Source organism: Papaver somniferum, unplaced genomic scaffold (assembly GCF_003573695.1).
Source record: "Papaver somniferum cultivar HN1 unplaced genomic scaffold, ASM357369v1 unplaced-scaffold_154, whole genome shotgun sequence".
Classification (NCBI taxonomy): Eukaryota; Viridiplantae; Streptophyta; class Magnoliopsida; order Ranunculales; family Papaveraceae; genus Papaver; species Papaver somniferum.
The window spans coordinates 2034761-2106849 of NW_020624820.1; the positions used below are offsets into that span (position 1 = coordinate 2034761).

Genomic DNA, 72089 nt, shown 5'->3' on the forward strand with positions numbered 1-72089 from the left:
TTTTTGCTTTAACTCTTTCTCATCTGTGGTGGCAGAAGCCAAAGCATACAGTCTTGGTACTCAATTGGGACGCGGACTGCAAGCTTCAAAAATTATAATTGAAGGGGATGCTGAGGAAATTCCTAAAGCTATTATAGGGAACATGAATGATATTCCATGGAGTATTAGATCCACTGTTCTCTCGATTCAAAATCGCGTCAAGGATTTCAGTAAAGTTAGATTCACAGTTGTTCCTAGAGACGATAATTCAATTGCACATGATTTAGTTCAGTTTGCAATTTCAAACTGTTTAAACAAATGGTGGTTTCATGATGAAATCCCAATTTGTATTTTGCAACGCCTTAGTGTTTTTGAGGATTAATATAAATAAAGATTTGTTCTCTTCAGCAAAAAAAAAAAGTATCTGAAAGTGAATGTAATTTATAGAAGTAAAAATGTAGTTACTTTTTTGATTGTTATCAAACTAGGTGTTGGCGTCTGGTCTTTCACCACTCGCGTCTCATGTCCAACCGACCGTGATGCATGTCCAACCATCCGGTTTAACCGTCGCGCACGCTTCTTATGCCGCCACCAATCACATATTATCATAATGAAAAATCCATTTAACCCATCCACCTCGCTGAACAAACTTCTTAATTCCTACATTCTCATAGGAATTGCCCTCCATGCCAAATTTTTTTATTTGAATTATATTTAAATTCTGTTTATTACAATTTGGCCGAATTGTGAAATACACATTTACCCGTCCTTTATATACAAAAGAAAGAAATCTAAATCGGAGACTGGAGAGACTTGAGACGCTTAAGATATAAATTTTATAGAGAGAAGGAGAGACGAAAACCCTAGATTTGGTATCGATCAAAAACAGTCAGGCCATCATCATCTGATTAAGGTATTAAACATCTCTGTATATTACGGATTTGTAAGTCTTTCGTTGAAATACTTTTTTTTTTTTGTTAAACTACTAGGTCTTAGTTTTTAACCAGGATTTTATTAAGGTATTAAACATCTCTATATATTACGCTCATGCGCCTGCCACTGCCGTTCTGTTCATAATAACAATTTTAATCTTACCTGCATCTAAACACATGTTAGGTTTCTTCTGATGCCGATGAATCCACTAAATAGTCGTTTTGACTACCAACTTGAAGATATGCCTCTGAAGGAGGTTCATCGTACCCAGTTCACCCCTATAGATGGTACTCCTCTTCTTCCATATGTATGGGTCGATGACATCTTAGTACCAGAAAAGCTTTTGAATGTGTATCAGCGGACACCACACATTAGTGGTCCCATCTTCACACTGTAATAGGTACAAATATCATAGTAGAGTCGGAAGCCTACTCTAGGAAGTAGTACATGGTTAATCACAAGAAGTTAGCTCTGAGTCTCTCAATTGAGAGAGGATCCATATTTATAGACATTTCTTGAAACGAGAATGTCAAACATGTATCATTTCCTCTCTTTCCTTATCTTACATACGTCCCTGCAGCAGTACAAGTGTACCTTAGACTCTTCTTTATGAACCCACATGACTTGGACTGTGCACGTGCATGTCAACAGGGAAGGGGCGCTATGTAGCGCTTTCTCTAGGATATGGGGAGATTTCCCCAATCTTGGAGGGAATACTCTCTAACATCTCTTCTTGGATACGGGGAGGCTGGCATTCTACTTTGGCATTTTCCAGGTATCTACATTAAGTCCCATAGCTGTTTGGGCAAGGCGTTAGTCTTCTCAACAATCTATCATATGCTTCCTCAGCTCTTCTGTCGTTGCGCGCTTCTTCTGGAGCCTTCACCTTGAGACTCGCATATTCCCGCAAGCCCTCCTGTTTTCAAGCTCGGGTGGTTTCGACTTGCACGCTTGCTGCAAGTCCCCTAGTCAGTCGTATGCGCCTCTTACCAGGGCCTTGCGCGTTTTCTCGCAAGTCCCCTTGTTTATTGATGATTTCCGACTTGTACGCTTGGTGCAAGTCTCGTAGTCTTGATTTAGAACCGCCTGGACTTGCTCAATTCTTGCAAGTCCCCTAGTTTGGCGTCTCTTCGACTCGTTTTATTCTCGGCATCTCTTGGACTTGCACTATTCTTGCAAGTCCCCTAGTGGTGTCTCTTCGAATCGCCTTTTCCTCGGCGTCTCTTGGACTTGCTCTCTTCTTGGCGTCTCCTGGACTTGCTCTCTTCCCGGCGTCTCTTGGACTTGCACTCTTTCTGCAAGTCCCTAGTGTGTCATTTCTGAGACTTGTATTTCCTGCAAGTCCCCTAGTTTAGTCTGCATCCTTCTTGCAGTCGAAGGATGAGAGCGGATTTATTCTACTACTAGCCAAGTAGGCATATCCGAGACGGTATGACTGGTACATGCGACTTCATCATTTGTTCATAGACCAAGTAGCCTCGCTTATTCATTTTTTTTCATCTTTTTCATAGCCGCTTTGGTGTTAGTTTATAGCAAGTTGAGTTAGATTCTTGGTATTTAATGGACCATTCATGTTAACAAGCGCTCATCGATCAAAAGTGAGATTCTGGGTGTTCGACCCCTTCTTTCGATGCATTGTCGCGGGATGTGGAGAATTTTCTTTCTCTTGGGAGTGCTCTCTTCTCTAGACTTTTACGTTGTCAAAAGCTTGAGAGTCGCTTCGGAGACGTAGGGTTTCTATCCTTTCTCTTTTTGTCAAAGGCTTGAGAGCCGCTTTCTGTATTATTATTTTATCAAAGGTTTGGGAGCCGCTTTCTTCTCTCGGCATAAGAGCCGCTTCTTATCTCGGCTTAAGAGCCGCTTTGAAGGGCTTTATGAACCGCTTTTTCTTTCTTATCGTGGGCGTAAGAGACGCTTTTGGAGTTGGAGGGTTTCTGCCCTTTCTCTTTTCGTCAAAGGCTTAAGAGAAGCTTTGTTCTTCTTTATTTATTTTTATCAAAGCTTGAGAGACGCGCTTTCTTTATTTTTAACAAAGGCTTGAGAGTCGCTTTCTTATAAGAACTGCTTCTTCTTTCATTTTTTATTAAAGACTTAAGATCCGCTTTGAAGGGGTTTAAGAGCCGCTTCTTCTTTATTTCTTTCTTTTATCGTGGGCGTAAGAGCCATTTTTGAGTTGAAGGATTTCTACACCTTTTTTTTTTATCAAAGGCTTAAGAGCGGCTTCTTCTTTATTTCTTTCTTTTTATATTGAGGGCGTTAGAGCTGCTTTTAGAGTTTAAGGGTTTCTACCCCTTTTTCTTTTTTATCAAAGTCTTAGGAGCCGCTTTCTTCTTTTGGTATAAGAGCCGCTTCGTCTTTATTTATTTCTTTTTTATCATGGGCGTAAGAGCCGCTTTTGAGTTGAAGGATTTCTACCCTCTCTTTTTTTTTTCTTATCAAAGGCTTAAGAGTCGTTTCTTCTTTATTTCTTTTTATATTGAGGGCGTAAGAGTTTCTTTTAGAGTTGGAGGATTTCTACCCCTTTTTCTTTTTTTTATCAAAGGCCTATGAGTCGCTTTCTTCTTCTTTCTTTAATTTTATCGAAGGCTTGAGAGCCGCTTTCATCTCTTGTCATAAGAGCCGCTTTGAAGGGCTTTAAGAGACGCTTCTTCTTTCTTTCATTTTTTATTAAAGGCTTAAGAGCCGCTTTTTTTATTCATCATTTTTCATTTATTTATTTTTTATCAAAGGCGTAAGAGCGGTTTTTGGAGTTGGGGGTTTTGCACCCTCACTCATCATTCAAAAGGGCTTAAGAGCCACTTCTTTCATTAATCTCTCTCTCTTCTTTTTTTAATCAAAGGCTTAAGAGCTGCTTCTTCTTTATTTCTTTCTTTTTATATTGAGGGCGTTAGAGCCGCTTCAAAGAGTGAGCACAAGAGGATTTAGACACTCCCCCTCTTATCGAGGGTGGGAGGATTTAGACACTCAAGTCTCAAAGAGTGAGCACAAGAGGATTTAGACACTCGAGTCTCAAAAAGTGAGTGCAAAAGGATTTAGACACTCGAGACTCAAAGAGTGAACACAAGAGGATTTAGACACTCGAGTCTCAAAGAGTGAGCGCAAGAGGATTTAGACACTCGAGTCTCAAAGAGTGAGCACAAGAGGATTTAGACACTCGAGTCTCAAAGAGTGAACGCAAGAGGATCTAGACACTCCACCTCTTATCGAGGATAGGAGGATTTAGACACTCAAGTCTCAAAGAGTGAGCACAAGAGGATTTAAACACTCGAGTCTCAAAGAGTGAGCGCAAGAGGATTTAGACACTCCCCTCTTATCGAGGATGGGAGGATTTAGACACTCGAGCCTCTTGATTGTCGAGGGTAAGAGGATTTCTTAGACACTCAAGCTTCTTGGTTACCGAAGGCAAGAGAATTTATATTTAAATTGCTCTCACCTCTTGTCGAGGGAGACTTTCATTTTATCAGATATATATTTTGCCAAGAGCGTTTGGATTTCTTTTCTATCCTTAGCTTCATACAGTAATACATACAAAAAGTGATGACAGTAATATTTTGAGCTTTCAGCAACGTAGGCTAGCATTTCATTTCTATTAATGTGGTTGAGCATTCCACGAACATAATATCTTTAACCAAGTGAAGCTATGATGCCGCTGTAACCATTAATTCGAATAGGTGGCTTAACTATTGGCCCAGCGGCTGTGTTAGCTATGAGCTTCTACGCATGTATACTAAAAGAAAAAAATCGAAACACAAAACTGTTGGCATGGTATGAGATTTTCTAAGTTAAATACTCTACAAGAGGAACATGCGAACCTGATTTAAAATTGTAATGCATCAGCGTATGCATACAAACAGACGGCATACATTTAGAAGATTTATATTATATATTAATTCATGGTATGAGGCGCATCGAATCAGCGTGTGTGAATATGCATTTGATGTCATACAAATTAAGTTCTTCATGAGACAGGTGGATATGCTTTTAAAATAGGATCGAGAGTTATAAAGCTGAAAGTCGGAGGGATGAGCAAATTATTACCGCCGTGGTGTTTTTTAACTTGGAGAACATATCCATTTTTCTATCAGCAGTTGTAGACATCATCTTAAGCTAGGGCGTGCCTTGTGGTAATGTCCACTACCCATATCTCTTGAGCTCTGATCTGACGCCTCATTAGTCTGATTCCACGTTTTACATTTTCACTTAGAGCCCGGTTAGCACTTGCCCTCAATGACGCTTTGTGGAGGAGGAACTGGCGTGTTCCGGAGTGAGGTCTTATTGAACTGGTATCGGCTGGAACTGATGCTTTCTTCTTCAACTTTCGCGTGTACTTCCATTACTTGCCTTTACCGCTGATACAAGCATACAATTTAAAAAGTCAAGCATTGATCGATAAACATCGAATACTTGGCCCTTTTTTTTTTGTTAACAAAACATGTTGTAAGAAGTCAATCATCAAATACTTAGCTTTCTCCGTGAGAAGGTGAATTCCACCTACGAGCTCCTCTTTGTGGAGTTTGCATAAACAGTAGATGTGCATTCGATGCCCCTTTCCGCTACAGGCTTAGCTCCTTGTTTACCACTTAAAAATTTTTTATACAAGCAACAACGGAAGCTCGAATTGGAAGCCGCTGACATAGGAACGCTAATCTTGAATGCTGATATGGGAACGTCGATATGGGAACGCCACTGCAATTGATAAGCCAGGTTATAGACGCTGTCTGTGGATGGTAGTTGTAGGCGCGGGATGAAGAGAAGTAAAGATTGCCGCTACTCGTTCTTGATAGAAGCGCTGGTGTCATGAGGAGATAGCCGCTGATATGGAATGCTGATATTGAACTCAAGTATTACAATCAAAAGTCGAAGAGAGAGCCGCTGCTTGCTCTTGAGAACTCTTTAACTATTGTAGGAGAGAAGATGGGAACTGATGGCATGAGACTCCGCTGAGCAGAGACGATAGGAGATAGCTGCCAGAATTTGGTGGTGGCAACGGTGAGAAACATGAAAGCCGCTGGTTGTTCTTGAAAAACGAGGGCGCCGATATTGAGGGAAAGAAAATAGGTACGCTGATGGTGCGAGACTACGGATGTAGGTGATGGTAGTTAAAGGTTGGGACGCCGCCATGGATTATTCTTATCTATTTAGAGAAATCGGAGAAGGATGGAGGCGCTGGTTAAAATAAAGTTCTGGTAGTGAGAGAGAAGATGGGCACGCTGATGATATTAAGCGATAACAATTGAGCATAGATGATAGCCGCTGGATGAAGGTGGTGGTGGTTAAGTTGGGACGCCGCCATTGCTGAGTTATTCTTGGAGAGAGATGGAGGCGCTGGATAGAGAAGACTTCGGTGAAGGCACTGGATAGAGAAGATTTCGGTGAAGGCGCTGGATAGAGAGATGGAGGGTGAATATCCGGCACTGCTGAGTTACTTTTGGAGAGAGATGGAGGCGCTGGATAGAGAGATGCAGGCGCTGGGTAAGATGACAATTTGAAAGTGACGCTGATGGTCCAACAGACCGCTTGCACGAAGAAAATAGGTTATATGTTGACGCGGATTGTCGATGATGCCGCTTTTGTGAGCTTTCGGTGGCTAAATCGCTGTCCTAATCTTATGATTAGACTCCCACTGTGGTCGCCAAAATGTAATAGGTACAAACATCATAGTAGTATCGGAAGCCTACTCTAGGAAGTAGTACATGGTTAATCACAAGAAGTTAGCTCTGAGTCTCTCAATTGAGAGATGATCCATATTTATAGACATTTCTTGAAATGAGAATGTCAAACATGTATCCTTTCTTATCTTTCCTTATCTTACATACGTCGCTACACAGTACAAGTGTACCTTAGACTCTTCTTTATGAACCCACATGACTTGGACTGTGCTCGTGTATGTCAACAAGGAAGGGGCGCTATGTAGCGCTTTCTCTAGGATATGGGGAGATTTCCTTAATCTTGGAGGGAATACTCTCTAGCATCTCTTCTCGGATATGGGGAGACTGACATTCTACTTTGGCATTTTCCAGATATCTACACACACCATCGACTCAATTCCCAGAAGAACTAAAGGATCATCATCCTGACTCCTTGAATAAGTTTAAGGCGCGTATGCTCGGCAACATCTTGACGGTCATTTATGGTATGCATAAATTCCAACACCTACCCGAGGAGGACGCAGCACACCGACTAGAGCGCATGGCTGAGATCATTGATAAAGCAGAGACCATCAGATGCAATGTGGGTTGGTTATGCTCTGAGTTGTATTTTATCAGGAGTCATCATCATACTCTATCGTTGGATAGAGCAAGAGCAATAGCAAGAGCAGCAGCATAGACTGTACCTGAAAACCAACCTATCTAACTCCTTTAAAATCCTAAGCTCATAAGGCTCCACGTTGAACGGTGACCCTCACCCACTCACATAATTGCTCCATTTCACTTTTCCTCAAATGAGAGAAAAACAAAGCTTTTTCTTCACTAAATAAAGAAATTTTTATATTTATCACACACAAAATATAAAAAGGAAAACAAAACAAAAAAAAATCTTAGAAGAAACCCTAGGAACAAACCTAGGTTTTCTTCCCTACGAAAAAAACCATCATTAACGATGATACATAAATTCGCTCTCTTTATTCTCCTCCCGATTTTTCCCTGAACGAAAAGACTAACTGAAATGGAATAAACCTCGACTAAACCTAAAACAAGGCTTCCGCCTCCACCTTCTTTTCCACCATCTACACATCTGTATTATCCTGATATATTCACCTCTCCTCTTTTGTTCGTTGATTTACCATCATGTATCATATCTGTCTATGTGATGGATTTGATTATTTTGATCAACTAGGGTTTTTTTATCTGTGATCAATTATCCTTCCAAATTTTAGGTCGACAAAGATCACAAGTCCAAATCAGTTGTTAAATCTATTTTATTTCGAAAGAAATCAGTTAGAGTTTTGACGTTTAGTTTTGTGCTGGAAGCTTTGTAAATGGAGTTGGTTAATTATTGCGGTTTGCGAAAGCAGTTCAATAGCCCGACTCGACCTAATATGAAGAGATGTGGCGTATTAAGTTTGACAACCATTTCGAGTGGTATACAAGACCATGTAAATTATTTTCCATGAATGATTTTTGCAATCGGAAATCTCTAACTCCTTTGTTTTTTGTGTCTTTGTTTGTCTGAATCAATAAACCCTAACCATTCTTTTTTTTAACTTTACAGGTACTATTTTGTCCAAAATAAGTTTCGGAGAAACCCTAATAGCCATTCAAGAAAAGATCTCACAATTCTGGTGATTTTTATATGCATCTTACTTATTCTAATTAATGATATATCATAAATCCATATTTTTAACTTTCAAAATTATGTGTGTTGATTCCATTTCTCATGGTTTTCTTTTGCCAATGGAAAAATTCAAATCTAATTCTGCTACACTAATCCAGTATTTGGTTTTCTTCAACATTCGGATTTTTCTTTAAAAAAAATTTATTTATCAGATTGATTATAGATTGTACAAACTCAATGTATATTGTGTTTTTGAGATCATCTAAACAAATTCTATCAAAGTGAAGATAATGCAACATGTGGCTCCTTTGATTTGTACTTGCAAGTAAGTTAGTGATTTTTTTTTCTTTGGGAGTTTAAGCTTTCTGTTAATTGTATCTTCATTTCACTCTGCTTGCTTAAATTTATCTTTATTGTTTTTGTTGTTAATGATTTTGATTTTTTTTTTATGTTGTTTAGGTTTTTTTTTTTGGTGAGAAGATAGTTATTTGGGATTTGTCAATAACAGAGAATTGGTGTTTCCATAGAAATACTTTGTTTAGACTTTCAAAGTTTAACCATTTGGTCTGGGAGAGGCGCTCACAGAAAACTATGTTGCAGGATACTACTGTTACATGTGGAGAAGAAGACACACACATATTGATTCATTGTGTATCCTACAACAGTATAATGACAACCTGACCATTGAGTAAATGATTATGACTTAATTGCTTACTTAATCATTGGTGTTCAATATCATTTCAAACTTGAGTATTGTTCAACATTTTTGTTCCATACCAGGACTTTTGTCGTTGATCGACCACTTTCTTGCAATTAAAATTTTCCAGTAGTTTTTTTGTTGACAGACAAGATATCAGTGACATCTTCAATAATTAATCAACACAAAGTTTAATTTCACTAATTATAAGAAAGATATGATGATTAGGCACGAGAAGTAATTGTTTTATGCTTTAGATATTGGAGGCAAGAATTGCCACTACATAGATAATATAGAACCTGCAACCAGTATTCTCATTTCTTTAAGGCTAAAAAAATTGGGGTTGATTATTTTTCTATCGATTGGGATGTGTAAGTTGCATCCAGATGTATACCTATGTTTCATAGAAATCCACAGAGATATAGTTTATGATTTTCTTAGTAATATCCATTTTAGGTTGTAATATATGTTTAACTTTCCTGTTTTACTGTTTGAAACTATATCCTAAGATTAAAGATTGATTGTTTGTTGTATTGAGTTAATTTGTGTTTGTGCTATAGACAAGAATCGTTAATACCTCAGTAGCTACAACTAGGAAATTGAAGCGAGTAGTTATACCCTATCAGCGATGGATTCAGATCTTTATAGGAGGAGATGAAGGTAAGATTGATCGGTACTTAATTGTGTGTTATTCTATCTTTCTTAAGTTTTTGAAAAATGGCTTAGATGTAACTTTTATGATGTTGAAGTTTCGTGACAAAATAGAATTAGTTAGTGTTGAATTAGCACTTGATTTTTCCATATGGTATTGTCAATGTCTTCTTAATGTTTGTGTTGTATACAAGAATCGTTAATGCCTCAGTAGCTATGATAGACGCATTTATGTGTCTAATTTGTCCTCAATGTTTCGTATTGTTAGTACTCGATTTCGTACTTATTATGGTGTTTTGTGTGTTTGTAGGTATTTTTTTTGGAAATAAACATTGTTGGAAAATTCGGCTCGAAAAGTTGCTCGGAGCACCCCCGGAGGAAATTTGCTATACGGACCCTCACTTTGGATAAGGGGTAACCTAATTACTAAGGGGCACCCCATTTCTAGGCAGCTATTAATCGCACCCCCGGACTGGATAAGGGGAACTCATCTTCTACAATTTGAATTTTTTTTTGGCGGGAAACTGATTTCTCACCTGCAACATATTCTGCTTCGGATTTGGAGGAGCTGCAGTGAGACTCAATGGCTGAATTTGCACGGGAAGATTTGATTGAGCTTAACAGGCCTGGTATCGAGTTTGGAATCGATCAAAATTGGTTGTAATGTCCGTTGGAAGGAAACAAAGGTTCACGGGAAAAATATTACACGGGATTTTCTGGATTTCGTTTGGAGAGCTTCTGGTGAGATTTAATCGTTGGATTTAGTTGGATTGGGCTTTATGGAGTTAAACGGGACTGGTAAGGTCCTTAGAATCGACCAGATATGGATAGATGATTGGAGTTTAATCCAAAACAAGGAGAGAATATTCACGGATAAAAATACTCGAGAGTTAACTCTATCTGGCGTGTTTACAGCGTGTCCCACCTCTTCTAAGACATGTTTTCAATAACATGGAGTGTGCTGAGATGCAAAAGATGCGTGAGAATCAAAAATAGAGAAGAAAAAGGGAAGTTTTCTTCGTGTGATGACAGTGGAGAATAACGAATTAAAGTGAGAATATTTTGCATTAAACAAGGAGATTTGGAGGCTGTCGAGTATAAATAAGATGATGGGATGTCAGAGAGAGGGGATGGAGAGTTAGGGGAAGAAAAGAGAGGAGTTTGATCGAGTTGCAGAGTTGGTTCTGCTGCTGCAGAAACCCTAGAAGACGAAGAACATTGACCCACACAAGCAGTCGTTTATGCTACAGTGAATACGACAGTCGCAAGACAGTCTTATATGCTACAGTGGCAGCGACACCTTGTTCATATCGTTCTCTGTAACAATTAGGTTTGTAACAGAAATAACTGTTACAAATCCGGTTTTAATTGTTTTTCCTCATTTTCACCATTGTAAACACTTTTTGAGCAATGAAAAAATCCTTTGAGTGTGTTTCCAACATGATGAGCTAAACCCTATCACTGGGACAACGGAGGAAGCAACTTTTCATGATTGTGGTAAATGAATTAATTCTTTTATTGACTTTTTGCATAGATTTAATTGCTTTATGATTTCTATTAATTACTTGTTATTTTGTTAGATGTCGCATGCTTAGTTTTAATTACTTTAGATGCGTCATGCTTTTAACTTACAAATAATATTTTACGAAATCTATTTTTGGCAAAGAACTAGAGTCACAACTTCTTTTGTTTGAGCTATATTGTCTAGAGTTAATGACTGAACCACAACAATATGAAAAGCAGTGGAATCCCGAGTCCCGGTCTCTCTTCATCTTGTGACAAATTGTGTATATATATTTTTCCTTATTTTCTTTATTAAGTCTTAAAACAAATTCTCAACAAATCTGAGTGAGCGAATCATCTTACTACAACTCAATTGAAAATCACATCAATTTTTTTGGCGCCGCTTCCGGGGAGCGGTTGTGGAATATTGTAATTAGTATTTTTGATTTTGTAAATAGTTAGGTTTTTATTTTATTTTTGTACAGTATTTTTATTTTGTTTTAGGATTTCTTTTTCCTTTTGACTCTTTTTGTGTTTTAGAATTTTGTTTCGGGTACCTTTTTGAGGATGATGAATTCTTTGCACAAGATGTCATCTAAGGTGACACTTGCAGAATATATGCGTAGAAGTTCAGATTCTCTGGAGACATCTTCTGATATGACGCTTGGGGAATATATGCAGAGGCAACGGTATGGAGTTTTTTCCCCACCTATGGTAAGTGAAGAATCACCTTTGACAATATATGAGAAGTATTATAAACATACACCGCCTAGTTTGGATCAAAGGTTGAGAGTTCTAGCATGCCAAGAGTTATATGCAGCTGATGATTTAGAGGAACATGTTTGTACAGAAGATACTATTGTTGAGTCTAACGACTTAGAGACAGTAGACATTCATACTGAGGTACCTTCTAGTCATTTGAATAGTGAGATTTCTATAAATCACTTAGTCGATGAGGCGATTATTCATGATATTGTTGCTCCATTGAGCTCCTGCTTTGCTGACTCATCTTGTGATTTCCTGATTGCTGATGTGAATGTGGAGGCGATTGGTACTAGTCAGGTAACTACTGATTTTGAAACAATCTCAGTTTTTTTAGCGCACTTTGCAGTTTCTGATGATCCTATGCTTATTGACATTGTCAATGCATTGTTCCCTCCAATGGTTAATCAAGGTAACTCAACAATGGAAGTTATTTCCGCGGACTTAGAACCAGATTTAGGAGTTACTGATTTTGATAAACTTGAACCATTAGATACAGGTTTAAACTATTGTGCTGAGTTTGATAATTCTTCGCCCTTTCACATTGTCAATACATTGCTTCCTATGATTTCTAGTGAAGATAATGTGTCGACCGAATGTATTTCAGCTGATTTAGAACCCGATTTACAGTGTGCTTCCCAAAAAGAAACTAATATACATTCTATGTTTATTGTCCATGTAAATGATTTATTTATCTCGACCAAGGACTGTTTTCAATTGGGAATGGATTTACATATCTTTTTGGAGGTTTATAGTGTTTGCAGGTTCATATTCGCAGCTGACCTGATTTGTTGGACTGATCCCAACTTTTCAGACTTTATATATATGCTTTGCTGCTTACTTTGGTGCAACCTCACCTTATTTGGGGTTCTTTATGTGCGCAAACATGGATACGAAGATTATGCTTTATGGGAGTCAACCCATACGATTTCGCTTCATGGGAGTCAACCCATCAGATTTGTTTTCTTTCCTCCATCTTTTATTTATTTGCTTGAATTTCTCATCTTAATTTCTACGTTGGTTAACTCAATTACATTTAGGACAATGTAGCGTTAAGTGTGGGGGAGTGACATTTTCGTTAGGCTTTAAAAAAAAAAGAAAAAAGAAAAATTGCATATTAGGACCAGCTGTGTAGCGGGTCTAAAAAAAAAAGATCATCATCTGTGTAGCGGGTCTTAAAAAAAAAATATTATCATTATGATTTTAGGGGTTATGACCAGCTAGCGGGTCTTTTGTAGGGTATTTTTTATGACCAGCGGTGTAGCGGGTCTTGTGTATGGTATTTTAAAATTTCATTTTATGACCAGCTATGTAGCGGGTCTAACTCTCTCTTATGATATGACCAGCTGTGTAGCGGGTCAATTCTTTGTTTTGCTCGAGGACTAGCAAAATATAAGTGTGGGGGTGTTGATAAGCACGTATGTGCTACATTTTGTACCTATATTTATATTAGCTAGGACTCGATATTTGTAGAAAGTAGAAGTAAATCCAACCATCCAAGAATAAATGACGAAATGTGAACTTAAAACAGTGATTGCCACAAAAAAAACCAGCAAGGTTACTCGAGACACCAAAGCCAGACAGAGAAGGGATGATACACAAGGGGGGCGGTCTAATTGAAAACAAGGAGGTCAAGCACGTACACATGCTTTACTCTGAATCATGGTTTTGTGGGGCTCAGAAGAACAGTCGTGTGATTTTCATGCAAGCAGAAAACATTATATGGGTTACTATGCCATGTGTTGTTGCATATATGCATAGTTTTGGGAAGTTGGAAAGGAAAGCCTGTTAGGTAGTGGAATATTGGAACAAATAAATGGGTCCACGTGAATATCTTGTTGGAGGGAGAAAAATGAATTAAAAAGATTTTGCTTTCCCACCAGTGGGATTCTTTTTAAGTCTACCAAATATGCATGCAAGCAAAATGAAGAACATATATATGGGGAGATCACATTGATGACCACCATGCAAGTTTCAATTAAGGATAATTAAGAGAATGACGACACACATTTATTTGGTATATATTTTTTGTATTGTGAAGAAGAAAAAAGGGGGGTTCTGAGGCCGGTTTTGGGAGACGAATAGAAGGGAGGCGGCTACAGAGTCGTGAAGGAGAGACGGAGAAGGGTTTGCGTTCTTCCGTTTTTCCAATTCCATTTCGATTAGCTAGTGAATATCTATAACTTTTGAGAAAGCGATGGCTTGCTAATTATTTTGTAACTAGGGTTTTTATGGTTGAAACTACATGGGTATTAGGCCATTTTTGATTGATTGGATTATATAGCAATATACCATTTTGAATTGAATAAATAATTCCATGATTTTATATATTGATTTAATGATAATATGATTTTATATATTGATTTAATGATAATAAATACTAGGGTTTGCGTTCTTCCGTTTTTCCAATTCCATTTCGATTAGTTAGTGAATATCTAATATATTTATTTATGGCTTTTGAGAAAGCGATGGCTTGCTAATTATTTTGTAACTAGGATTTTTATGGTTGAAACTACATGGGTATTAGGCCATTTTTGATTGATTGGATTATATAGCAATATACCATTTTGAGTTGAATAAATAATTCCATGATTTTATATATTGATTTAATGATAATATGATTTTATATATTGATTTAATGATAATAAATACTAGGGTTTGCGTTCTTCCGTTTTTCCAATTCCATTTCGATTAGCTAGTGAATATCTAATATATTTATTTATGGCTTTTGAGAAAGCGATGGCTTGCTAATTATTTTGTAACTAGGGTTTTTATGGTTAAAACTACATGGGTATTAGGCCATTTTTGATTGATTGGATTATATAGCAATATACCATTTTGAATTGAATAAATAATTCCATGATTTTATTTATTGATTTAATGTTAATATGAGTTGTTGCTTCACCGGTTTCGTATAACCTTTGTGCATAATTGTTATGATCGAAAATATATTTGTCTACTTATTTGATATTTCATGCTTGGGTTAAATCCTTTGATGGAATATGCTTATAATAGCCATGTATTATTTGAGAACCTGTATTTAGTTTCGTATAAATTTCTCGCTAATGCAATTTGATGGTGCATGCTTTGGTTCAGTCTTTTGATGTGCCATGCTTAGGGCGTCTCAGTGATTTTTGCGACTCTAATATATATAATAGGTGATGTCAATAGAACGAACAATAAATAATTCATGAATTATGTTTCATTTCAGTATTTTAATAGAAATAGTGGTGGATACATTAAACCTTGGTTACCAACTCTCCCATTTGATTCGTTTTGTTACTTGAGTTTATTCTTCTCATTGTCTTTATTCTTTCAAAAATTCAAAAACATCTTTATTTGTTAGTCCATTAGAGATATTGATTACGTATTTCCACCGCTCCTCGTGGGAACGACCCGTACTTGCCTATGTCTGCTACTTAGACACCGTGCGATTGCGGTTATTTATATAGGCATCTCCGGATCCTATCAAGCTACAACTAGGAAATTGAAGCGAGTAGCTATACCCTATCAGCGATGGATTCAGATCTTTATAGGAGGAGATGAAGGTAAGATTGATCGGTACTTAATTGTGCGTTATTCTATCTTTCTTAAGTTTTTGAAAAATGGGTTAGATGTACCTTTTATGATGTTGAAGTTTCGTGACAAAATAGAATTAGTTAGTGTTGAATTAGCACTTGATTTTGCCATATGGTATTGTCAATGTCTTCTTAATGACTTAGTAAATTTGTCGTAATGGTTGAGCGACCTTGATGTTACTCAATCTTCATTTAACTTTTAATCCTCAGCATGTGCCTTTATTTGTCTAAACTATACCTAATTCTGTGTCAAAGATATAACTGTCAATTTTTTCTCTAACCTGAGGGAAAATTTGGGTCCATTCTGTTTTGAAAGTTGCTTAGTGAAGGTAGCATATGATCTAACTTGCATTTCCGCGTGGCGCAAGTATACGTGGCTGGATTGCATCTGAAATGCACATGATGATCCAAAGAAATGTACATCTCTCATCGTCCGTGTGGCGTAAGTATCCGTGGCTGGATTTCTTCTGTTAGATAGTTACGCCATTTATTCTAACTTGCATTTCCGTGTTTTCTTTGCCTTCAAAGGAACGAGTTTCAATCCATCGTATTTGTTTCTTCATGTGCAGCTAAGTTCTCCATTTGTTAAGCCAAAATCATTTGGAAATGGTTACAAGGCCTCCTCTTGTTGTTTTGAGAGGGAAGAAAGATTACATCTGTTAAGGAGGAAGTAAATGAATTTTAGGAATTCAACCACTTTCTCTAGAATGCAACATCTGACTCAAGAATAATGGCAAAACCTGCTACAGGAATTTGGAACTCATCATGGGCTCATACGACGTGGATGTTGAGGCAGACGCAGAGTTTAGTATTTCCGTTCATCTATTTTGTAACTACGTGAGAATGGGAAGTATATTCTTGAGGTACATTTTTGAGTTGGTATGTACTTGTTTAGGAATTGCTTAGGTGTTTGTCTATAACTGTCGTAACTTTCCATTTTGAACATTACATATCAAATACTAGCTCAGGTAACAATCTTTTCTTTAAATTCTTTCTCTTCTATATTGATTACTTGCTATCTTAGCTCAAATGGAAGAGCACATGGTTTTCAACCATGTAGATGTGCGGTTCGACTCCCACATATGGTATTCTTATTTGAGTAGGCTAAAATGTTACATGATTCCGGCGTCATATATATCATTTTTGGTCACTTAATGATCTGGCAGTCACGTAGTGTATCGAGCGTTCTATTATTCATATTTACATAACGAGCCTTGGCCAAGAAATTAAGGGTAGCAATTTTATGTTTTTATATGGTTGAAATGTCTTAGCTAATAATTAGTTAATCATCACTAATTTGCCTACATGTTTTATTGTATATAACAACAAAAGTGTTAAAATCATGATACATGCAGGAAGACAAAGCATGCAATACACGAAGGATCAACTTAAGTAGAGAAGAGGAGGCTGCTCGAGCAAAAATGTCATCAAGCAGTTGTAACTATGTATGTAAACCCTGTCTTTCAGCTCCACCATTATCAGCAGGGTAATGTTGTCCAACTCAAAAATAAACGACGGGGCGACGCAAAGCCGAGCCAAACCAAATAAAAAATATTAAGGGACGGGGTGAGGCGAATCCGAGCCACACTCACAAATTTAACACAAAATCAAAAATACACGACGGGACGAGGCGAAGCCACATCACACCCCCATACTATATGGTTAAAAAAAAAAGATACGCACGGGCACAAAATCTAGTACTTGATGATATATATTAGTCTCGAAAATGCAATGCGCGTTGGCTACGTATGCTCTAGTATGAGGTCGTTGCTAAGAAGTGGAATCAGTACTTACTTTAATAAATATGTTTTGGATCTGACATACCTATTTTGTCTAACTAGGAACAGCCCCTAAAGAAACAAGTTAAATTAGGTTAATTTTACTACTAAATCCTCCTACGGCTGAGATGTATATTTCTTATATGTTCATATGTGCTTTGCCTAGTTTCACGTTTTTTTTTGTTCGGTAAAGAATTTTGGTGCTAGCGCGAGTTCATTGGTATCATCATCCAGTGACCTGTACTACAATAACATCGGTCTTGATAAGAAACATACCTAGAAAAAATAAGCAGCACACCAATTGATAATAATTCGAAGTGCAACTGTAACACTTTGTTTTTGTTTTTTTAATATGACTTTTGATTTGAATTCTGGCTTGTCCCAAGTGAGATGTAAGACCATTTGTTGTTTTTTTTCTTTTCTTTTTCCCATTTTTCTGATGTCTGATGTGATATATGACTCGGTTCATACAACTCTGAACAATTTGAGTCAGGTATCATTTTGTATCTGACTCACTAGGTACATATTTGAATGCATTCAAAAAAAATTTGTAACTTTATTATTTAATAATTTTAATCAGATAAGACGAGTCAGATTCAAAGTGTCTTCTTTTTCCGTATCGAGATATACCTTCTTCTTCCTTATCATATGGTAGATGGTATGCATCAATCTTGATGAATCCTATGATATTGTGAAATTATTCATTTAGAATTTTAAAGATTTTAATATGCATAGTCAGTATACAAAACAAGCTAACTCTGGTTAATTTTATGACTAAAATTCCCTTATTTTATTTTATTTTAAAGGAAGGAGCCCCTAGAAATTATTTATTTGACTACCTCATTCAAATTGAGGGTTGAAGGATTACATAGAAGAGGTGTTACATAAATACACCCTTTTGTTTCATCATCATACATTGCATATTGACACAATAAGCATGCAATGTGAATTACATTTGTTGAGACTACATAAAACCAAACAATATGGAAGAGACTAACATAGGTCTTGATCCTACAAGTGAAAAAGAAGATGCTCCAAAGAATAACTTGATCATTCCCCAAATTGGCTTGTTGCCCATTTATTGCATACTCCCCAATTATCACATCTGTAAGATTAACATTTTTCTTCAATTTAATTTCCAAACCACATACCTTTGTCATCAGAGAAGAAGTTGTATCAAAATCAGTTTGGTATTCGAATTTTTGTAACGGAAGTTCCTGAATAATCTTCCCCACGAATAACAAAATCAAATTTCGTCCAACATAACATATTTTCTCTATTCTTCCTTCCACTAGTCTGGTTTGATGAGATTGTAGAGACAATATTTGAAGAAAAACTCTGTTGTAACAAATCCATAAATTGATTATATCATAGAGTCTCATTCGAAAGCCCCAAGAACAATAAAAAAATCGCTTTACAGGCGTAATGAAATAACATATGACATGTAATGAAATAACATATGGCAGGAATTTATTAGAATTTCCCTTATTTTTCATATCATATGACCATGTGGCTTGTGGTATGTCCCAGCTAAATAACCATGAATCAATAACCATGAATCCATCTCGTGTGCAAGAATCATAGGAAACAACACTAAGAAAGTAAGCAGCACACCGCTGATAATAATTTAAGAAACAACTTTGGTTCACCACATTTAAATCTTAAACCTACTCACTCACCCGTTGGTCCAAAATACAAAACCCCACCTCTCTTCCATCGTCATAATCAATTTTCATTCACTCATTCAGCATCTTTACCCACCATTAACGTTTTTCACATGTAACGCAGAAAAGGAGGCAGCTACCCATAATTAATCACCACTTACCGTTTCTCACTGCGATTCAAAAACAAACAAGCATACCCCTCCTCCGGATTTGCACTTACTTACCTTAGACTTCACATTTCCATTGCAAAAAGATCGGTTTTTTCTTTTTCTTTTTGCCAACTTCTACACACATCTCCCAACTTCCATGGGTCTCAGAATTCATTTCTGCAAGAATCATATCCATGTGGTTTTTTTTGTTGAGTCTAAAATAATTCAGACTTTTTCAAAAAAAGGATCCTTTTTTTTCTTCCCTCAGATTTCAAGTTTAGTACCACATAATTAAAGCAAAATAATAATTCCTCATTGAAAAAAGGAATTTAATTTTTATTTTTAAATTTTGAATAGTTTATTAATTTCATGAATCTTCCTTCTTCCTCTCATTGAAAAAGAAGAAAAAATAGAACCCAATCCATCCATCCTATTTTATTTTCAAAAGGAGATGTGCAGCTTTGAATAATCATCAACATCATCATCACCAGAAGAAGAAATGTTTGGGACTCAATCAAGAGAAATCTCCCATGAATTTCAACCCCAAGTTTTCAAAACAAGTATACAAACAAGAAGGGCAAATATGACTGTAAAATTCCAAGATTTATATGGATTCACAGTAGAAGGAAATGTTGATGATGTGAATATATTAAATGAGTTAAGAGAGAAAGTTAGACAACAGGGTCGTGTATGGTGGGCATTAGAAGCTAGCAAAGGTGCTAATTGGTATTTGCAACCTCCTCCTGCAGTTTCTACATCAAAGATTTCTGTGGGTTCTTTAAAATCATCCGCCCTTGCAGTTGCAAATACAATTGCATTGAAAAAGCTTATCAGAAATGGGATTCCACCTCTACTTAGGCCAAAAGTCTGGCTTTCTATCTCTGGGGCAGCAAAGAAAAAATCAACTGTTCCTGAGAGTTATTATGTTGATATGCTTAAAGCTGTGGAAGGCAAGGTTACTCCTGCAACAAAGCAGATTGATCAGGTGAATAATTCTTTCTCCTTCTTCTTCTTCTTCTTCTTCTTCTTCTTCTTCTTCTTCTTCTTTTTGGATGATGCCGATTTGGAGAAATGATGTTTGTTTGTTTGCTTGATTTGTTGAATGGGTTTTGATTGGATTTGGAGGATTGGTAATTGAGTTGAAATGGTGACATTGTATAGAAAACTGTAAAATGATATCATCTTCTATGAAACTGCAAATGTTTGATGAATTGTCAACTTTTATTACCTAGCTTTGCTGTTGATCTCGATTATAATGATGGGAAAGATCTGATTGTGACCGCGTTTGAGATGGTTGCAATTGAAGGTTCAGGTTGATGACTTTGAATCAAGATGTTACATTGCATTACCTGGTTAGAACAAATTTCATTTGCCAATGTAACTTTGAGGGATAGGAGATAGATTTGCAAGATAGTCATTACTTCTGTACCTTGAAAGAACAGGTTCCGTGGATTAAATAGCTTGGGAAAGAATACTAGAGATACTTAACTTTAAGGAATCCAGCTTATTGGTGCTTGATTGTCTTTTGATCGTATAACTTTTACAAATTCTGTGCTTTAATCTAATTGTACCCACGGCACAACCCTATGCTTGACATATATCTAAAATACAGGTGTAGATAGCTTTAGTAAAGTCAATTTTGCATGTGTGATATTTGAAATGTCTCTGAAAAACTAATATACTTTCCAACCAGTCATTTCTACTTCCTTTTGCAATGTTAATTCTCTTATCACATATAGTCTTATATTGTTAAATCAGGCATCCTTTGATTTGATCACTGAAAAAATAAAGGTAACATGCTAGGTACAACCATTGTGCTAGAGAATGTAAGAATGTCAATACAACAATTCTTTGAGGATGGTAAATACAAAATAGATACTTAAGGATGCACCAACATAATTTACTTTGAAGGATCGTTCCCTAATGACAGTCTTTTTGTTAATTCTCTTATCCAATGAATTTCAGGATCTACCACGCACATTCCCTGGTCATCCATGGTTAGACACCATGGAAGGACATGCAACTCTCCGACGTGTTCTTGTTGCGTATTCCTTTCGGGACTGCCATGTTGGGTATTGTCAGGTCTGTTAACTTAAGATAAGTCTATCTCTTTTTAGTCACTTTAGACTGTGGATTCTATTAACTTGCTCTTCCTTTACTTTTCTAAAATACTACAGGGGTTGAATTATGTGGCAGCGTTACTATTACTAGTCATGAAAACAGAGGAAGATGCATTCTGGATGCTAGCTGTCCTCTTAGAAAATGTGCTGGTGAATGATTGTTACACGGACAATTTGTCTGGATGCCATGTTGAACAAAGGGTGTTTAAAGATTTGCTTGCTAAGAAGTGCCCAATGTAATCCATAGTTTGGATATCTAACTCCTATGTGTTCCATTTGAAATCCATTAGTGATGTTTTTGTTGCTCATCAGCTAATATGCTTTTCCCTGATTCTGAAAATGATATCAACCTGCAGGCTCTATAATCATTTAGAATCTATTGGTTTCGATGTTTCGCTTGTTGCAACAGAGTGGTTCTTGTGCCTCTTTTCTAAAAGCTTGCCCTCCGAGGTTAGAGAAAACTACCCCACTGTTCTCTTTTCATTACTTCTCCTACATAGAAAGTAATTAACAAGACTGAAAGAAAATCAGAAAGGAGGCATGCCTACTTGTTTGTTAAATCTTCTGTTGACGGATTTATTTTTCAGACAACACTGCGGGTGTGGGATGTCCTCTTTAATGAGGGAGCCAAGGTTCTATTTCATGTGGCTTTGGCTATCTTTAGGGTAATATTTGCAGATTTGATTTGTCTTCTCATGTTGCATTTTTCATGTTTTTATGTAAATCCATTACAAGGGTTCCCGATTTAGTTTCGCGCATGGTGACTGTGTACAAGATTGCAAGGTTTCTAACTTTAATTTATTTGCAGATGAAAGAAATGGAGTTGCTAATGACCCAACATGTTGGCGATGTGATTAGTATCATTCAGAGAACAACTCATCACCTCTATGAACCTGAAGATTTATTGACAGTAAGCCAAAGCCATTTCTCCTTTTCACTTTTATTAGCTACTAATGCATGGGCACTAGCAGTTGACATGATATCCGATAACTCTTCTTTTAGAGAAAGCTTAAACCCATTTTCTAAGAGGACCGCTAGCATCCAGAGAAAGCTTGCACTAGCAGTTGACATGATATCCAATAAACCCATTAAATGCGGTTTTCGTGACTAAGTGGAGTTATTGCAAGCTTTAGATTTCTCGAGGAGAGATGCTTGCAATAGTTTGGATTAGATGTTTGAACATTGAGATGATTGCTGAAGTCTAGAATCTAATGGGTTTGCAGCGGCAAAAAATCCATATTATGAGCAAACCTTTATTAAGGCGTTTATAAGTTCAAATGTTTGGATTAGAAAATGTTAGTCGGGGCATTTAGCAAGATTTCAGGCCTTTGCCACTGAAACTTAGTTTCCTCTTGATAATTTTATGCAGGTTGCTTTCGATAAGGTAAGTTCTATGACAGAAAACACTATAACAAAGCAGCGGAAAAAACAAGAACCTGCAGTAATGGCAGAGCTTGATCAGAGACTGAAACGGTTAAACTCAATGAAATTGGATGAAGGATCGCCAGAATCGCCCAGATAGTGACCAGTTATTCATTTCTTTCTTTTACTCGAGATCACAATGCGTTTTGACATTCCCACTTGAGGTCTGCTGCATGATAGCTTATAACATAAGTACCAAAGGGGGAAGAGTAGTGATGTTCTGTGTTAAAAGAATCACTGTGCCAAAGGGCAAGACCTAAAGTGTAAAAAAGAAAAACAGTAGGATGTTGATAGGCTTGTTGTATTATAAATTTTTGAAAATATAGTTACTTGTTGTGCGACTCTCCATCAATTTGGTGAGTTTTTGAGTCTTTAATTTACTTCAAAACATTTTAGCTCTTATTATAAAAGAAGCCTTGTCCTTGAGCGAGCTTTCCGTTGTTGTTTCTACTCTTCGATGTCCCCCTTGTAGTGTGTTACCATCGGCAGGCTTTTGATCCACCTTTCTGTCTAATGTGGAGTTGCAGTACTTCGTTTGCAATATCACTTGTGAGAAAGCTACAATAAATGTGTGGATGTAATATTATTACAATAATGATTAGGTACCTTACACAGATAGGGATGAGAGGTATTACTACAGACCAATAGACTAGAGTCAAGTCAATGAGACTTGACTTATACATGACTTTTCCTAATACACCCTCCTCAAATGTTACAAGCAGACAGTGTAACAAATTGTAATAAAACAAACATTACATCCAACAAAGAAAGAAGCTCAACAAGAGCCAAAACTAAAAACCAACACTCAACAAGAGTTAAGAAAATAAACAAATGCTCAACAAGAGCCAATCTGAGAAGAAAAGAAGTTGTTAGACTCTGAAAAACAGTCAGTCTAACACGAAAGTATGAAGATTGCAGGCAGTCTGACATAACACTGACACAAGCATGAATTAATCTGTAATAGTAGTATCTTGAATAGTAGTTGAAGGAGATTGTATTATTCTGAGCAGAAGTCTTGAGAAAGTAGGATGGCATAATCCTTTTGTCATCATATCAGCTAGCTGTTCTTCAGATGCAACATGACTAACATTAATAACTCCTTCTTCCACTAGTTCTCTGACAGTGTGATAATCTATCTCCACATGCTTGGTCCTGGCATGAAAAACTGGATTAGAAACTAAGCAAATAGCACTTTGACTGTCACACAGTAACTGCAGAGGATAAGCAACAAAGACATTTAATTCTGTTAGTACATAAGTAAGCCATTGTAACTCAGCAGTGGCAACAGTTAAACATTTGTATTCAGCTTCTGCTGAACTTCTTGAGACAGTTGGTTGCTTCTTTGATGACCAAGAGACAACTGAGTTTCCTAGAAAAACCACAAAACCTGATGTAGATCTTCTTGTATCTGGGCAGCCAGCCCAATCTGAATCAGTGTATGCAGTTAAAGAATGAAGATTTCCTCTCTATAATGTAATACCAGTATTTAAAGTACCCTTTAAGTATCTCAAAATCCTCTTAACAAGAAGAAGATGTTGATCTGTTGGAGCATGCATGAATTGGGAGACATAGTTAACAGCAAAACATATGTCAGGCCTTGTATGAGTCAAATACTGAAGACCACCAACAATAGTTCTATAAGGCAGAGGATCAGCTAGCAACACACCATCATGAACAAAACACCTCTTAGCCTTTGCAACAGGAGTGTCACAAGGTTTGCAATCCATCATATTGGCTTTCAGTAACAGTTCTAAAGCATACTTTTGTTGTGTAAGAAAAATATCATCTGCAGTCCTTGTAGCCTCAATACCAAGAAAGAAATGTAAATCTCCTAATACTTTCATAGAAAACTCAGTATTCAAGGCTTGTATCAGATTACTAATTGAAATATCAGAACTACCTGTCAAAAGTATATCATCTACATATAGAAGTAAGACCATCATATCTGTGTCAGTAATGTAGATAAACATAGAGTGATCATTCTTTGACTTAGTAAAACCATATTGAAGAAGAAAAGAACTAAATCTATGGAACCAAGCCCTTGGTGCCTGCTTCAACCCATAAAGAGATTTCTTCAAATGACAAACATGGTTTGGAAAGTCTGGATGAGTAAACCCTGGAGGTTGTTTCATATATACATCCTCAGACAAGTGTCCATGCATAAATGCATTTGACACATCAAGTTGCTTTACAGACCAATTGTAGTTTACTGCTAAAGTTAACACAACTCTAACAGTTGTTGACTTAACAACTGGACTAAAAGTCTCTCCAAAATCCCCTTCTTCTTGCTGATTATAGCCTTGTGCTACTAATCTAGACTTAAGTCTATCAATCTTTCCATCAGACTTTAACTTCACCTTATACACCCATTTACATCCAAGTATGTTCATATGAGGTTCTGGTAAAACATAATCCCAAATGTCATTTAACATAAGAGCATCATTCTCTTCTTTCATTGAACACATCCACTCAGGTAATTCACATGCTTCTTTAAATGTTTTGGGCTCAGAGATATTAGATAATGAACTTGTAAAAGCTGGAGAAACAGGGTATCTTACATAATGATGCAAGACAAAATCAATAAACTGTTTAGGTTTTGAAATACCTCTCATTGATCTAGTAGTAACAGAATACTGAGGAGCATAAGTGGATTTAGTAAAGATGAATCTGAGGATTCATCATTAGAAGCAACAGAAGAGCTCTCAATAGAAGAAGTAGTTGGATTATAATAAAAGTTCAATTCATCAAAAATAACATGTCTTGATATGTGAAGTTTGTGAGAAATAGGATAAAACATTTGTACCCTTTATGGAGTGGACTATATCCTATAAAAATACACTTTACTGACTTTGGAGATAATTTTTCAGGTCTATAATGACCAAGAAAGGAAAAACAGATAGATCCAAAAACTCTTAAAGAGGTATAGTCTGGAATTTTGTTAAAAAGAACCTCATAAGGTGATTTCATTGATAACACATAAGTAGGAGTTTTATTGATCAAGTAAGTAGCAGTAAGAAAAGCATCGTACTAAAAGAGTTTGGGAGCAGATGAGTGAAATAAGAGAGTATTACCCATCTATGTTATATGTCTATGCTTTCTTTTTGCTAGTCCATTTTTCTCAGGTGTATTAGGACAAGAAAGTCTAAGATTGATGTTGTTAGAGCATTGCTCGGTCGAACTCGCATGCGTTGCTATCTCAAGCATGTTTGTCAATGTTAGAGATCAAAATTATAAGTCTTGATTTCTAGCCTATATAGCTAAAGGTCTCAGACTAGGATAGAAAGTGTAGTTGAGCTCTAGACTCCATGGAAATCATCATACAAGATGAAGGACTACTCAAGGAACTGGTGGATCTTCATCGGCTAAAAGGTATGTGGAGACTTGAACTTATCTATCACTCAAAATTCTATTTACTCTATGTCCTACTCTTGAGACAAAAGTCGTTTTGGTATAGACTTTCATTATACACATTTGCTATTTCGAGCCGAGTTTATCTCGTATATCTACTTCTCGAAATGTGTGTTGGTAAGATTTCGCTTTAGCCAAATTCATCTTTGCTTAGTGACGAAAGTCATGTAATGTTTTAATCACTTTGGAAATTGCTCTGACGAAAAATGGTCTGTGAATAACGGTTATATAACGTTCTCTGAGAATGTTTCAAATGATTGAAATGAGAGTTTAGATTACATAACCATTGGTAGGATATAAGCATTGTTGTGGAAACACATATATGTATAAGTCCTTATTCCTTGAACCAAAGTTTGCGAACTTTGTTGATCAAGAGAAATGGAAGTGGCGTGAGCCAAGTCCGCGAACTCAGTCCGCGAACCGGCGAAGTTCTCAAACCCGGAAATTTCTGCTGGAGTTTGTGTACTCCTTCCATGAGCTTAAGTCCGCGAACTCAGTCCGCGAACTTGAGTGGTTATATCTAAAACCGTTTATTCTTGAACTAATGTTTAAATAAACTAAGGAATGCTTTTGAAAACCGTGGCTATAAATTTCATGAACCGATTCGAGTGAATCAAACCGTTTTTGATTCGATTGTGTCTTATGTAGTTACATAAGATTTCCTTGCAATTGAAAAACTCTCTAACTAGTTCATTTGAGTCATTTGAACTAGTTATGGTGAAGAAGAATATGGTTAATATGAAAGTGATCATATGGCTAACCATTGGTTAACTATTATTGAACCAACAAATGTTAATGTTTGGGTACGGTTCATAAACCCAAAATTGGACATTTCATTTGTGTGTAAAAATCTAAGTTTTCGATCTAACGGTTGAGAAATATTAGCTTGAATCTAATCAGATTTTCATCTAACGGTGAATATTGAATGCTTTGTTACCAAGCTAACATTGATTGCAAACCCTGATTTGAAAGACTATATAAGGGAAAACTGTAGCAACTGGGAAACCTAATCCCCACACCTTACGTGTGATACTAGTTGTGCTAAGCTAGAGTCGATTCTCCTTTAACCTTTGGTTTCTTCTTCTAAATCAGGTTAACGACTTAAAGACTTCATTGGGATTGTGAAGCCAGACCGATACTACTTTTCTTGTAGTTGTGTGATTTGTTCTTGTTATTTCTATCGTTACGAGTACAATTGTAATAATTGGCTTGAGATTTATATCTCCGATAGGCAAGATAGAAAAGTAATCACAAACACTTCGTCTCATCGTTTGTGATTCCACAATATCTTTTTTCGTTGCGTTGATTAAGATTATTGTGAGGTGATTGATAATTCTAGGTTGTTCTTCGGGAATATAAGTCCGGGTTATCAATTGGTTCATGTTCACCTTGATTTATCAAAAGACGGAACAAAACTCGTAGGTATATTTGTGGGAGACAGATTTATTTATTACCGTAAATTTTTCTGTGTGATACAGATTTGTTTATTAAAGTCTTCGACTTTGGGTCGTAGCAACTCTTAGTTGTGGGTGAGATCAGCTAAGGGAATCAAGTACGTAGCATCTTGCTGGGATCAGAGGCGTAGGAGCATATTGTACCTTGTACCTTGGATCAGTGTGAGATTGATTGGGGTTCAACTACAGTCCAGACCGAAGTTAGTTTGGAGTAGGCTAGTGTCTGTAGCTGCTTAATACAGTGTGTGTTCAATCTGGACTAGGTCCTGGGGTTTTTCTGCATTTGCAGTTTCCTCGTTAACAAAATTCTGGTGTCTGTGTTATTTCTTTTCCGCATTATATTTTGTTATATAATTGAAATATCACAGGTTGTGCGTTGTTCAATCAATTAGAATATCCGACCGTTTGGTTGTTGATTTAAATTGATTGACACTTGGATATTGGTCTTTGGTACCATCCAAGTTATCTCTCTTTGATAAAGACTCGCAAATTTCTATTTGCTTGAGTAAAGATCAAATTGAGAGATTGAGATATAAACTCTTTGATATACTTTTATCTAGATTGAGTCTGACTGTCTAGTTGATTCTCTAGAAAGTATATTGGAGTTTGTCCATACAGATTGGTAAGCGAAATATTGGGTGTGGTTGTTGTACCCTCGCTTTTTCAATTGGTATCAGAGCAGGCAAACACTCTAAACCTAATAAGTTTGTGTTTGTTCGTTCCTTAAAAATTGTCCCATGGGAAATTTCTTTGGAAAACTTGCTCTTGGCATCTGTAACACACGCCAGAAATCCTTAAATATTTCTCAAGGATTATCATGGTTAAAACCTCCGGGTTCACATGATAATCTCATTTCATCTAAAAAGGAAAATTTAGATGATGAGAACCAATCTAAAGGAAAAAATAAAAAGAAGGAAAGATTGGGGAAACGTTCGTCACGCTCAAGGATATGGACCATCACTAGATTAACTCTTGATCTCTTTGAGGAATACTATCATAATGGATCAATTGATAAAGATCTATTTAGAGCGTTCGAAGGAGTTTTTAATCTCTTAGAAAAACTTAATTATGTTAAGTCTAAGAATCCTTCAGAAAAAGGTTCTTTACATGTTAAACCATCGAATAATATTGTACATCCTAGGATTCGGAAAAAATTTCCTTCTAGCCAGACTAAACGAAGGACAGAAAGCTCTGACTTCCCTGATTATCATCATTATGTTGATTATATCACAGGGATTGTTCACACATATCAACCAGAAATGTTGCATGAGAATTCCTCTGCACATTATGCCTCTTGGTAACAAGCCTGGCACTACCCCGTTTGTATATATCTTGAAATGGGGCAAGAAATGTTTGAGTTGTGTACAGTTTTGCTATTCTCTTTTAGAATACCAAATAAAGTTTTCTACTGCATCCATCGTCTCTCACAAAAGTGTGTTGTCATGGGATGCATAGCCTTTGATGTGCAACCAGCTAAGAAATTCCCACTTTCCTTGTGTGGGTCACGGTTCAGAAACGGGTCCAAGCCCATTATTGGTCTTATAAAGAAGAAGTCTGTGCACCCTCTTCTTCATCACCCGTACGCGTACGTGAACGTCTAGGGTTTTGTGTGTTTTCCTCAATTGAAGCCTTCTTGGAGAAATTGAAAGAAAGGGTGTTCAAGTTTCACTCCAAGTAAGTAATTTCCTCTTGTCCCTTTCAATTTCTTAGATCTCATGATGAATTCTAAGGGCTCAAAAAGAATCCCAAAAGCTCAAATACCTCTAGCATGGATGTTCCTTGTGACCAAAACTCTCTTAGGATTAGGTTTGTGGATGATTCTTGTACTAGAATTTTTGAAAAGATTTCATCTAAAGGTTTTATCCTAGAAAAGAAATTGGATCTCTCTAGTGGGCATGAAGAGGATTTAGCTTGCTTTAAAAAATTTAAGCTTGGAAATATCTTTGATGGTAATGGTCAAGGTTTTGATTCTCTCACAAGAATTTTCTATGCCAACATTCATGATGTTGATCTTAATAAGATGGAATTCAAATCCATGATAAATAGAGAAAGGTTTCTTGTTGATAGAGAATTAATTTCGAAGATTACCAACATTCTGTTAGGGAACGTACGTCTTCCTAGACCAAGTGATGAACGACCATCATGTGATAAAATCTCTCTTGGGCTTTGTGGGCAAGAAGGTAGCTTGGAATCAAGGAAAGTTTCCTACTAATGATCTTAATATCCCGTTGTTGGCATTTTGGAAACTTGGTTTCCCCAATCTTTGTCCCTCCACAATTGAGAATTCTTGGTGGAGTCAAGAGTTTGCGGAATTAGTCTATTTCCTTGAATCATGTGCTCAAAGTCTCGATATTTGTGGTTTTATCATTTATCAAATGACTTTGATGACTTCACCCATCAAGATTTTAGGTTACCCTTGCTTGATTGGACAAATTTGCCGTGATCGTGGTCTTGATTCGATTGGCAACTCTCTCGGGGTTCCCAAACCGGTTCGTCCGTGTACCTTTAGACGCATAAGGGAGAATGTGTGCAAAGAGATGACAAAGAGATACTTCACTTAATGAGTGTGACCCTACCACTTTGAGTCTTCTTCAAAAAATTCACTAGATGTGTAAGGTCAATTCAAGGATGAAGTGTGTTCAAGAACAATCGTCTTTGGTTGCAACGAAGTTTCCCGAGCTCAAGGAAGAATTGAACACAATTCAAGCATCTTGGAGTATCTCCGATGAGGAAGAAGAGTAATTTTTGTTTCCTTTTGCCTAGTAAATCTTCTATTTTCTTGTTTTATTAGAAGAATAACTAGAGTTTGGAATATCCATTATTGTGATTACACATAGCTATGTCCAACGTTTTCATCTTCATGGTTTTAGATTTATTGGTTTAAATTCTAATTTTGTTTGGAAGATGATTTTTTGCAGTATTAATCTTTATGGTTTTATATATTGCAATTGTTTATGGGATTTGTGTGTTTACGTCTGCGAACTTGACTATCCCGTATCTTTTCAAAAGTAAAGTCTTTCTTATGTCAATATTCATATGTTGATAAAAGAATGAATGGACTTTTGACAAATACAAAAGTTAAGCCTATATTGTCAATTATTTATGGAAGATAGGTTAAAATCTTTTGTTTACAAGGATTATGTCTATTGAATGTCGTTATGCGAATAGTGATGGAAAATAGAATGAATCCTTGTGTATTCCGCAGTAATTGATCTTCCCTGATCCATATTTTATGTATTACTGTGAGGCTCCGTAAAGTGTCTTATGTTGAGCATTAAAACAACCAAGTTGATTATTTTTTATTAGCTATGTTTTTGTTCCATGAGGTACTTTATGTTGAGCATTTTCAACTAATTAATCATCTTGTTTGGTTATTTAGTTGTTGCTCCGTAAGTTTTCTTATGTCGAGCATGACCAATTAAATTGATTACTTTTGTGATTAGTTTGGTTGTGTATTTCGAATATATTAATTATGGGTTCTCTTGTGATTAATATAATTGTATATTTTTGAGTCTCCATAAGTTCACTTATGGTTGAGCATTTTCGATTAAATTAATCATGGGTTCTCTTGTGGTTAATTTAATTGAGTATTTTGGATTCAAATTCATACTTGTGTGTGATTTGTTATATCCAAAGAAATCCTTCTTTTCTTTTGAAATTAAGGTCGCTTTTGTTGTTCTTTCGGGAATGACATTTAATGGGGGAGAGTTCTTTTGAACTTGCGCTTAATTGTCAAATCTTTGTGGGGAGTGCGGCTGTGGAATATTATAGGGGTTATCTTGTATCTTTATAAACTCCTTGATGAATGCATTTAGCTCCGGCTTTATGATTGCATCTAAAGAACAAGTTGATATATGCTTTCTTTTGGTCATGAAATGTCTCTTTCGGAAATTTCATTAGGATCCTATTCTTGTACCTTTTCCAATTTTATTGACAAAAAGGGGGAGAATTAATATGTAGTTCACACTAAAAATATATATGGTTTTCGGATCATTATGTAAGGGGGAGTGGTTTCCATGTGAGATGGAATATTGACTAAGGGGGAATGATACATATCACCATAATATTGTTGTTGAAGTTGTGATACAATTGAACTTTGATGTTGTGTAATGATACTATGACACTGTATAACAATGATTGAGAACTATTGTTTTCTTGTTGTTATAGTTATGGATTTTCAACAACGATGATGCTAAACTTACAACCTTTGGGATCATTGGAGTACTTGGAAGTGACGAAGATTTCGAGTAATGTTGAAGATTACGCATGTGGAATATGAGCTACAAAAGTTAATTTATTTATTTTTTGTATTTCATATGTATTAATAGTTTTGTCACTAAAATTGACAAAGGGGGAGATTGTTAGAGCATTGCTCGGTCGAACTCGCATGCGTTGCTATCTCAAGCATGTTTGTCAATGTTAGTGATCAAAACTATAAGTCTTGATTTCTAGCCTATATAGCTAAAGGTCTCGGACTAGGATAAAAAGTGTATTTGAGCTCAAGACTCCATGGAAATCATCATACAAGACGAAGGACTACTCAAGGAACTGGTGGATCTTCATCGACTAAAAGGTATGTGGAGACTTGAACTTATCTGTCACTCAAAAGTATATCTACTCTATCTCCTATTCTTGAGACAAAAGTCGTGTTGATGTATAGACTTTCATTATACACACTTGATATTTCGAGCCGAGTTTAACTCGCCTATCTATTTCTCGAAATCTGTGTTGGTAAGCTTTCGCTTTAGCCAAATTCATCTTTACCTAGTGACGAAAGTCATGTTATGTTTCAATCACTTTGGAAATTGCTTTGACGAAAAATGGTCTGTGAATAACGATTGTATAACATCCTCTGAGAATGTTTCAATGATTGAAATGAGAGTTTAGATTACATAACCATTGGTAGGATATAAGCATTGTTGTGGAAACACATATATGTATAAGTCCTTATTCCTTGAACAAAAGTTTGCGAACTTTGTTGATCAAGAGAAACGGAATTTGGCGTGAGCCAAGTCCGCGAACTCAGTATGCGAACCGGCGGAAGCTCTCGACCCTATAATTTCTACTGGAGTTTGTGAACTCCTTCCGTGAGCTTAAGTCTGCGAACCCAGTCCGCGAATTTGAGTAGGTTATATCTAAAATCGGTTGTTCTTGAACTCATGTTTATATAAACTAAGGAATGCTTTTGCAAACCATGGCTATAAAGTTCATGAACCGATTCGAGTGAAGCAAACCGTTTTTGCTTTGATTGTGTCTTGTGTAGTTACATAAGATCTAAGCAATTGAACAACTCTCTAACTAGTTCATTTGAGTCATTTGGACTAGTTATGGTGAACAAGAATATGGTGGATATGAAAGTGATCATATGGCTAACCATTTGGTTAACTACTGTTGAACCAACAAATGTTAATGTTTGGGAACGGCTACATAAACCCAAAATTGGACATTTCATTTGTGTGTAACAATCTAAGTTTTTGATCTAACGGTTGAGAAATATTAGCTTGAATCTAATCAGGTTTTCATCTAACGGTGAATATTGAATGCTTTGTTACCAAGCTAACATTGATTGCAAACCCTGATTTGAAAGACTATATAAGGGAGAACTGTAGCAACTGGGAAACCTAATCCCCACACCTTAAGTGTGATACTAGTTGTGCTAAGCTAGAGTCGATTTTCCTTTAACCTTTGGTTTCTTCTTCTAAATTAGGTTAACGACTTAAAGAATTCATTGGGATTGTGAAGCCAGACCGATACTACTTTTCTTGTAGTTGTGTGATCTGTTCTTGTTGTTTCTATCGTTACGAGTACAATTGTAATAATTGGCTTGAGATTTATATCTCCGATAGGCAAGATAGAAAAGTAATCACAAACACTTCGTCTCATCGTTTGTGATTCCACAATATCTTTTTTCGCTGCGTCGATTAAGATTATTGTGAGGTGATTGATAATACTAGGATGTTCTTCATGTTCACCTTGATTTATCAAAACACGGAACAAAACTCGTAGGTATATTCGCGGGAGACAGATTTATCTATTACCGTAGATTTTTCTGTGTGATACTGATTTGTTTTTTAAAGTCTTCGACTTTGAGTCGTAGCAACTCTTAGTTGTGGGTGAGATCAGCTAAGGGAATCAAGTACGTAGCATCCTGCTGGGATCAGAGGCGTATGAGCATAATTGTACCTTGGATCAGTGTGAGATTGATTGGGGTTCAACTACATTCCAGACCGAAGTTAGTTTGGAGTAGGCTAGTATCTGTAGCGGCTTAATACAGTGTGTGTTCAATCTGGACTAGGTCCCGGGGTTTTTCTGCTTTTGCGGTTTCCTCGTTAACAAAATTCTGGTATCTGTGTTATTTCTTTTCCGCATTATATTTTGTTATATAATTAAAATATCACAGGTTGTGCGTCGTTCAGTCAATTAGAATATCCGACCTTTTGGTTGTTGATTTAAATTGATTGACACTTGGATATTGGTCTTTGGTACCATCCAAGTTATCTCTCTTTGATAAAGACTCGCAAATTTCTATTTGCTTGAGTATATATCAAATCGAGAGATTGAGATATAAACTCTTTGATATACTTTTATCTAGATTGAGTCTGACTGTCTAGTTGGTTCTCTAGAAAGTATATTGGAGTTTGTCCATACAGATTGCTAAGAGAAATATTGGGTGTAGTTGTTGTACCCCCGCTTTTTCAGTAATCTTTTACTCTTAACAATTTGGCAAGGATGACACATATTATGATCTGCTGGAGAAGTGAGAGTAATTGCCTCTGTTGAACATAAATGAGGAATGATTTTACTAGAAGGATATCCTAACCTATTGTTCCACAAAGAAGAGGAAGCAACAATAGATGAAAAAGAAGTAAAATGAGAGTTTTTATTGGAAGGAACATTTGTAATGGGATACAAGTTATTAATCATTTTTCCCTGAGCCAAAACAACATGTGTCCTAAGGTCCCTAATCTCATAACTCCATGGATCAAACACACAATAACAACAATTATATTTAACAAACTGAGAAACAGACAACAAGTTTTGTTTAATCTCAGGCACTAGCAGAACATGCTTTAAAGTAAAACTAGCTGCAGTACTTTGTAAATTAGAAGTACCAGTTTTTGAGATTTGCAAAGTCTTACCATTGCCCACTATCACCTTGTCCTTCCTTGTATAGTTAGAAGTATTCTTAAGAAGTTCCTTATCACCAGTCATATGCCTAGAAGCCCCGTAGTCAGAAATCCATATTGTAGAAGAACTCCCAGAAGGATCATCACATAAGTCTGCTGAATTTAGTTGTACATCACTGAAAGCTGCTTCAACTTGAGCCACATGAGCAGTAGACTTTAAATCAGAACTAGGTGGTGGATGATATCGAAAGAAACACCTAGAAGCAAAATGACATGTCTTTCTGCAAATTTGACATTCTACTGTAGTAAAATCAACAAATGATCTGCTAGAATTAGCACCATCTGAAGGATCTGCATTTGAGCTTGTAGAGACAACACCATTTTTGAAAGAAGTATTACCATTCTTAAAAGAATTACTTTGATTATTCTTAGGTTTATTCTTATTTTTTCCATTCTTGTTACCATTGTGTGCATTCCTACCATAGAAAGCTGCAGGGTTCTCTAGAATATTAGAATCTTGTTGTTGATCATTGAGCCATTGCTCATGATTTAGAAGTCTAGCCTTCAATTCTCCAAAAGTATATGGTGTTTCACGATTCTGTGCAGAAATAACGAAATTGTCATAATCCCTGCCTAATCCATTAAGCACATACATCATCACATCTGCATCTAAGACACAATCATTGATTGCAGCTTAAGCATCAATAATCATCTTCAAAGAATGTTGATAAGCACATATGGATTGAGAACATTTCCTAATTCCATGTAGTTGATTGCGTAACATGTTTCTACGAGCTCCAAATTAAGATCTGAAACTAGTTTCAAGATATTGCCAAATCTCTCTGGCAGAAGACATACCAAGAACCTCACCAGAGACGGTTTTTGTAAATGTTTCTTTCAAATAACTCATAACAAACCTATCTGCCTTTCTCCAATATACCCATCTTGGATTAACAGTAGATACACCATTAACATTAATTTGAGAAGGCGGTTCAACCAGTTCACCAGTAACATGACCATCAAGATCAGTAGAAATCAACACAGATTCAAATTGGTCACGCCATAGAAGAAAATTCGTATGATCTAACTACAGAGACACAAAATTACCAATATTATTGAAAGGTAGAGGAAAATAGCTTGAATTACCAGATACAGGAGCAGCGAAAATTGGTTCTTCCACTTGTTCGATTTGGGGATCTTGAATTGAAGATTGTTGAGGAATTGTTGATTGATGTTGAGTTTGATTCATTGATCCTATGGTAATCGGCATTTGAAGTATGATGAAAGCAAGAACTGTGGTGGATGATCAGAAATCTCTTTATGAAAAATCAAAATCCAGAAAAATTTTAAGAAAATATAAAATCAAACAAGTTGATTAATGATCAGAAATTTGTTAAAAAAGATATTTGATCAGTAACAAGTGAAGAATCACGATTCTGTGTAAAAAGATGTTGAAAATTATTACAGAAATTGACCTAGATCGTCCCTTAATGATACCATGAGAAAGCTACAATAAATGTGTGGATGTAATATTATTACAGTAATGATTAGGTACCTTATACACATAGGGAAGAGAGGTATTAATACAGACCAGTAGACTAGAGTCATGTCAATGAGACTTGACTTATACATGACTTTTCCTAATAACTTGGATTATAACAAAAAGTAATCCTTAGTTATCACTGTGAACAGATTAAAATCGAGCAGCACAAACCAAATTTCAAAGCTGAGAAAATTTGCAAGTAAGAGATAAACTTGCAAAAACTCAACACTCCATCTTAATATGCAACATCATATTGTTAAATGGCAATGTCATAGTATTCTGCATGCTTATGTTGAAGAAGAGGACACCATGAATTTCGATGATTAAACTTTTCTCTATTGCATGTTGCAGCGCGCTTTGAAAGCCAAAATATCATATTAAAATTGAATAGATGGCGTCTATCTTTCTTATCAGTATATACTATCTCCGTCTCTGAAAAGGGGATACTATCACTTTTTTATTTTTAAGCTGAAATAGGCTAAAAAAATAGTATGATAGTAAAGAGAAATTCTTTTGTTGATAAACTTTTTTATTGCATAAACCCAAGAAGTTAATAAGGGTCGCCCCTATCCGGGAGCCGGAGGGACTTAACAGGCATCTTACTAGGCATCAAGTATATTACTGGGCCGTGCAGACAGAGAGAAATTCTTTTGTTTCTTCTTCTTCTTCTTCTTCCCCAAAGTCTCAATCCAGGGCATCAAGTTTCTAGGGTTGTTCTTTTTTATACGATCACAGCTGGTCGTGGTGAAAAAATGGCATTGACAAACTTCTTAATAACAGTAGCAGGCGTAGGTGCAGTTGTTCTTCTACTTAGGGGTGATGTGAGACAAACAGCTTCAATTTTCAAACGCAATGTTCGCCATATTCGTAAGTGGGTTGAAGAAGAATCTTCTGCTGTTTCCAAGTAAGCCCCATAATCTCTTTCAGCTCTATAAATGTTAGGGTTTCTGTAGAAATTGTGATTCCATCAAAGATAATCATTTTACATATCTCCCTTAGTTATTTTGTGATTAACTGAAACCCTAATTAGTTTCTTTTTTTATGGGATACCCAGTTCACTATGTTTGGCAATACCATACCTCAGAACTGGTATTTCCTCAAACTGAAAATTCTGTGGTATGGTATTACTGGTATTGCTTATTTGCTTCTTTGATATGCCTGCATAATACTAGTACATGTTTTCCACAATATGCTCATTACATGATTAAGGACACATTGTCAATAACTCATATGTATCTGTAGCTAAAAGAGACACCGAAAGTGAAATTAAAAACCAGCTAGGCTCATATAGAAATGTTTTAAGACTCTAGTCTTGACTTTATCGGCTTGAACCGGTTGAGCAGGAATAAAGACTCTACTCTAAAAATTCGAATGGCCATGTCGATAAACATGACCTCGAAAGACCAGACAACTCCAACTGTCCCACTCTTTGACTAGCTCCTCTAATTCTCCCCATTCACTCTCATCCTTCAGTATAGGATGAGCTGATTTGTTAACTGCGTCAGCCTTTGATCTCGAAATTGTGAATTAAGGAGATATCAAGTGGTTGCTGGTTAAGTTTAACTAATTAGTCAGTAGTAGCATTTTAGGTATTGATTATGTTTTTTTTAAGCATTGAATTAGCTGAAATGATCTGCAGATGCAGCCTTGATTCCTATAGAATTTGGTTATCACGGAGTTTAAGTTGTTTTGAATCGATGTTCATTTTAGACAAATACGGCAAAGTCATAACTGTGACATACCAACAAGTGCCAGTTGCTTTAGAAGTGTTCGGGTTGTGAATCACCTGAGGTCCTGATGTCTTTATTAAGAAATGAGAGCACACATTAGTTGCCATTTACTCTATTTGTAAAGAAACAAAAACTTCCTTAATACTTGAAACTACATTGTCCCTGCATTTGACTAGATTTGCTAGTTGTGCAACTGAACAAGATTAAATGCTCACCAATTAAATACATTTTTCATGACATCATCTGATGCAACACTGCGATCAATCTGCACCATTTGATCATCTGCTTCAACAAGTACTTAACTCGAACGTTGTTTGGCTATTTAGAATCCATGTATTTTAATTGTTTAAGTCATTACCCAACAACATAACATCAGAAGAAGCCAGGGGATGAAGATCTTATTCATGACAGTCACTCGTAGTCAGCCAATTGTCTGCAACCCTCATGCCAGATAAGCAGAACTAACACATGTCATGCATATCCAAGTTCTTAAGATACCTAGCTAGCCATTACTCGAAACAGGGAGATAGATAAACATTTTGAAAAACCAAGCATTAGTGAAGGGATACCGCAGATAGTGAGGTTCTTCTAAAATGGGGTTATGTGATCATTGGAGCTAGCTACATGCCAATATGTGGTTACTAAAGTGGACAAGCATCATACGTGTAGACATGATTAAGCTAACTACTGCTAGAGAGAAGTAAAAGAAGTTCATAGCTGCAAACAGTAATTATTCGATAATACATTCTTCCAAACACCGAATAATGTCCTTTGTTTTGATTTGGAACTGCTGTTGCTTTTATCTCGAAGTTGCAGGAATTGCTTATGCGTTGTTTGATTATTTTTTTTGGTTCAATCTGCTTTCAGGGCAGGTGACAAGGCAGTCAAGGAGATAGAGTCGAAGGTTTCTCATAAGGATATACCCAAAGACGGCAAGCACTAAGATTGCGAGAGAGATTTATTTTGCTTTTTTGTTCTTGATCGGCATGACAGAGACTTAACTGGAGCTCAATATGTATTAGGCCAAATTTATAAACCAGAATCGATCTGTTACATTTGATATCTTGTACATCCTTTACCTCTTTATGTTTGAGCAATAAAATCTTATATTTGACTAATCTGAATGAAAAGAACTTGGAAAGAGTTCTGAGAACTTCAGTTTGATCTGCTTGTAGCTTCTACCAAGACAGAGAGTAAGAGAAAACATTTCATATGTCCTCTCTAGGCTGAATTTGAATGCAAAAATTTATACACTTTTACTACAATGTGTATTTGGGATCTAGCCCAGTGCTGACGAAAGAAAAGGAACTATGATTTTGGGCATACCAAAATCTTCCAAGGCATACTGAATGAAGACAAAAAAAGTTGTGAAATATCAAAATCAGATAACCCCTTAACCCAAAAATTTTTTAATGGCAAATCTGCCGTTTATGTATTAGTGTTAATAATCTTGATTAGTGATTAAATATTTTGTTTAATGATTAAAATAGTTTTCAGAATTATAAGAGTTGTTTAGATGAAAAATTTGGTGAAAAAAAAATCAAAGTTTTGGTTTGGTTAAGAAGGAGAGAAAGAGAAGGAGAAAGTGAGAAAATTCTAATTCTTGATTCAATGGAGGATGAGGAGGGTCATCATTCATCTAAAAAACCTAGGAAAATACATATCAACTACAACAATGATCCAGAAATGGCTGATTTCTTAGATTATGAGAATGATTTTACACAAGCTCAAACTCAAACACAAACTCAAGATGATGATTTTTATGAGCCAAATCCAGATGATGAAGACATTGATGACGAACCCAATGCTTATAATACACAGGTACACTTATATCCTATACTTAATCTCACTTCTATAGCTCTCAATTATCAAAAGTTAGGTTTTTTGAATCATGTTCGGCGAAACAGGTTGAGGTTCGGCTTACATCTATGAGCCGAATCTACCAATTGATGAACGGTTCGGCTTAGTGAATCTGTTTACTGCATGCGCCGAACCTATAATTTCCAATTCCAACCCTTTTGCTAGACACTAGTTCGGCTTATATGAAAGTTTCATAGTAAGCCGAACAACATCCTGAATAGCCCGGAATAGAATCATTACTAATTCGACTTATATATCCAAAATCGTATGTGCTGAACATAATTTTTTAATTTCTTGGTTGAAATATTGTTACTGGTTCGGGACATATGGAGAATATCGTATCGGCTGAAACCTCTTAATGTTCAAGGTTCGGCACATAATATGATTATCGTCTGAGCCGAACATGAATTTGTTAATTTTTGGGTTAAAATATTGTTCGTGGTTCAGCACATATTGAGGATATCGTATAAGCCAAAACCTGTAAATGTTTATAGTTCGGCACATAATGTGATTATCGAATGCGCCGAACCTTGTTATTATATTCCCTTTCTAGTGTTTAACCTTGTGATATTCTTTGTAGATCGTGCTTGGACCCATGGAAAATCAACCTGATCCAGTAGACATAATTCACGAGGATACCAAGGATCACTTCCAAAATGATTTGGTATGTAAGAACCTTTTGTTTACCTTAATGTTGTCGGAATATTCCAAAGTTTTTCTTACTAATTACTTGTTTTGGAATGAACGTAGATATGGAAAACTAAACCAGAAGTTCTGGATTGGCTTGAGGAACACGCGATGAAGATAAATTGTGTACTAGTTAAAGGACAACAAAGCCGATGGGATCGATTTGAAATGATTTGTGAGCGTAGTGGAACCGGCGCTAGCAAGGTTAAAAAGGGTATTGTATACGTTGGGAAGACCGGGGGAAAGAATAGGACGAAGACGAAGAAAAGAAATTGCCCTTTCAAGATCGTTTTCAACCTCAAGAATAATTCCATGAACAAAGAAGATCAATATTGGATAATGAATAAAGATATGGATTGTCGTCATAACCACCCACGTCCCAAAGACCTTCATGGACATGCGAAAGTAGCGCGACTCAAACCCGACGAGATGCTAGAAGTGGATAACATGACACGAGCACGTTTTCCACCTTCTAGGATTCTTAGCAAATTGAAGGCGGACAACAAGAATAACAAGTCGACTATGCAAACTATCTACAATGCAAGACAAAAGATTTGAAGACTCAATTTGCAAGGTAGGATGGTGATGCAACAAGTAATGCGGTTAGGGGTGAAGAATAACTACGCTTTCCAAAAGAAGTTGGATGACTTCGGTCAAGTCACACACCTTTTCCTTGCCCTCCCGGAATGCGCCCAATTGGCTGTATGCTTCCCACAAGTTATTATATTGGATTGCACGTACAAGACTAATAAATATGAGATGCCGTTGATGAACATTGTGGGGCATACTTCGACAAAGGCACCGTCCACCGTGGCTTTTTGTTTCATGAAAAACGACAAGAAAGAGAGTTATGTTTGGAGGTTGGAACAATTGAAGTTAATCTTCCGGGAGGGTGCTCTTCCTAAAGTGTTCGTTTCCGATCAAGATTCATCGTTGATGTATGCTATTAAGAAGGTATTTCCGGATGCATTCAATTTTCTTTGTACGTTTCACATATGGTGCAATGTGAGGAAAAAATGCCAACCGATAATTCAACCACTTAAGTTGAAAGAATTAGAGAATATTGCTAAGCTACCGTTGGAGACACGAGTAAAGAAAAAGAAGGAATTCTTGAAAGCATATGAACATAATGAGATGTTGTGGGCTTCTTTCCAAGGAAAATAGGAAACTTTGATGTGGTCAATCACCGAGGATGTCTATGAAGAAAATTTTAAAATGCTTATTAAGCATTGGAAGACCGCCTACCCCGATGTCATTACTTACTTGGTCAAAGATGTGTTGGAACCTAATAAAGAAAGGTTCGTGAGTTGTTTCAAAAATTGGCACAAACACTTCGACAACCAAGCCACAAGTATGGTAGAGTCGGCTCATTATCGGTTGAAGAAGAACCTTTTTGGTTGTGTTTACACTTTTGTCACGGTTTTTGATGCAATTGATGAATATTTCAAAAGTGATGTTGTGAGAATTAAAACCGCGTTCGAGCATGACCTTATGTTTAGACACAAGAATTATGGTACTAATTGTCTACGGGAATTAACTTATAGAGTCTCCCATCTATGCATCGACTTGTTGATGAAAGAAGTGGATTTGATTAAGACATTAGGCGCCACCTTGGAGGAAGAGTGTGTTTGTACAATGAAGAAATCTATGGGACTTCCATGCCGCCACGACCTACTTCGGTACAAGGATGGTATCATACCATTTGAGGATATTGATCATTTTTGGAAACAATTAAGCTTCGATCCTCTCCCAACCGAAGACGACGAGGATGATCTAGAGATATGGGACACGACAAATGGGAAAAAATTGGCTGAGATGTATAGGAATATGTCCTGACCTCAAAAGAAATTCCTATGGGACAACATGATGCCGGTCATGTATCCTTTCACCCAAGAAAATATTTTGGAACCGGAGAAGAGTGACCCGAAAGGTAGAAGAGTAAGAAAATGAATAATTTTCAAACTAGACAAGCCAACAAGGAACTATTGGCTAATAAAAGGAATCCATCCGGCGTTGACTACCATGATGCAAGGTTTGAAAAGGCAAAGAAAGAAATTGAGAAGTTGATAAAGAGGAAAAAGTCAAAGTTCCAAAAAAACGAGGTCGTCCGAGTATTCAAAAATCGGAAACAAGTAACAAATAGGTGAATGATAATGATTTTCCGTCACAAGCTAAGGATAGTAAAGAGGATGTCAAGGGGAAGGCTAAGATGTATCCTTCACAAACTAAGATAAAGGATAAAAGGACCGTACATGAAATTGGTAGGATGAGAGGACCCAAAAGAGATAAGTCCGGTAAGTATATGAGGCATATAAATTTTATATACGATAACTACTTGGAAGATCTATCGCCAATAATTCATGAGCATATTATAGCAATGGACGACGTGCAAGGCGATAGAAATTGCGGTTATTACGTCACGGCGGAACAACTTGGTCCTTTTATGGAAGGGAATAATCCGGTGCCCCCTGAAAATGAAGTGAACTATATTCGGCAACGATTGTTACAAACCCTACGTAAAAACAAAGAATTATATAAGACAATGATGAGAACAGGTCCAAGAGATGCAGGGGTGGCAGCGGAGTACGTTGCATTCGAACGTCGTTTGCATGGGGATTTTATCATTACCGAAGAACATTGGATGGCAATGCCAATTTGTGGGTTTTTAATAGTGGAGACATTCAATTGCGTCGTACATTGTTTCACATGGACGGGTAGTAGCTTTACTTACGCGCCTCCAACAAAACCTTGCAATGATGGTGTAAAGGATAGAAGACTTGTTCTTGGATTTGTTCAAAATTGTCATTTTATCGGCCTCAAACTTAGACCCGGTTGCCCATTACCACCCTTGATGAGTGCAGCCTTTTGGCCTAGATTTGAAAATAATTTTGCGATGGATTGGTGTGCAAATTATGCGATGGAAATGGATCTTTGGAAATATTTGCATGTGCAGCCTCCAAGTGGACAAGTAATTATTTCAAGTGATGAGGATGAAGATGTTAAGCAAGAGGTCAGTGAAGATGATGAGAATGAGGTCAGTGAAGATGATGAGAAAGAGGTCAGTAAAGAGGATGTGATTCATTTAGGATCTCCATAAAAAATGTTTCATGGATTTATCCATTTATTTTGTGTCTTTTGATTTTCGTGTAAGATGAGGATGATATTTTGACTAGAATTGCAGTTACATGTACCCATCAAAACGAAATACTTGAATGATTTACTTTTTAGTTATGAAACACGTCGTTTTCTGCAAACTGGAACCATGAACACAAGCGAAGGTTCGGCTTATCACATAACGAGTATTATAAGCCGAACCTGACAAAAAAAAAACCCAGAGTTTTTTTGTCAGGTTCGGCTTATAATAACAATTCACTGCAAGCCGAACCTGACAACAAAAAAATACCAGAGTTTTTTTGTCAGGTTCGGCTTATAATATTATTTCACTGCAAGCCGAACCTTAAAACTTTAAAATCTCAGAGTTTCTTTGTATTTGAAATTCTTTCCCTTCCATCGTCGCCATTCCTCTAGAGCTCGAACTTCAATCTCAGAGTTTGTTTCACCTTTGAGTCGATATCGACTCACAATCCGAACTAAAGCTATGAAGTTTGTGACTTTTTTCTTAATACTTTTAATTCGGCAAAACAAGGACGCACTATCCCGGTTGTGAGGATTAACTGTTTCCGTGCTGAAGGCTTCATGAATTCTAACCAAGTAGTACATACTCATCAGACCATTTACTCGTCGTTCTTCACCCTTCTTTGGATAGTATGCTACATAATTAGTGCAAAGAGATAAATCTTCTTATAGAGTAAACTTAGGAGTTGGGTTGCCATTTTTTGAGCATATGTGGTTAAGAATATGAATAGGTATATATAGAATATAGTTTTACAACGGATATATCTTTCAAAAAAAGAGTCGTTCCTAGATTTTCGTGAAAAAAAGTAAAGGTTCGGCTATATAAGTAACGGCTATTTTTTTTAAAAAATTGAAAATTTTTACAGATTTGGCTCACCATATTGGTGAGATTTAAGCCGAACTATATACTGGATTACACCATTAATGATTTTTAAGGCTCGGATTATAACTCAAATTATAGAAAAAGCCGAACCTGAAGGACAAATGATTCGGCGCGTAACTAACATTAGAGGATAAGCCGAACTCTATAAACTCGGCGCATAACTCAAATTTCAAGATAAGCCGAACTTTATAAATTGCAGGTAGTAAGTAGCTAATTAACTGTTAAGCTATTCATTAAAACATGAAATTGAAGGTGTCCATAACCCAATCCCAGCACCATTAAAAACAAAGTTCAGCATCTAAAATCAAAGGTGTTTGCAACACCATAAAAGTGTACTTAAAACTTAAGAAAAACATTAAAAGGAAGTTGGAAACATAAAAGGGCATTTAACCACGACCCATATTCTTAGTTGCACGACCACCTCTTCTTCCACCTTGGTCTTCATCTTCCGACGCATCATTACCGGGTTGGACGGTAGCACCACCTTGGCTTGTACCTTCACCAACTTGTCGAGACCTCTTAGTGGTAGGCCTTTGTTCGGGTTCCTCGGGTCCTTGTCCTTTATTGATGATTGCATCCCACTTGTTGATGAGGTATTTTTGTTCTTCCACGGTTATTGGTGTTTTGCAACCAAGTTTGGCCTTCATTTTTTTCAACATCTCCCTACCCGCGGAAACCTATTTTTTCATTTGTCAACAACTTATAACCGTGAGGTTGAAGACATTTTTACCATAACTAATATATGAAAATAGTATAAAGTGAAGTCATTCTTACCATAATCTTTAAAGCCTTGACTACATCTTCGGAAGTAGACTTGTTGGTGATCTTGATTGGCTTCGCCTTCCCCTTATCAGCTATCTTTTGCCTTTTCTTATTGATAATGAAGCGATGAGAAATTTGGTTATACCAATCCATATAGCCCGGATCCTCTTCACATGGATCATCAAGTAAAGGTGTTAACTTGGACGCATTTAATGTGTGATTGTCTAAATTATTCCAAAACTCAATGGTGGGATCAGGATCATACTTTGGTTCCCAAGATGAAGTGGTGCTTTTAGTTCCCTTACCACTCTTTGGTAACAACCTGAATTTCTCGTCAAACAAAGGAACCTTTTGGACGCATCCTAATTGACGGAGTACTCGCCTAGGATCGTATATAACATAACCACTGGGATACCACAATGGCCCATGATAATACCTACCGGCATATCCTCATCTTCAACAACTTCATCTTCTTGATCTTCCTCCTCATATGGTTGAAAAGTGACATCATCAACACCAAGACGGTCTAACGTCTCTCTCAAACTTGCCACCAACTTCTTTTTGTTCCTTTTATTGGAGTCCTCGTACGCGTACCGTGCTGCAGTTGGCTCTGTATCAACATAATCGACATCTTTCTCAAATACTTTGGCCAAGTTCAAAATTGGGAAATGGTCATATATCCACACCTACACCCAAAGAACCACATTAAAAAAATCAAAGGAATTGAATTGATAGAAACAAGTTTTACTTGGAAACATCAAAGTAAGAATAAAGTTTGCAAACTCAGAGAACTGTTCGGCTTATATGGAGAAAGTATTATAAGCCGAACCAAGTAAGTAAAAAGTTCGGCTTAAACGATTTTATAGTTATAAGCCAAACCATACTCTGAACTCCCAAAATTTACCTGGAGCAAAGTGAAGTTCCCTCCGATGTTTGTACTTGTCAACCTAGACGCGGTGGCAAGTTGGTCCAGCAGGTAAGCGAGTGTAGTCGTTCCCCAAGAAAACTTGTTACAAGTTTAAAGATTCTTTACCAATTGGAGATAATTAGCATTTACCTTGTTTCCGGTAGTGTCGGGAAAGATGTCTCTACCAAGAGTATAAAGAAAGTAGGCAGTTCCGGTTTGCTTCACTTTGACGGGATCCATTATCAACAAATCTTGTGTTACTCTTTCCTTTGTGTTCTCAAACTCCTTTTTCAAGTTAGTCAACTTGATCTTCTTATTCTTCTTATTTCTACCACCTGGTATGCAAACGGTATTGACATCTTTAACTGATCGACAAAACTCCAACTCAGTTTTGTGTGAACCCCAACCAAGGCATTCCAGGTACAAATTGTATAGCTCATCCAAACTCATGTCATAAAAACCAGCATCCACACTTACACCCCTTGCTTTAAGGCCTGTAATCTTACTAGCCTCATCAGGAGTGATTGCCATCTCTCCAAAAGGTAATTTAAATGTGTAAGTTTCTGGACAAAAGCGCTCGGTAAAGGCAGAGGACGACACACTATCATATTCCTTATTTCCATAATTGATGATAGGCCATAAAGCACTACGTTGTACATAAGCAATCACCTCAGGAACCTCTTCATCAAAACTCCATTCCGCTGTCCTCTGGTGTCTCAATACTCGGACTGCACGGTTGTGATCAGGAGTCTCATAAGTTTTCTTCGCCCAAGAATCGGCATAACCAATCAACACATTTCCTCCATCTTCCGGAAGACCATGAGGCAAACCATCTGATCGAGGTGTAATTACGTCATCTTCATCAGGAATGTGTAAACCAGTGATCCGTCGATCATCATCGTCCTTCTCTTTCTCGGGTTCTGCCACCTTCTTACCTTTCTTGTCTTTCTTGGATTTTCCTTGGGGTTGTGTTTCTTGATGAACTTCTTGATTATCATCAACTTCTTCATCTTCAGCTATTCCTTCTTCTTGTCTTTCAATTCTTACTTGTTCAACTTCTTCTTCTAAAATTCCTCCTCTACCTACCGCTCCCAATTTTTTCTTACCTCCTCCTCTAGGATCGGGAGTTTTAGAAATAGAAGGTGTTACCTCCATCTTCTTCCTCTGTGTAGCTGCATTGGTCCTGACACAAGTATGAAAGTTATAAGACTAATTCGAACAACAAAGGGATTTGGAAAGCCAAAAACTTGTAAGAAAATAAGAAGGCTCGGCTTACCCGAAATAACACATATGAGCCAAATCATGTCTTGAAATTTTTATTAGCTTACACAGAGAGTGGATCGGCTGATACTACAAAACAATTATAAGCCGATCCTATATATTCGGCTCACAACCGATACTGTCGGATAAGCCGAATCTATGATTATGAACTCAAACATGTATTCGGCGCAACATGATATCATATAAATAAGCCGATCCTATACACTTGTAAAATTTATGGAATTTTAACAATGATATTCGGCGCAACCCTAAAACTATTGAATAAGCCGAATCTAGACTTATGAATTGAAACATTTATTCGGCGCAAAATGGTGTCATACAAATAAGCCGATCCTACACATGAAGAATTCATGAATTTCAAACAACATTAATCGGCGCAAAACTAATACAACCATACAAGCCGATCCTAAGCACATGCAAAAATTCTGAAATTCAAACAACATTTATTCGGCACAAAACTAATACTACCATACAAGCCAATCCTACGCACATGCAAAATTTCTGAAATTCACAAAACATATTCGGCACAAAACTAACACCATCGAATAAGCCGATCCTAAATATAAGTCTCTGTGTCATTAAGTTCGGCTCAAAACGGATTTCAGATTTACGCCGAGCCGTTCATATGCACTTTCAGGGTTCAGTTTCAAGAACAGCTCGGCGCGCATTTAAGATTTGTTTTGCGCCGAACTATACACTGTCACAGCCGCAGAAACATGATTTTGACGAATTAAATCGACCAAACCAATCTAAAACATCAAATACGAGATGGGTTTGTAGAACTAACCTTCTTATTCTCATTTCCGGAGTTGGTTCTTCTTCAATCTCTTCTTCCGGTTGATTTTGTGGTTGATTTTGAGTTTGTTCTTCACTCTCTAAATCTTCTTCTTCTTCAATAGGTTGTTCAGTCGATCGATTTGAACGAGATACTATCTTACGACGACCCATTATATAGATGAGTTTAATCGTCGACTAAATTTTCACGAATCGACGATTAAATTTCCGCGATGATACGATGAAAAAAAAAGGAAGAAGAAGAAGAAGGGTTCGGCTGTTGTGGAGGAGGAAGAAGAAGGGGTTAGGGATATGAAACTGATTTAGGTTTATTGATTATAGGTTTTTGTATTAGTGTTAGGGATAGATTAGTAATTTAAAGGGTTTAAGGGCATATAAGTAATTGAACCACCCCGTAGGGTACCCCTTATAAGGTCACCCAAGTTAGGACTAGTGCTTTGTATGCCTAGGAAGATTTTGGTATGCCCAAAATCAGGGTTCAAGAAAAGAAAACACTGGATAGTGTTTTGCTGGTACAAGCCCAGGCAAAACCAATTCGCCATTTTCCCCTGGCAGACTGCCATAAGGCCCATAAATATGAAACCTATTTTGAGGCATACTCATTTTTTTTGAGGCATACTCATCCATTATATTATCTAGGGTGGGTTTATAAGGGGTGTCTAAAGGTAGTGTAATTACCTATATATCCCTGAATAATTTCAATTTGTCATAGTTCCCTTATCCTCAAAAACCTAAAATTAAAAATCAAAATAAACTTTAAACTTAAACATCTAGGACTCCAATTCAATAAAGAAATTAATCAAACAAAGGAAACACGAATCGAAGTGAGCGATGTTGGAATGCGAAATCCAAATCTCAATTGCTCTTAGATGTATTTTAGAATGTATGCGGAACAAACCCATCTTGTTTTTGATTGATTTTATTTTGTTTGATCGGTAGAATATGATTTCAAAGATGAAATTAGGGTTTTCAGAAGATCAGTTCGGCTGATCTTGCAGTATCAATTTTGAGCCGAACTTAGTGTATGATTTAGAGAAACACTATGTTCGGCTAATGCGATTTTACAATATTTCCAGCCGAACCTCAATTTTCCAGCCGAACCTCAATTTTTCAAGCCGAACCTAGTGGATGATTTAGTTTCTGAGTGAAGTTCGGCTGATAACTTTTGAGTCGAACCTCTGTTTTTTTGAAATTATACCTAGGTTCGGCTGACAAGTTATCAACCGAACCTAGGTATAATTTCAAAAAAAAAACAGAGGTTCGGCTCAAAAGTTATCAGCCGAACTGTTCATCTGGTCAGCAGATCTGGGTTTTAAAAATTCAATTTTTTGGCAGATTCAACTTATAAAAGGAAATTAAACCTCGATAGAAGTTTACCTCTGATTTGAATCACACATTTTGGTCACTTCTAATCACTAAAATCTCAAAAGTCAAAACCCAAGCTTTTTTTCTTCACTTCTTCTTCTTCCTCTCAAAAATCCCAACTCTCTCACATAAATTTGATTTTTCTACTAATTCACCACTAATAATTTAATGTTTAATCAATCCTTAAAATTCATAATTAATCAATTCTAATCATAATCATTTACACTAATTATATAAGGGTAGTTATGCCATTATCAAAAATGGTGGATGAGGGGTGATGTTGTTTTTTATTTAGTGACCTTATTTTGGCATTATCTAGTATGCCTCAGAAAAAATCTAGTATGCCTTAAAATAGGTTTCATAAATATTGAGCTGAAGTGATAGTGTGAAGACAAGTGTGGTCAGGAAAACGTTCATGTAATTAACAGAACCAGAATACGAGAAGATCGGGAAAACGTTCATGTAATTAGAGAAAATTATGAAACTAGTGGTGGTATATACTGGAGATGCACGGGCATGAAGCCCGTATACAGCTTCCCAGGTGACAAACTATTTTACTGAGAAAAATATTAGCAAGAACTTTTGTGACCCACTTCAGTTTACAAAGAATATCCCCTTATGTATTCTGGATTCCCCTTTATATATTAAGTAAAGATTTCTCATCATCATCCCACTGTGATATTGTCAAAAGAATTGGACAAAATTTCTGAAAGCAGCAATTAAAACAAAGTTGAAGTAAAACAATTACCGAGCCTGTACATTTCAAATTGAACAGATTTACAAGTACTTTACTTTTGACTATTAGGCATTTTGACAACAATTTTGGTATCGATTCTCACTTTCAGAAGTATAATTTTGAAACTATTTGTATAGAATTTTGGTCCGAGTTGAGATTTGGAATTTTATCTGCATGTTGTGGCCATCTCAGGCTCATGCATCAGAAGGGGTATCTTCTTTTTCATCCTGCGAGGAGGATACTTTCAAGTCCGACTCTTCCTCTGACAGTAGTGTGTTATTGTCCTCATCCTTCACAGAAGCATCTGGGTTGGATGGGGAAGCGTCAAGGATGGATGGTGAAGCGTCTGGAGCGTCTGGGTTGGATGGTGAAGCGTCTGGAGCATCAGGGGTGGATGGAGAAGCATCAACGATGGATGGGGAAGCGTCTGGGGCATCCGGGGTAGATGGAGAAGCATCAACGATGGATGGGGAAGCGTCTGGAGCATCTGGGGTGGATGGGGAATCTGGGACTGATGTGGAAACATCTGGACTCGAAGGCGAGCCATCTGAAGCCAATGCAGAGCTATTGGCAGCTGATAGGCAGGCGTATGAAGCCGATGGGGAGGCGCTTGGGGAAGCAGACGGGGATGAGCCGGGCCCAGTTGCTTGCCGCTGCAGGCTCCAGTACATAATGCTGGCTGTCAAAGTCAAGATCATCTTCTGGTTTACCTGTCACACGTGAGTATCACAGTGCGTTAGTAAGAAAGTTATGTTACAGTACCAATTAAACTAAAACTAAGTTATTTTCGCCAATCAAGTCGTGAGTCAAGTCATGCAACTACGTTAACTGGATCATCTGAGTTATTCCAGTAGCCTGCAGGAAACTCTTTGAACTTGGACACATGTAACCAAGTACAGTGTCTTAGCATAAAGAACTGGTTGGTTAGTTCATGCGACTTTTTACAAATATAAAAAAAAATTAACTGAAGAAACAAGAAATATAGTCAATCCGGGCATCATAGTAGTTGATGTGGAAGTACTTAATATCCACACCCATATCAAATGCCGTGTTTTTTTTTGTTTTTTTTTGCAAGTTCCTAATAGGAATTACCAGGAAGCAGAAATAACTCTAAACTGTTTCACTCAAAGAAAGGAAAATGAGGGGTGTTTAAATAATGCTCCCTAATTTAACTGGAAACTGAATCACCTATAAAAATTAACAAAAAGAGCTAATTTGCTAACTTCAAGTTTCTTTTTGTTTAGGAAGTTCTTCCAAGTTCATTTCTAATCACAGTCTAAACCCAATAAAGTTTTGTTCTCATTTTACTTTTTTTTTACTTTTTTCTAAATCGTGTCTCCTTCTTTATAAAGCATTATATTGTATCCATATTCAAGAACTTTCAAGGACCCAAATAGAGATAGCATTAGGGGTATGGAATGACCCTAAAGTTAGGAATGACCCTTATCCTGCCTAAAGTTATCAAGATAGCATTAGGGATATGGAGCTGTCTAAAGAATCCAAAAAGAACCAAAATCCACTCATCTGTCAAATTTTTATGCTTACCTCCATGATGTCCTCGGGTAACAAGTAAATGGAACAACCAAGTTTCCGTGCAACACTGATTATGTATGTAGCATTCAACCTCTTGTCTTCCTCTGTTATTTCCACAGTAAATTTAACTTTTAACAAAATGAAATAATGAATGGCCATTTAATAATATTATTCGAATTCACGTTTTACAAACTTACCAGTATCCCCGTCCGCAACAACTTTCCAATTAACAACCCTTGGTTTCACAGCACTAAGAAGCTCGAGAAAAAATATACCGTTTGACAGTTTCTTATCCTGATAAAGAATGAATTTATGTGAAATATGATAACGAGATTCTCTTAAGTAATAACACCGTTGAAATAATAAATTTACTTACCCTGAAACTATCCATTTGAGAAGTTTTGCCCGAATTTTTCACTTTATTGTTAGCCCAGCTTAAGATATCAGAATCAGTCATCTCCTTCCCTTGAGAGTGAGATCTCAAGTTTTTCAAGAGCTTCAGTATATTAAACCTCATCAGCTGCCACAGAAAGGCTGAAACACATTTGAACAGATAGTGAAATCTAGATCAGGGATCCTTTTAATGAAAAGATTATGAAATTCTAAGGTATTTCTGTGAACACTATGGTAGCATTCTTTTAACTTAGCTACTTATTTGCTCAGTTGTAAATACAATCACTAATGTTGAGTCCACACTACATAAAACCAAATTCAAGAACTTCATTTCAATTGCAACAAACAACCATTACCATTCTCGCAACAAAGTTGCTCCAAGATGCACAGCACTTACCAAGTATGAGCTTCTTATTGCCTGCCACAAAGTCATTTCCAGCCACACCAACTAAGGAGAAGTTTAGTTCCTTCCCAATTCTTATGACTTGGTTGCAATTCTCTACCTTCTTAAATGGCATCTTAATTGGAGGCTTCGTCGCGTGCTTCCAGTTAACTACTCCAGGAGAGACCTTGTCAAGCACTTCCAGAAGAACCCATCTGCAAGAACGAAAATAAATAAATAAATTATACTAATAAAATAATAAAAAAAACAAATAAATCAAAACCGGCAGGTTAACTACCAAAATAAATAGGCGAGCTTACCCATTTCTGACATCATCGAATACATTATTGACATATGTATTAATTCCAAGACTGTTAATCCAAAACCTGAAACATCTCTCTTGTCTAGATACTTCAATATCTTCAGGCAGCATGTCCGCTAAGTTGATCTTTTTCAAGTCCATCGACAATCCATTTCTGCAAAATAGATCCTCACCAATAGCATTAACTACTGTCTCCCAGTAGAAAACAAATAATAACTGACATTTGAAATAAAAGAGGAAGGATCTCATAATATTGCTAAAAAAATTCGCAGACTCCAATTGCCCAAAGGAGAAGCAAAATAAACAATTAAAAAAGAAAAGAAAAAAGAATCACTCGAAAGCTGATCAAAAGAAAATTTGGAGAAGAATATGACATTAAGACGAGAAGAACGAATAAAGCCAGCCTTCCCGGAGGGATCTGAATCCCCATGATCAGTAGGTATTACAATGACCTTTATTTTATTAACTAATTGGGTATCCAATCAGAGCCTATGAATGTCGCGCACCGAAAGTTACCAAAGAAATTTACTTGAGCGCCTAACTTTAAGCGAAGCCATGTTGATGCTTAAATGGTCCATGAGACCAGCATCAATAGTTTTAAGTTTTATAAATTTTACACTCAGCACTACCATGGAAAAACCCGACTTAAAAAAGTTATTAAGCTGATGTACTCATGTAAGCATGAGTTTTAATTTTGGTAACAACATATGATGCAGGGGCATAAGTCAGTTTTGTTTATTTAAATTGTGAGTTAAGTAACCTAATCTGAGGACGACAACCTCAGACACTGTGAGACAACTTTCAGAAGTCTGCTCATGATTAAGCTCAGCAGGACAACTGGGTAAAACCAAGTCAACAATGTGAGTTAATATGGATGGTTTGGATTGATTTTGTGTTGGGACAGGATACAAACATATTTAATTTGTAGATATTAACATCTAGTTGTTAATTTTTGATGATGTAACTACATCTCTACATGTACAACCACATCCTACTCTATAAGATGAGGTAAGACATTTGATGCAGCATGTTCCAAGTATTTGGACACTTAGTAAAGCATCCACTAGGGGACATCTGGAGTTCAAACTTAAGGAAAACAAACAAGATAGGTTTTAGACAATCTTGAGTTGTATTGTTTGGTCCCGTAAATCAAGCAAACAACATCTGCAGAGAAGTTGCTAAAGATAGCACATGCACCAACAAGGCTGCATTTATGAAAGACAAAGCCTGTATACAGAGCTAAATCTTCTAGCAAGAAGGAAGGCTTCAGCTCAATTTAAGAGACGACTAGATAACAACCATTCGTACCTGTGATGGAATATATGTGCCACAAATGCAAGGTTCAGATTTGTCGATCCCTCAACAATGTCCTTCGCAGTTAAATATCTTTTGCAGTTCATTCTGTCTGCATGCTCAAGAACTCTTTCTGCTCTTTCGTGTGGATCCTTTGCATCCAGTGTGGATGGGCTTGCGTGTTCCGGTGCAAGAACATTAAGCAGATGCGCATAAGCCACTCCATCCTGAAAGGGTACGGCTTAATTATCACTATGGTGAAGCAACAAACACATCAAATTAAGCAGGGGGCGTCTCAGACTATGATTTCTTCTTCTTTTGGCAAAAGATTAACTTAACTAGTGAAAAGTTCTGAACCTCGACTAGTTCTATTTTGTTCTCTAGACGTAACACTGACGACTATGGTTCACCTATCCAACAACATTTCACATATATCGAGTGAGCAAGTGAGCCTACAATCAAGAGTCCACTATCCATTTAATCAAGAAAAATACAGTTCCATTCAGAATCGCAAAAAGATCAGATCCATCAACTAGATGTTACATATCCTACGAATAAAGACAGGAATTGCTGCAGTTCTTACCTTCAAATCAGTGGAAAAATTGGTGATTTGTTTCTTGAAGCCTGCCTTGCCCAGCTGGAAGTTCATCCATCTCAGTAAAATCTTTTCTGGGGGTAAACTTATGAGATCCTCTAAATCCTGCAAAATACAAATTATGCATATAAAGACGTGGTAATTCTTCTCCACCGTTTCTGTTTTCCCTCCTTAATAGGGTAAAAGAAACAGAATATTTGAAACCTCTCACCTTTGTGTCATCCACCAATTCCACCAGTTGAGGGGTCTTCTTTAGGTTGAGGTCTGCTAATAGTTGGATCTGAAATTTTCAAGACAAATGAAAGAATGAGAGCAAGTTGAGTAAATGTCCACAACTTCGAGACCCATACTTCCACATCGAAGGGAAGCCTTTCCCTGAATCCCTACCAGTGTGATCCTAATATTCTTAACAAGCACACATACATGGACGATATCAATATTTACGCAATTTACCTACCAACCTTTATTATCTGAGAAATCAATCCGAGTACCAGGTGAGGCTGTAAGAAAAACAATAAAAGATACTTCAGCACAACAGAATGACTACAAAAATTATAGTAATGACTGAGGAACGTAGAAGAAAAAGTTCTCGCTCACCCTTCCTTCTACCAAATCGTGTGCTCCAATATTAACCACTGTACAGCCAATAGCCTTGGCGGAGTTTAAACAAAGCGTGTGGTTCTCATTTCTCTCCCACGGGTTAAGAACCGTTTTGGTGTTAATTGCGCGTTCATCTATTGTTCCGGGAACAGCAACATTAATCAACTTACTGCAAAATTCCGGTAAAACGTCAAACACTGTGAAATAGATTCTTTCCTACTTACGATTCAGATTTAGCAATTTCACATGGATAAGATAAACACATACCAGAGAAGAACCCCATCTTTGATAAGGTCAAATAGACTATCCGTTGCAGGATCCAAAGGTAGATATTTCTTCAGGAACTTGTCATCCGCAAGATAGCTGTTTATATGAACAACATAAGAAGATTTCTCCGTTTCACTGATTGTGTGGCGAAGAGTTGTTGTTGCGGCATTAAGAAATGTTGCTGACATTTTTGTGTCTCCGTGTTTTGATGTAGCTTGGGCTCTCAAAACTAAATATGCCTGTCCATTCGATATGGTTAAAGCAACGTGATCAATCCATCTATCAAACCCAGGGAAGTCAAAATTTACTTTTGCTAACCCACTTATCATGAAGTTTAAGCAATTGGTATACACGACTACCAAAGAAACACATTTAGAGTCTTACAACACCACTACGTTCAACCAACTTTCTACTCATTGGAAACCATTCAATTAAAAAAAACAACCGATTACGAGGTTGAGAATCACTTATATATCTACAATTGATTTTGCATGTAAAAGTTTCTGGACTGTTTAGCATAACCCACTTTATGAGAATTCTTCGAACTTCCAAAATACTCATTCCATTGAAAGGATGTGATAAAGAAATGGCGACATAAGATTACTGTATCACTGCATCAATATTTGATTGGCAAGAAAAAAAGATTATATAAAGATCTGCTTTAGATGCAGGCTATGCGATACTAATTCTTACTATGGTTATTCGAGGTAGTGGTGACAATGGTGGTACTTAACTTGTGGCTAAGGCGGTAGAGAGAAGATGCTGGTACATGAAAATGCAATATTCAGTTATGTATAAATAAACAAGCTCTAGTACTGATAGGGCAATGACGAGCACGCCTCTTCAACTAATGATACTATGGTTTCACATACATTCCAGACAACTAGAACACAATATGAAGAGTAAGCAGTTTTCACAGAATCACGTTTAAAAGTAAAGCATTCCATAAATCAGTACATTATACTATTCTTTATACTGCATTATACGATCCAAGTCATAACAGCATTTAAAGCTAGAAACAGTGCTCATGTAAGGGAACAAGCTAAGATCGTAATTGTTTTCCTTTCTATCAATAAATCTACTAACAATTGCACAGACACGACGAAGATGAGGAAGTGTAGAGACGTAAAACTCACTCTTAGGAAGGATTCAAAATCAATCTCTACTGCCATATCAGAGTAGGACTCCCCCAATATCCCTTGAATCTCTTCCGCCGTGTATGTTTCATTGAAAGCCTTTAATCTTGCCATAACAGTAGGCAAATCTCCCAGAGTAACTTTCCCCGATTTCGCCCTCAATGAAATAAACTACAACACAATTCAACAACCAAATGGAAACAGATTACAAACAATTGAAATAAAAATGAGTAAAGAAGATTCAATAAAAACTGATCAAAAGATCTCAAAACAATACACTACATACTTTGGATTTGAGACCTCGTAGCTCGACCTGAGTGAATTGACTTTGAAGCCATGGATCAGAAACATGTACACCTTCAAAGCTCATCTTTCCAAGAAACTCTATAAATCCAATCTAATTATCTCTACAAACCAATAAATCCAATTACAAACCAAATTTTAGATCCAAATTTTCAGATTCTCTCCATCATACATCATGCATCAAATGGCTCTACCATCAACAACAACAAAAAAACATTCAGAAAATGGAGAAAACGTTAAATTCAATGGAGTGAAAAAGGATGTTTGTCACAAAAAGCAAATGTTGAAATTCTGTTGATTGATTGTTTGTTACACAAACGAAAGAAAAAAGAATTAATAATTATTGGAATTTTAAGAAGGAGGATTAATAAAAGAGAACGCAAAGTGCAAACCTGTTCACATATTCATGGTCTCATCGAAACAGGGTTCATGGCATGTTAAAGTTTTGTTTTCTTCTTCAATAAGATTTTGTTTTCTTCTTCGTCGTCGTCTGTAAAGGGCAGGGGGGATTATGGGGATGCAGTCAGAAGAAATCTGAAACACATTGATGGACGGACACGACTCTTTGTTTATTCATTTCAGATGATTCCAAATGGGACCCACCAACACGTTGTAATGAGACAACGGATTCACGTTGATCTCATGAACCAACAACTGTTTTATTAACACCGACGCGCCAAAGATTACCGGTTTTGGTTTTAACCAGCTCAGGTCTCGGTGGGAATAGTTATTACGGTACCGATTCATTTGTGGGTACTGAAATCGGGTATTATGAAGTGGACTCGTTGTATTTATTTTTAAGTTAGGTAACATTGGAGCTCACGATTTGGTTCACATTAAGGGCAGTTTTTATGGGACATGTAGATCCTAGATTTGCTCATTTTACTCCCACTGTGGAATGAACAAACATGAAACATGGATGGATAAACGAGCAAATTTGTTGGTTTACTCGTTGTGATCAAAAATGGGATTCATGCATTTTTTATGTGCCACGCAGTATCAGTTAGATTGTGCGGTTTGTTTTCAACCACTGACAACCGTACTACAACCGTATATTACTTTCATAACTTAAGATCTGATTACATTGTATTAATTCATTTTGTTTGTTAGTAAAAACTTAGAGGAGCGGATATAATAATGGTGGTGCAAGTACGATAATGGGACCACTCAAGTATTGTTCGTTTTGATCACATTTTTCATAGTGGAAAACTCAGTTTGGTAATCCACGTGAAACTGCCCTTACAGTTTAATCATAAATGGAAATGTGATAACATTTTGCTTAAAGAGAAAATAAAATTCATTACAGAAATGATTCATTCAACATACTATTATAGTGTTGTTCACTAACAAAACCACACGTACAGACCATATGTGTGAATATAACAAAAACTGTAAACCAAATGTTTACCATGCGCTATTGTAGCTCCTTGTCCTGTACCACATCACTGTCTGTGGTAATATCCCCCGCAAGCTGACAGGAGCAAAGAGCATCTTGAGCTTCAATTTTAGCAGAGTAACGCATGGATCGTGAAGTGTCTTTATGAAGATATCTACAATTTGATCTACAGTGTTGACATCAAAGACATCAAGAGCCTTTGACTGTACCAATTCTTTTATAAAATGATAATCCAAATGAGAATGGTTTATTTTAGAATGCATAACTAGATTGAAGTAGGAAAGACATAACATATATTATCACAGCCAAGTCTGGGAATGCCATAGATAGAGAACTGGATATCTTGTAACACGTAAAAAATCTAAATTATTTATGTAGCATTATGAGCCAATATCTTGTATTTTGCTTCATTGCCGGATCTGGCCACAGTGGTTTGTTTCTTGAAAGACCAAGAAATGATATTTGAGCGAAGACAAACACAATGTCCACCAGTAAACAATCTATCATCAACACAACCAGCCCAATCAGCATATAAGAAACCTAGAAGAAAAAAAGATCATTTGTTGAAGTGTAGACCAAAAAGCGAAGTACCCTTGACATATCTCAGGATTTTTTTAGCTGCTACTATATGAGGAACTCTAGTATGATGCATATGTTGACAAACTAGAATCACATCATAAGAGAGTTTCGGTCTTGTTCATGTAAGATAGTGTAGAGGACCTATCAAAGATCTATATTTGCAGGATTGTCAATAATCTCACTAACATCCTTACTTAACTTTTCAGATACGGTGATGGGAATCTGACAAGATTTTTCACCTTCCTTGTGATGCTTATTCAAGAGATACATGATACTTTGTTTCAGATAGCAAAAGATAATCAGAATCCCTTTTGATCTCAAGATCTAAGAAATAACACAGATTTCCTAAATTTTTGGTAGGAAATTGAACTTGCAGGTGCGAAATGACTTTCTGAAAAAATGTAGAAGATAAAGTTATGCGTAAAATGTTAGAGCATTGCTATGTTGAACCCGCCTTGCATTGGTATGTCAAGGTTGTTTGTCATATTTAGTTTCAAAACTCAAGGTCGCTGGATTATATTACTAGTGTCAACTTCATTACATTAGACTAGGAAGTCTAGAAATGCTGAGACATACAAGTATTTCTTTGAAGACCTATCGACATCAACAAACACATCATCCTTTTGTTCGAGGTTAGTAATACAAGACTTGACTTGTTTTCATTTATATCTACGTTATTTTCAAGTAGTTTAGATTGAAAACATAACAAGCGGAGTTATATATATATATATATATATAACTCTAGTATTAGAGACTTGATCATATTATTATCGTCGGACTGTCAAGGAAGAATATACAGTTGTATCACAACTTATGTATATTGAATTATGAAATATAACGCTTATCTTTTGAACTTCGTAATTGCGACATAGACACTATCTGTGTAACTTGTACTACTAGATTGTGTAATGAAGTTAGGATTGATCACATGCCTGGAAAACTATGATTAACTACATGATTTTAAGGAAGTATACTTGCGAAACTTGTTTCATAATTGAAAGGAATCAATGGGATTGGTGTCCTAATTCCTATTAGGGATCTATAGCACGATCGATCCCTACCTATTGGGAATCTATAGCAGAACCGATCCCTATTGAGGATCTTTAGCTGGACCGATCCCGACAGCAAAGTTATGTTTCCGGTTTCATGAATTCTCTAGGGTTTGTGTGATTTTTGGAATATGATTTGATATTTTGGAAAGTTCAAGATGTCTACAGACCAAGTAATTTGAACATGTGTAAAATCCTATTCTTTTATTGTTCATAGAAATTCCTTGATACTCAAGGTGAGATCCCAAACCGAAATGTTTGTGAATCTTCTTTTAAGATTTTCGAATATGTGATTTATTTTTCTAGCAAGTAAAACATGTCTCTGAAAGCAATATTAGTAAATTATACTTGTATACCAATTAATATTTAGTTGTAAACTATGAGGGATATCGGTATAACAATTGGATATTGGTTGGAATTAGACAAAATTGAAGATTGGTATTTATTGCGTATCTTTAGAATATTTTGGGTACTCCTTAGTGTCGAATCTACCTTGATATATAAATAGTGAAGTTTGTTCTTCTTACAAACTTATCCTGATGCAGGCACTTCATTTTGTAGTCATTACGTAGCCGACTAACAAATTACTTGTAATACTATCTTGGAGAGGAGAGTAACCTAATTATGTGAAATCTCTTACATTCACTTGTTTAAAGACTTTTGTGGGATCAAAAACTACCTTTTGTTGGAAACTAGAATATGCATTGTTATTTTAGTTTTCGATTATTGATTTGGTTGACTAACGGTGTTGGATCTTGATTGCACTTGGTTTGATTATTCTTGAGAGCCTTTTGTTCGAACATAAGGTCACTCAAACTAGATCAAGATTTGACAATAGTTCATATCTGTTTTTAGATCTGACGATAGACTTGTGATCATTCAATTTTAACATACTACATTTTGTGTGTGATGGATCATAAGTGGAATCAAGTTTATTTGTGCAAGTACATAGAAGACATTGAATATTTGAAGACAATAATATTTCTTAAAGGATACAAAGAGATATTCTTTTATAGATCCACTTTTATTGCATTACTTAAAAATACTTTTTAACAATCCTTTAAGACAGCGTACGTAGCCTAGTACTTTTGACATGACGTTTCTTGATTTTAACCCTTGCAGAGACACTATTTTTTTTTCCTTTAGACTCTTTACCATCAACTAGGAGGTTGGAGGTCTTAATTGAATTGAGAGCATCCTGAGAAACCGAGGTTAATAAAGGCACTGAAGAACCTTTAAGGAACTCTGTATACGTTACAGGTGAATAGAAAAAGCTTCACAGAGCAGTTTCCCGTAAGCACGTGCTTTTAGGGTCGACTAGAAACACAAACTTATTATATTTCAACGTGTTTGCCTGCTCTGATACCAATTGAAAACGAGGGGGTCCCACGTGCACCAAATTTTTCATTCGAAAACCTATATGGACAAAACCGTAATACAATTCCAAGTAGACCAGCTTAATGATCTTTTGACCTAAATTGTACAAAGAGTTTATATCTTTTTCTCTTACAATCAGAACGTTCTAGACAATGGAGTCTGTGAACCTGATATAACCGTAAGAGTACTTAGACGAATCCAAAGATCAATATCAAAGTTCAACCTAGTTGAATCCAATAAACAAATCGGAATTCTGCCAAGTGTTAAACTTGTTATCTATCTTTCAAGATACGAAATTTACAAGAACAAGTTCTTACAATAGATCACAATCAATATGGATTATGTACTACTTGTGATATTTTTATTATAAATATAACTAATATAATGCGGGAAAAAAAACAAGACACCATAAGTTTTGTTAACGAGGAAACCGCAACTGCAGAAAAATCTGGGACCTCGTTCATATTTGAAAACCAAATTGTATTAAGATGTTACAGACATTAGCTAATTTCGGACTTGAATGTAGTTGAGACCGAATCCACCCTCCAAGCTATTCAGTTATAGTCCCACTTCTTACTTCTCTTGAATCTTGCAAGAATTTGACGCAATTGATACCTTAGATGGCGTCCTTTACAACCTGAGAGTTGCTTCAGCCTAATTGAAGAATTTTTATACCAATCAGCCTCTAACAAATAAGCCTATTTGATTTTCGTTCAGATCGTGAGATCAAGGTAGGAAAATCTGTTTGCAGTAAACAAATCTAGCAAACCTCACAAATCCGGTACTTATGACTCCCGAACAACAACCTAGATTATTAACCACCTCACAAGAACAATCTTACACGAATTCAATTAAGATCGTTATCATATAATCTTATGGAATCACAAAGTCTGAGACGAAGAGGGATTTGCGATTTCTATCTATCTCGCCTGAAAGAGATTACGAAAACCTCGATAACATAAAAGCAAGATCTGGATACACGAACTGTCAAGGTAAAAGATAGTCGGACTTGGCTTCACAAATCCCTAAGTGAAGTCTTTAAATCATTAATCTAATTATGGTTCTCAGAGGAAACCTAGGTTAATATAAGATGACTCTAACATACAACTAGGACACACGAAAGTGTCTTGGATTGATTTTCCTGGTTGTTTAAGTCTCTCTATTTAAAAACTTTCAAGATCAAAGGTCGCCTGGAAATCAGACAAAAACTTTTTTTTGTTTAGATAAAACTATAATTAGGGTTTCACGTGGGAAATATAACGACTAAGAAAGATTTTACGTAGATATATCCATCCTCTTGCGATGCCTTCTATTATATTACAATTAAGATGACTATGAGGGGGTTAATTATACAATATACAACGTTGTTTCTGTCTTGCCCATTTAGCCAAAGTATTCCCTTCACCATTGAGTTGTCTAGAAACATGACAAATGTTAATATCCCTGCCAAGTTAATGTCCCTGCCAAAAAAAAAAAAAAAAAACTTTAACATCGGAAAGTATTGATTTCCAATCGCAAAATATCTGTTTTGAGAAAAAAAGAGTCACCCCTTTACGATCATCTTGAGTTTTCAGATCCTCAAGTTGTAACTCTCGAGCCCACTCCACTGCTCCCATTACTGCAATGGCCTCCGCACAATCTGCAGATGTGGTAAACCCCATAATGTCCCGAGATGTCATCATAGGATCCATATTATGCGTACACCATGATAGATTCTGAATAGATTGACTAATACGTGGACTCCCGTTTTGTTGATTAGTACCACTTGCTGTAACATCAACATCCCATTCAACGAGGGATTTTTTTTTAATGGAAAAGGTTAATATATTAACTTAAGAAATGTAATATAGAAGATCTACAATTTCATTTTCATCAAAAATATTAAAAGTAATACTCTCTTTTCATACTCTTTGACACAAGTGTGATGACATATGATGAAGTCTTCGGATCCTTACTTCTTTTACAACTGAGTCCGCTGCAGGATTGTAGTCCCTGTTAATAAATTTAACATGTGCTTGAGGAAGTTTATCCAACAAGTAAAATGCTTCTTTAATAGTATTCTCCGCAACCCATGAAGCTTTTGTATCTTGCTTGGTGATAGAATCATGAAGGAGTTTACAGTCTGTGACTATACAGACGCTAGAAAGAATATTATTTTTTAGCCACTTTAAAGCATTTAACAGTGCTTTTGCTTCAGCATGTAACGCCGAGGAAGCCCAATCAGAGCCAGCTGAAATATGTAGAAAAGCTTATTGGTCTACCGAATATAGAATGAAGGCATATCCCATGGATATATTTTCGTTTTTAAAGGACGCATCAATGAAAATTATACAATCTGACCTGATGTTGTTCCACACGTGATTGGTAATCTTCGTTTTTCGGATGCCTTGAGATTTGGTCTCTTCCTTGATAACTGAAGACTAGATGAAATTTTTTATCTGCTGAATTAAATAGGAGGGATCCAGAACTGTTTTCCTGAAAACAACCTCGCATCTATATTTCCATATGAACCAGAGAATGATTGCAATTTGTTCACTAAATTTCGAGAAGTTATGATCGGAGATCCAAAATTCAATCCACTTGCTAATCACATCTATGTTAACTCGCGAATTGACCGTTTCCAAGGAGCAACCAAACCAAACTGCTCTGGCAAAAGGGCACGTTCTAAAAAGATGATTCTCCGTTTCCATAGCTTGGTTATTGCACATTTGACACTCTGGGAAAACCTCTGGGTTATGAGCCACTAGTCTACTCGAGGTTGGTAAAGCTTTCTGAATTAATTTCCAAATAGACAGCCTGATCCGAGGTAGAGTCTGCAACTTCCATAGTTTTTTCCACGGGAAATCAATTCCATTCTCATTATCAGAATTACGATTAATGGGAAAGTTATATATATTTTTTGCCGAGAAATCTCCTGATTGGTGGTGAGCCCATCTTATCCTGTCACTATCTTCTTTATTTGGGGTAATAGCTAGAATTCTTTCTTTTATATCTGAAGAGAACAAATCATCTAGCTTTTCCGTGTCCCAATATCCTTCATTATTTATTAGCTCTTGAACTTTTTGCGGCAAATCATCTTCTTTGTCCCTTGGTTTATTTAATCTGTCTGTGTTGGGAATCCAATTGTCCTCCCAAATCTTCGTATTAGCTCCATTTTTCACTTGCCAAATATAATTTCCTTTAATGATATTTATACCTTTCTGAATGCTTGTCCAAATCCATGATAGTTCGTAGTTTCTTGTAAGATCAAAAGGATTGAAAATTATAGAAATATTTCGCTTCTAGAAGTTTAACCCATAGCTGATCTTTTTCCATCATTAATCTGCTAGCTAGTTTTGTTAAAAGGGCTATACTGAAATTATGAGGATTTTTTATTCCCAATCCCCCTTGTGTTTTTGGATTGCACATGCCTTTCCACCCCTTTATATAACCACCTTTACCTTTTGACCTATCTTTCTTCCACCAAAAATCTCTCTGGATTTTATCTAATTTATCCAGGGTTTCTTTAGGAAGAGCTAGCATCTGCATCTGATATGTCGGGTACGCTTGAAGAATGGATTGAATTAAGACTGTTCTGCCCGCTTGAGATAACAACTTTGATTTCCAACCTCGTAAGGTATTATAATATTTTTGAAGTAGCGGTTCAAAATTTTCCTTCCTGTTTTTATCAAAGAAGAGAGGAGTTCCCAGATACCTGTCTTTCTTAGTCATCAGGTGGACTTTAAGGATTTTTGCTATTATTTTCCCGTGTTTTGGATGAATTTTGGGGCTAAAATAGATTCCCGATTGTAATTTCCCCAAATTTAGATAAGATATCCAATAAGTTTTTCGCTTCTCCCAGGTCCGCTTTGGTAAAAAGAAAACAATCATCGGCGAAGAAGAGATGGGATATGGTAGGGGCGTGTTTATTTATTTGAAATCCCGAGATTTTATTTTCTCTTGTTGCTTTTTCAAGGAGTCTTGAGAGGATCTCCATGCAAATTAAGAAAAGATACGGGGATAACGGATCACCTTGTCTTAGACCCCTTGAATTGGAAAAAGTTGGGCCTGGGGATCCGTTTAGAAGGATAGCAAAGGAGGTAGTGGAGATGCATTGAAAGATGAGATTAACCCAGCCATCACTGAAGCCAAAAGAGGATAAAGCTTTTCTAATAAAAGGTCACTCAACTTTATCAAAAGCTTTTCATCTACTTAAGAGCAAAAAACCACTTCTTTTTTTTTGGAAGTTTTCATAGAATGAATCAATTCATGGGCTATGATAATGTTGTCTGTAATTTGTCTCCCTGAAAGAAAATCCGATTGATTGGGAGAAATTATCCTATTCAATAGGGATTTTAATCTATTGGCTAAGATCTTGGAAATAAGTTTATAAATCGTGTTGATGAGGCTGATCGGTCTGAAAATCGCTGGGGTTTGAGGTGTTGATATTTTTGGGATAAGAGATTCAACGAGGGATTGATTAAATTAGCTTGATGCAATCGAAATTGGCGAGCACGTACCGTTAGAGTATGTTGTTTTACTTGCATTTTAATTTTTGATGTATTTGTCATCTTGATGTGCCATAGTGGAAAGAAGTTTTATTTTCTGCATTAGAAAAAAAAGGAACTACTAAACTTAAATAATATAATCAAAATTTGATAAATTTTTTAATTTGAATATCGATGAATGTTACTGCAAGGCAAGCTGAAATACAAGTGATCCTTTTTAAGTTCATGAGCAACAAGAACAAAGGCGATCAGTCCACGAGCAGTCAGAACAAAGGCGAGCTCGAAATCAGCAACAACTCCAAGCTTCCAAGCATTCCCATATTTTGTCAGTGTAAAAATAAATTAACCAGAACAAAGAAAAAAGCAGGATGAGTATAACACTCAAGGTAGCAAATGCATCACACTATTATAAACTAATCTATTGTTCAATTATCCTGTCATAACCGCACGCATTGAGATTGATAATCGCCCTCTCAGCATCTTCCCACTTCACAAAGTTCACAAATCCTCGGCCAATGCCAGTCTCCTGATCTACAGCAACATAAACACGACTGACATCACCAAAACTGCTGAACAGCTGAAGCAAGTCACTCTCATCAGTATATTCTGGGAGGTTGCGGACACGAATAGTGTTTTCTTCATTCCTCCGTGGACTCATCTCTGATCCGAGTTGTTCCGCCCCATCTCTCTGGCCAGCATGAATGTTGGTTCCTGACCTGGAAGTGCCAGATGTGGTGGCGGGATCCGAGAGATTGCAGACACGAACAGTGTTTACTTCATTCCTTTGTGGACTCATCTCTGATCCGAGTTGTTTCGCCCCATCTCTCTTGCCAGGATGAATGTAGGTTTCTGACTTGGAAGTGCCAGGTGGTGGCGGGATATGGTGGTGGGAGAGCAAGACGCTTGCGAGGACACCAACCAGTCCAGTGATCACCCTTCTTGCCACAGATCCTACACACCATAAGCATAGCACCTCCGAGATTTGACGAGGAATCTCCTGGAACCTTAGTGTCTTCTTTGTTGCCTGTGCATAACCATGTTAGTAACTATGATTTCGTTTAACTGACGAGACCAAAAAAAATTGTGGAATAGGTAAAGAAACTGATACAGAATATAGAGCGGAAGAAATATAAAATAACAAGTCTGGCGGAGACAAAAAAATTTAACATCAAACAAGATCGGAGCATAACCTGGTCCTTGCATCGTATCTATCCCCAAGACGGAAAATCAAACAGAGATTGACAGAAAAATCTAATAACGGAAATCTCAGTCGGTGGACAGGGGGTGTTTTCCGATTGAAAGGCAATTGTATCTTGTTTGTGAGCAAACTTCCGTCTATATATAACCTTAAGTTCGTGTTCAGATATGGTAATTTTTTAAACAACCTACACCTGGACTAGGTTTGGGTACTGGTTGCCAAAATATAACCTTAAGTTCGTATTGAGATGATGGCAATTGTTTGCCCAACCTACACCTGGACTAGGTTTGGGTACTGGTTGACTTTGACCGCCGGCGTTGACTGGTTTTTCTTGAGTTTTGGAGATCGAGAAAAGGGAGCGATGGAGAGGACTGTGTTACACGATAAACATCCATAGAATAGAACACCACAAAACCATCTCAATAAAAGTCTTATATCATCACAGTTACAGGGCAGTTTAAATATACTTAAACTTAAAACATAACAAGAATGAAACTGGATGCATCCTGATGTAAATTAAAAATGGGTAGGATGAAACCGTTTACATGCTTGCTATTTTTACATTTTTGTCCATTTAAACAGTGTCAAAATCTAAATGTCTTTTTCACCCATGAATTTGATTTTGGTCTTTTTAACCAATTTTATCCATTTAAACAGTGTCAAAATCTAGGATACCTTGATCGCAAGAATATCCCGCTAATTTCCTCTTATCATCAACAAACACATTAGAAGATGCGAATATGAATTCTACCTAAGAGAACAACCTAACGTGTAAAAGCACTATCAAGTTTAATTCCCTAGATGCACTAAGTTTTATGAAATCAGGCCAATCAAAGCAATCAAACGTGTAAAAGCACTAATCCGATTTAACAAAGGTTATGACTCACATGTGACTACTAGGATGTATCACTACAAGCAATAATCACAATTATGCTACTTGTATTCAAGGTGTATCACGTTTACGTATAATAAACCCTAAACTAGCAATAGATATGATTACGAGTTCTACCAATTTGCAACTTGAAGAAACTAACAATCAATCATACATGCGATATTTCTAGTGAATCATAATCGATAATTGTGAGACAAAACTAGTTTATTGAACAAAACCCATGTTTGGAAATTCAACTTATTCCTTAACCAATAATAAAAACTAGCTCATGTTAATGGAGTTCATAACAAGAATAAAAATAAGAGTTTCCATGTCTAAACCCTAGAACAAAAGTAGAGAAGAAGATAATAATATGGAGATATCTAGGTTTAGAGAAAGAGTTTTCTATTTATATGCTTCTCCCATTCCAACAGGATACTCTTTCCAAAATTAGGTCTTCTCAAAACCCATCTCCAAGTGGTCCACCTAGCCCATGTGTGAGAAATATGTCTCTGGAATTTTGGGTCCAAAACTGGTCGCTGAATTGCTGACGCCATTGCCGGAATATGACCGGAATTGTCATCGCCGATCACCTGAGATTCTTCACCGCCGAAGGAATATTCTGTCACCGTTCTGTTAAAGTTAACGTTCTTTCTGGTCAGACCGTCAGTCACCGGGTCAAGGCAGAGAGTGAGTTAGCCACCGAGTCAGCATCTTACTCGCTAACTGGTCTTACTCAGCTGAGTTGGCTCGGTCATCGGCCGGTATGAGTTAACTCGTCGGTATGAAAATCCAACAGAGTTTTGTTTATTTCTGGGCATTACTCAGGCCGAATTCAGGTCGTTCTCTTCTTCACATCCCTGCACAATTCCTAAACATACATCTATCATTCAACACAGTTTTGAGAACCCATTATTCTGAGTTCTACTTTGAGCTATTTTCCTGCATCATTAGAAACATCAAAGGCTTCAATTTCATCACTTCCTCATCTCCTTCTCTGCATTTTAGTGGTTTAATCTTTCACAGAAAACCCATCTTAGTTCGGTTGCTTTGCCTCTCAACAGCACCACCAACACATCGATCTTCTCTTTGTCTAACAACAGCAACTTCAGCCACCAAACCCTCAAATTACATCTCTGATTCAATCTCTCAAACATCAACCCATGAAAATCGACATCAAATGGAACCCAAACTCCATTTTTCTACAACTGAATCAAGATACCTTCACCCAAATCACCACCAGTTCGATTTTTTATCAACCCAACAACTCAGCAACAACATCTCTCTGCCATTAACCCATCTAATGTCTCGAATTCATCTCAAGAACAGCATCTTTACAGATCGAACCCATTCTCAGATTCAAATCAAAACCCTTCTTCTAAAATCTTCTTCTCTCGGCTGTCTGCAACTCAACCTAGCCTCATACCCATTAAATCTTTCTTCTCGGACAACTGTAGCAACGAAACTTGACGAGAACCCACTTTAATTTTCGATCTGATTCTTCTCTGGATTCAGAGAAACTGAAATCTGATGAATGAGAGAAAATTCGTCTCTCATGTAGGGTTATGAGGTGGTTGGATTTGGTACACCCCAGCGATAAGATCCACCAACATAATGGGTGCCCTGAGTAACTTCATGGGTGCCTTTAACATCCCCTCTTTTAAAATAAAACTGGCTACCCATTAACGGCAGCTGGACTCCTAACAACACCTGCTCATACAATGACTGATTTCTCCTTCTACTTCGTAATAAGCCAATTTCTTCTTCTTTTGCTCCATATGACTCCAAAACGCCTAAAAGCTCAAAACAAACGTAAAATACATAATTCACACGAAAAATAGCAAAGAAAGCATAATCAATAGATAATAAATCTAGGTGTTTATGACCCCTATCAGATTCCCCCACACTTAGACTTTGCTAGTCCTCGAGTAAATCAAACTAAAACTTACAACTTCAAAGCGTTCCAGCGTCCCAAGCATCCAAAGAGTTATGAGGACATAGAGTTTCTGCATGCTAGTAATAAGAAGTTAGAAATACCAAAGAACATATTCTCATTCTTAAATGTTGAGTTAGAAATAACCACACCATAATGAAAGAACGCGTGTTTGAGAGCGATCAATAAGCATTTCGCCTCGACTTCTGCCTCACCAATAATGGTTTTATGATAATTGCACTCAAAAAGACGGCTTTTTTATGGTTCTCACATGAGTGCAGGTAGGAATGAAGAGAGAAATTCTGCAACACGTTGAATGGTGGGAAGGACAACTTCCGAAATATTTTAAAAACCCACATCTTTTAACATTTTGAAAAACCATTTTTTCTGACGATCTCTAAGAAAGGAAATCAACCACTATTATCGAGGATAAGATTACTTACTTACCTTCACATCAGATTGCAATGATGATAACATCATTCTCACAGCATCCAATAGAAACTTCTTCGGTTCCTCGTCTTCATCTTGTTAGTCTTCGTCTTCAACTATTGATGATAAACACTTGAACTTCGTAATTCCTTGACAATTTGTAACTCTTTATCTTAAATCCTTGTCGCTTGAGACTTCCTTATATATTTTTCTTCCTCATGGCTTATTAAATAATAAAAAAAACCCAAAATACCAAAATTTCTCTTATCATCGTTTTTTTTTTCTTTCAATAAGAGAAATAAAATACAAAACAAAATAAAACAAACCATGGCCGTGGGAAAAGTACTTTACCGCTTGATTCTTAACAACTTGTATCGTCTCGAAATCATAAAATTCAATAATTCTCACCTTTTGCTTTTCTTTGCTCTTGTAAATAAGTCTTCAACGTATATGTAAAAATCTGCTCATTGTATGTTGCTTTACTTGGATATAAAATTTGCTCTTTTTTTCTCGTTTCGTTGCTTGTAAACCTTGAACGTCTTCAACTTTCCTTGTAGATTTTGATGTTGCTCATTGTTGTTGATGATGGTAGTGTTTCTATGGATCCGTTGTTGTCGAGAGAGAGAATGGTGCTAACTGCAAATCGAACTACAAGAAGGAGTCTTTCATCCATAGACGTCACCCTCATGATTGACAAAATTAGCACTCAAGAGATCAAAAATAGTGCTGAATATTGGTGTGAAGTTGGGTAGCTCACCATTCTACCCGGAATTAATGTACGGTGACACACACTCAAAAGAAAACTCTTTAGTTAGATGGAAAAATTTATGTTTGGTGCCTCACATGATATAAATAGGGTAGTCTCCACTAATGATTGATCAGCAACTCTAATAATGCATTTCTCCCTGCTCCTAATTTGCATCACCAACATGATTAAATCCATTATTTAACACTCTAACAAGCAAGAAATCCGAATGTAGTTCCCTAATACTTCCAAGTTCAGTTATGTCGGTCAGAATTCTCTATGTAAACATACCTAGAAGTATGCTAGTGACTCTAAAATCTCTAAAAGTTGGAGGTTTTATGCAATACTTTTTTAATTTTTTTTTATAAAATACATGCTTAACCACTCCCCCACACTTAAACTTTACATTGTCCTCAGTGTAATTGAATCGTCCTAGTAAAGTCAAGGTGAGAAATTTTAACATGATATGTAAATAACAAACGAAAAAACAAAACGATAAGAAATACAAAACCTATGGGTTGCCTCCCATTAAGCGCTTGTTTTAAAGTCGACGGTCCGACTTGACCCTTGTAAGATTCACTCCCCATATACTAACAATCGGAAAATTTGGGGATCCACCCATAACACCTGTTTTGCAAACACTAGCTTCGCACTCATATTAGCACAATAAAATAGAAACAAAGCTATTAACCGATAAAAGTTTCCCCCACACTTATTCTTGTCCACACTTGGAAGTGTATAAAGAATGTAGAAGTCGGGTACTTCCACGGTTTCTTGTTCCAAAACCTACATAGTATGATAATCAAGTATCTCTAATGGCGGAAATCGAGAAACAAAGTCATTCAAAAATATTCTCGAAGCACATACATTCAAACCAATAAGAGGTAAAGGAGAAGAATCAATATGCAAAGGGTTAGACAAACCTTGCACAATCTCTTGTATCACATAATCCTCTTCATCCTTGAAAAATTCAAGTGAATTATGCACCTCTTTTATATCATGGTCCTCTATCAAACC

At 36.6% G+C, this 72089-nt stretch overlaps 3 protein-coding genes across 5 annotated transcripts; 2 read left to right on the forward strand and 1 right to left on the reverse strand.

Moving 5' to 3' along the window:
• Positions 1–18870: 18870 nt before the first annotated feature.
• Positions 18871–22951, forward strand: LOC113336901 (growth hormone-regulated TBC protein 1-like). The gene is made up of 7 exons (XM_026582602.1): positions 18871–19954; positions 20935–21051; positions 21147–21325; positions 21446–21539; positions 21677–21754; positions 21898–21999; positions 22459–22951. Exons 1-7 carry the CDS (start codon positions 19469–19471, stop codon positions 22609–22611), a joined length of 1209 nt encoding a protein of 402 aa, XP_026438387.1. The 5' UTR covers positions 18871–19468; the 3' UTR covers positions 22612–22951.
• Positions 22952–36682: 13731 nt separating this feature from the next.
• LOC113336917 lies at positions 36683–38931 on the forward strand. Of its 2 annotated transcripts, XM_026582621.1 has the most exons (3): positions 36683–36947; positions 37098–37132; positions 38641–38931. In XM_026582621.1, the coding sequence occupies exons 1-3, from the start codon at positions 36796–36798 to the stop codon at positions 38667–38669; spliced, it is 216 nt and encodes a 71-aa protein (XP_026438406.1). In that variant the 5' UTR covers positions 36683–36795; the 3' UTR covers positions 38670–38931. The 2 variants fall into 2 exon arrangements, with proteins under 2 accessions (XP_026438406.1, XP_026438405.1); XM_026582620.1 differs by lacking the exon at positions 37098–37132.
• An 11143-nt stretch (positions 38932–50074) lies between these two features.
• On the reverse strand, positions 50075–57561 carry LOC113336838 (fimbrin-4-like). 2 transcript variants are annotated; one of them, XM_026582517.1, is made up of 15 exons: positions 57401–57561; positions 56992–57112; positions 56706–56876; positions 55570–55808; positions 55300–55471; positions 55164–55202; positions 54914–54982; positions 54691–54807; positions 54123–54334; positions 52813–52968; positions 52508–52707; positions 52094–52251; positions 51915–52011; positions 51730–51821; positions 50075–50894 (listed from the first exon to the last, which is right to left on the reverse strand). In XM_026582517.1, the coding sequence occupies exons 2-15, from the start codon at positions 57073–57075 to the stop codon at positions 50379–50381; spliced, it is 2322 nt and encodes a 773-aa protein (XP_026438302.1). In that variant the 5' UTR covers positions 57076–57112; positions 57401–57561; the 3' UTR covers positions 50075–50378. The 2 variants fall into 2 exon arrangements, with proteins under 2 accessions (XP_026438302.1, XP_026438303.1); XM_026582518.1 differs by having other exon boundaries at positions 56992–57198; positions 57401–57557.
• Positions 57562–72089: the final 14528 nt, after the last annotated feature.

Coding starts and splice junctions, on each gene's coding strand:
- LOC113336901 (XM_026582602.1), top strand. CDS start 19,469: ATGTTTGGGACTCAATCAAGAGAAATCTCCCATGAATTTCAACCCCAA. Junction 21,052..21,146: donor GCCATGTTGGGTATTGTCAG/GTCTGTTAACTT, acceptor AAAATACTACAG/GGGTTGAATTATGTGGCAGC. Junction 22,000..22,458: donor AACCTGAAGATTTATTGACA/GTAAGCCAAAGC, acceptor AATTTTATGCAG/GTTGCTTTCGATAAGGTAAG.
- LOC113336917 (XM_026582620.1), top strand. CDS start 36,796: ATGGCATTGACAAACTTCTTAATAACAGTAGCAGGCGTAGGTGCAGTT. Junction 36,948..38,640: donor GAATCTTCTGCTGTTTCCAA/GTAAGCCCCATA, acceptor ATCTGCTTTCAG/GGCAGGTGACAAGGCAGTCA.
- LOC113336838 (XM_026582517.1), bottom strand. CDS start 57,075: ATGAGCTTTGAAGGTGTACATGTTTCTGATCCATGGCTTCAAAGTCAA. Junction 55,472..55,569: donor AAAGATGGGGTTCTTCTCTG/GTATGTGTTTAT, acceptor GGAATTTTGCAG/TAAGTTGATTAATGTTGCTG. Junction 52,252..52,507: donor CAATAAGAAGCTCATACTTG/GTAAGTGCTGTG, acceptor AATGTGTTTCAG/CCTTTCTGTGGCAGCTGATG.